Below are 72,089 nucleotides of genomic sequence, written 5' to 3' on the forward strand. Positions count from 1 at the left end.
GCATTTTACCTTCAGCTAGGATGATGCCACAATACAGACAATAAATGACTGAGTTCAATAATTCACTTGGCTTCTAGTGTCACTCCAGGGGGACTCAGTATCTGTCAGCTTGGGAAGACATGGTTGACAGTACATGCCGCTTTGCCACAGATGGCCTTCACCTGTCTCCTCAAGGCTTTTAGATACTAGAAAAGTCACTCGCCTTCCTCCATAGTGCCTTTTTTAGGCAATGTCCAAACAACAAAACATACGAGGTAAAGAAAACTACTAAAAACAAACTCAAGGTCATGCTGCTTAATGTTAGGGGCTAAACAGTAAACTGCACTCCCTGGAAGCACTCCTGACCTTGGAAGATGCTTATGTCTGTGCAGTCACTGAGACATGGTTTAAGGCCACAGAGAGCACCCTGTCCATACAAGGCTACAATGCCTTTCACACACTCAGACCTCAAAATGAGCATGAATGAACCAAAGGTGGAGGTGTAGCCATCTTCATTAAATCCAAATACACCTTGAGACTGGTAAAACAGCATGATCCTCTTGAGTTACTCCAGTTCCACTTAACTATAGTAAAAATACCCTTACACATCATTGCTAGCTACAGGTCACTCACCATGAACCAGGAGAAGCACACCACCTACCTGGACTTGCCAGAGTTGCTCAGTATATAGCCAAACACCTTGGTTAAGGGAGATGTCAACTATTCTTCCACCAATTAGGAAACTTACATGAGCACTAACATGATCACTATGAGGTTCTTGGACTTTGTTAATTCAAATGCCCTGGAACAGTTGGTCTGCATCCCCACAAGGGGCTGAAATGTCCTGGACCTAGTGCTCACCAACATGGGGGGGGGGGACACTGCACTACTCCTTGTGTGTTGCCCTCCCTTGTAAAGTCAGACCATAAATCTGTCTTGTTTGAAGTAAAGATCAAACCTCACACAAACTAAAATAATTTCTCCAGAGCAAACTATTGCCTACTAAATTATATAAAAAGTTTCAAAGCCCCTGTTAACATAGCCAGCAATGACACCTGTGCACAAATGCCCTATATGGCCACTTAAACAAATGCATTGACTTGGCTGACCTAACAGGGACAAATCCTGCTCCTCCAAAAAAAACAAGCCACCCTGGTGGACTGTAGGCATGAGTAATTTATACAACAAAAGAAAGAAAATGATATCTAAGAACAGGATGGGAACTTAATCAACAGAGGAATAATAATCTCCACAGCTCGAACAAGCAAATAAGATATCTTGTAAAGTCCTCTAAGGCTAGTTATGAGAGTAAATTAGCATCCCTAGTTACAGACAATCATAAAGCATTCTTTAGTTATGTCCAAAACCTAAAATGGAATGCCCAACTCTGTGCCAAAATTATAGTGGATGGTACCACTCACACTGAACTTGAGGAAATTGCCAATCTGCTAGCGGACAAACTTGACAATAATTTCATCCCTCTGTCCTCACCAGATATACCCCTAAGCATTTCTGACACTAGTCCTCTACAGAATATCTCCAAAGAACAGGTCATACAAGTGCTCTCTAAGGCCAAAAACATGGACTCTATCATCCCAGGCTGCTTACTAAACAATCTAAAAAAGGCCTTGTGGAACCATTCAGCACTGTCTTTAACCACAGCCTGAGCACTGGATTTCTCCTGGCAGAGTGGAGAACAGCAACAATAATCCCTTTGCACAAAGGCAGTCCATCAACTGACCCTGGGAACTATTGACCCATAAGCCTAACCTGCCTTATCTGCAAGGCCATGGAATGAATCATCATGGACCTTATCCACAACGGCATAGGTGACCTTCAAACTCTTGACCCAACCCAGTTTGGTTTCATCAAAGGTAGATCTTGCTTATTGAACCTGGTGGATTTCTTTGAGAATGTCACTAAAGCCCTGGATGAGGGAAAAGCAGTACATACCACCTATCTTGATCTAGCCAAAACCTCTTACACAATCCTCCACTCAGGTATCTTCGAGAAACTCTCCCAGGGGGATATTCCAGGGTGAATCTTTGTCACCGCTGCCATTCTGCCTTGTCTTTCATCCATTAAGCTGTTTACTTAACAGCTTAGGTCATGGCTATAATTTGGCTCCTAGAAAACAACAAAGTGCACAGACTTCTCATCTTCTCTTTGTTAATGATTTGAAACTATATAGCTCATCAGATGAGGAACTGAAAGAACAACTGCAAGTTGTCGGAACTTTTTCAGATGACATAAGAATATCATTTGGTCTTAATAAATGTGCAAAAACAATCTTTAAAGCAAGAACACTGCAGCACCAAGAAAACATCTGTTTGGGTCAAGAATGTGATATAACAGAACTTGAGCAAGAGGGAGTGTATAAATATTTGGGAATTGATGAAGGCTCAACAATAAAACATGAACAAATGTGAATAAAACTTAGTAAGGAGTACTTCAGAAGACGTAAATTAATCCAGAAAACAGGGTTGACATCTAGGAACAAAATCCAAGCTATAAACCAATTTGATCTTCCAGTCCTAACTTATAGTTTTGGAGTGATTGACTGACCCCAGAATGTGCTGGATAGATTAGATAGGAAAACAAGAAGGATGCTTCGTGCTCAAAAAATGATTTATAAAGAACAGTGCATTCCAAGATTATAGTATATTCCTCATTCTGAAGGAGGGATGGGCTTCCTTGAACTTGGTTACATGTATAGATCTGCAACTGTGGGACTTACCACATATTTGCTGATCTCACAAGACCCAAATGTAGTGAAAGTTTTGAAACATGAGGACAATAAATCTAAGATGACTTCCTTGCATAGACTAGCAGAAGAATATCAGCATCAAGCAGGAATGGAAATCAAACCAGAAGTAGATAAAAATCAGACAGCAACTGAATGTGACAAAAAAAAGAAAGAATATAAGGTGAAGGGTCAGATGAGAAGGCAAGAAATGTGGAAAAAGCATAAATATAGTTGCAAGTATAGAAAACTTCTTGAAGAACCTCATGTTGATCAGGAACAAACACAGGAATGGTTAAGGAGAGGTGAATTTAAACCAAGAGATGAAAGGCTAATATTGGCGGCACAAAGATAGTGGGATATGTACACATTGGTTTAGAAAGTCAATTGACCATGTGGGAGACACAGACAAATGTAGGTTTTATAAAACAGAATTGGAAACAGTTGCACACCTCATTACTCATTGCAACATACTAATGGCAGAATGACTGTATACTGAAAGGCATAATAATGTGGCGAGACGGTTACGCTGGGGATTGTGCAAACATTATGGTATTGAAATGCTGAAAAACTCTTGAAATATGAGCCACAAAGTATCATAGAAAATGATGAAGTCTATATCACATGGGATCACTCATTACCAACAGTTCAAAAGATAGATGCTGAAAACCAGATATAATGATCCAGTAAAAGAAGACAAAAGTAGCACTGATCATTGAAATCACCACTCCCAGTGACTACAGTGTCCTGCATACAGAGAGACACAAACTCATAAAATATCAGGATTTGCAAGCAGAAACAAGAGTAATGTGGAAGAAAGATACCCAGATAGTTCCAATAGTAGTAAAAGCAACAGGTCTTAAAAAAAAAGAAAAACACAAACTGAAAAACTGACAAACAAAAAACTGCAAAGCTGAACACGCAGTGACAAACCACGATGAACACTTTATTATAAAAAAACAATGTAATCTCCGCTTTCATCAATACAGACTTCCTCGGAAATACAAATCATACTAAAAATTACAATATTTAAATACTTCAAGGACCAATCAAATACGAGTAAAAGAAATTAGTAATTAGGACTCAATCATGGAATACAAGCATATAAAAGGACAATACTTCAAGACATTAATCATTATTTGAACTACTTTTTAACATATACGCTACGATCTTTTAAAAAACATTTTATATTTATGGCATCGTTTAAGCCAGGTGGCTGATCCGCTTTTAATTTTATCTGCCATCTGGCTTCTTTTTGTTCTAAATAATTTTTGAAATTGCCTCCTCTTAAATTCAAATGAAACTGTTCTAGGATCGAGAACAAAAATGTTTTGTAATTATGACTGACAACGCTATGCCTATATAAAGCATTGTTCTGATCTTTGTTTTTTATGTCATATATATGTTCTCTGATCCTAGTTAGTAAATGTCTAGTGGTCATACCAACATAAAAAGAGGGGCACAAAATACAAATAGCAATGTATATCACCCCAACACTTTTACAGGAAAAATAATCCAACACTGGTATGGTATAATTAAGATAGGACAAATTTATAAAAGGTCCCTCTGATATATATATCTACACATACTGCATGTCTGACATTTATACATGCCCTTAGTGGTACTTATACTGAAATGTCAACAATTGAACTATCTCTACCCTTTTCAAATAAGCTCTTCAAATTAGCATCTTTTTTATATACAAAACTAGGGTGTTCACCCACACTATTACACAATTCTCGACTGCCTTTCACTATCTTCCAGTTGTTTAATATGATGTTCCTAATAACTGGTACATCACTGGTTATTGGCAAATTAAAACATAAATATTTATCATCACATGGTATGTGCTTAGTGACCAATACCAGAGCTTTAGTAAGGATAGGTGGATACGTTTCTATTCTACCATTCCATACATATTGAATTTGTTCATCCAACAAATTTTCATCATATCCACGTTCCAAGAACATGTTTTTAATGTATGAAAACTCTATTTTTAGTCTTTGGAATGTTCTTTTTTTTTTTTTTTTTTTTGATGATGAAAATTTGTTGGTCTCTACCATATTTAAGTCGAGCATTTGGATGTTCGATTATGTGAAGTAGACCCACATATATATATATATATATATATATATATATATATATATATAGATAGATATAGATATTGATACATATATTATCTTCACATTCATGTTCTGCAGTTGTTCTATTTGCAAAAGACCCACATCATTTATTTACATTAAGCAGAATACTCACTATGAATTAACCACAGTAGATGTGGAAATAAATACCTTATGTGCAGTATAGTGGTACATGGAGGTGCATACATCTGGGTCTTTGTTTAAAGATCATTTTTTAAATAGTTGAACTTTATATGATTGAACTCATATGATTGTTTGGAAATTAGAATTTATCTCTATTTGATTAAACAATGAATTGTCCTGAGATCATGTTATAGTGGGTATCAGGAAATATGCCCTTTTCCCCACTGTAGTGTGATCTCGGAGTTGGTATATATAATTAGCAGAGGGGTGGGGAGTTCAGGGGGCTTGCCCCCCTACTAAAACTCTGTTTTAAATTTTTACATATGTTCAACATTTTAAATAGTTGATTCATTGAGTTTGATCATATGAAATTCAACTATTTAAAAAGTTGGTCATATGACATAGATCAGAGGCATTTGTATTTACATAGCAGGTAACCCAGTAAAAAGTCAAGTGAACCACAAGAGTGCACAAATACTGTGATAGTCTCTGTATAATGTGGATGTATAACACATGGACAGTCTTACTTTGGGAATGCTACATCTTTAATTAATTATATTAATTATACTGCATGATCAAATAGTTAAAGAATGCAGTTTAGGCAATATAGCTGACGTTAGGTCTTGGTTATTAGGGGAAAGTATATAAACAAACAAAGAGGCAAAACAAGAAATCTTCTGTTCTACTGAACCTTACTGCTGCAATAATAACTAATAAAAGTGTTGCAGAACTGGGAAAATGTGCAGAGCAGTATAAGGGCCTACCAAACGTTTTTGCATAATGAATGTGTGAAAAATCAAAGGAGGCGGTGTTTCTATCTATATTAAAGATAAATTCACATCCAATCTAAAACTCCAATGTGCAGTCCAGTATCAATAAAGGCTTTCCTCCGTAGTAGAAAAGTAATTCCTTCAATAATCCACTCAAGTTCCAAATTAAAAATACAAATTTTAATGAAAAAAAATAAAAAAGACAGTAAAAGCAGCCCAGATTGATATCTCCACTCTCCACAGACATAGATTCTTCATTTTTCCACCACATTTAATCACTCAACTCAATTAATTATTTAATTTAATTAATTAAATAATTAATTAAATTGTAATTAAACTAAAATAAAATTTAGAATTGATAAAATTGTTTGAACTGGATGCATGGATGTTAGATCTGGATGTGGACCACCCTTTATTTCATTTTACCTCATGTTATTCTATTTTATCAGATAATATATATATTTACAATATATTTTATTAGATATATATTTACTACACATCATTTTTTATTTTAAAGTGAAACTTGTATAATAACATTTTAAAAAAATTTAATAATTTTTATTTTTTGCACTGAAGTCTCCGTGGATCACATCCAATCTAGTTAGAGTGGACAACTTCATGGAGTTACTCCAGGTCCCGGTTATGTGGGTAAGACCCTCATTCAAGTCCTAACTAGTTATATATTCCACTCCTTGGGTCACAACACCCACAAAGCCTACTTCCAAATTTTACTGAACACGCTGGATATGGGGATTTCAATTATCCAGCCATCGACTGGGAAACCTACTCTAACTCAAACTTGCTAGTACAAAAGTTCCTTGACTTGGAGCAAATTGTCCATACCCTGACAAGAGGAAAAAACATTCTAGAGCTGGTCCTTACCAACATGTCAAATAGGTGCAATGCTGCAGCTGTTGGACACTCATTAGTTAAAACTGAACACCTTTGAACTGACACTAACACCAGAATTCACAAAGGGTGAAATCAGACTAAATAACTTCACTAAGCAAACTGTACCTTCCTATGTGAAGATATAAATGCATTCCAAGCCCCACCCCAAGCTGAAAGTGGTAACTACGCTGAAGCTTGCACTAATGCCCTGTACAATCATTTGCATAAGTGTATAAACTCTGCTCTATCAGATGGAATCAAAGCAAGAGCTCCAAGTGAAATCAAGCTGCCATGGTGGACTTCCAGCATCAAAAATCTCTACAATAAATGCAAAAGTTTCTGTCCAAGAAAAAAAAAGACAAAGCCACAACAATGGAAAAGCAACCTCCTCAGCCTTAACAGATGAATGAGACAACTTGCCAAATCCTCCAAAGAGCTCATTTGAGAGAAACCTATCAAGTACTGCCATGGATAACTATAAGGCATTTTATAGCTATGTATGTAACCTAAAGGGTAGTATCCAAGCATGTGCAGAACTGATGATCAACGGTATCACACACACAGACCCCATAAAAATAGCAAACCTGCTAGCGGATAGGTTTGGCAAAACTTTCATCCTTAATCCCTTCCTAACTTACAACAAACACTCCCCCAAACTCCCCTCCCACCTTACATATCTGAAGAACAGATCCTCAAAGCCCTGTCCAAGGGAAAGAATGTGGCCTCTATGGGAGCAGATGACATCCCAGGCAGTCTTCTAGACAGGCTAAAATGTGAACTAGCATCACCACTAAGTATCCTTTTCAATCAGAGCCTAACCATAGCGGTTGTTCCTGCAGAATGGAGAACAGCTACAGTTACTCCCCTCCACAAAGGTGGCCTAGCAACAGACCTGGGAAATTACAGACTTCTAAGCCTGACCCATCTCATCTGTAAGGCCATGGAATGTATTATTATGGATCTTATAAATAAAGAGATAGGTGACCTCCAAACACTGGATCCTACCCAATTAGCCTTCATGAAGGGTAGATCCTGCCTGTTAAATCTGGTGGATTTCTCTGAAAGTGTGACCAGGGCCATTGATGAGGGCAAATATGTCCACAGCATACCTTGACTTGGCAAAGGCTTTCGACACAATCCCAAATTCAGGCATTACCAATAAAGTTAGCAAACTGAATATAAACCCCTTTGTTGTAAGATTGGTTGCCAACTGACTCAAACACTGGACACACACTATCAAAGTGGTGACTCCACATCAACCAGCAGACCTGCTCCCAGCAGGGTGCCACAGGGGTCAGTGCTGGGCCCCCTACTGTTAGGTATATACTTCTCAGAAGTTCAGGTCAAAACTAAGGGGTTGTGGCTGACCAAGTTTGCAGACAACTGCAAACTAAGTGCAATCATTGAATCCCCAAATGATGTCGGTATACTCAAGGAGTGTATCACAAAAAGCAACGACTAGTGAATTAGTTATGGTCTCAAACTGAATGCAAAAAAATGCATCATCATTCCCTTCAGCACAAACAATGTCCCTTCACAGTATCAAATCAACAAATATACCCTAAGTACCCATGAAGTGGTAAGGGACCTGGAATCACAGGTTGACCGTGAACTTAACTTCGACCACCACATGTCTACCATTGTAAGGAAAGCTTTCCATGTAGCTCAGTTGATTAGTAAAGGCATCGTCTCAAGAGCAAAAGAAGTTATAACCCCCCCCTATACTCAGCACTTATCTGACCCATAATTGAATATAACGTCCCATTCTGTATGTACCTTAGTAACACCTGCAGCAATTAGAAAGACCAGAGAGGTTTCTAACAAAGGAGATCAAGGGCACCCAGGATGTGCCTTACACTGTCACTATACTCTGTATCATACAGACTTCTTAGGGGAGACTTATGCCTGGCCTGCAGAGCAACCCAAGACCCAAACCTAATGGACTTACTACATATCTGTAAATCAACAGAGTCTATGGCTACCCATACCAGGGACTTAAATATGGTCTGTGACTTAAATAGAACATGCTGGAGGGACAGATATATCTCCCAGCAAATGCCACATCTATGGAACAGGCTACCAATTTATGTGAAACAGAGCACCTGTATGTTACTGTTGAAGAGGATCCTGGATGAGTGAATGGGGTACCAAAAATTCTTACCGGATACAGTGCCCAGAACCTTCCTAGACATGGACAGTCATCATTAAATGCAACCTTGGGTACTGACTAGTACTTCTAAGGTATTACACTGGGTTGAAATGTCTAGGCTTAAAATGACCCCCAGGTCTATAGCCTAGTGATCTCCTGTGATCCTATGATCTAACGATTTTTGTGCAGTAGCTGTCCCCACCCCTTGTTACTTATATATACCAACTCCAATATTGCACTTTCTTGGGAGGTGATCCTCAAGATAATACAATATCAGTCTTCATACTTCTAACCCAGAATTGCAAGTCACTAATCAATCAGTCTATTACCAGGCTAGAGAACATCTGGAGAAGAGTGAGGATGCTGTTTAGAAGTTTGGTGGAATGTGCAATGATATCAGACATACAGGATTATGGGACGGTAGGCTTTAGTACATTAGGAATCACTATAATAAATAGTACGAAAAATGTGATAGGAGATGAAGAAAATTGAGACCTGAGGGACTGCATTAATGAATAAGTGATAGGGGGATGAAACCTTTTATTGATAGGGAAAAAGGACGTGTCAGAAGAAGCAATAATCAATCTGGTGTAGTAGTATATAAGTAAAAAGAAAACATCTCAATGAGTGATATAATGGAATAAAATAAAAAAAACCTGCCAAAATGCCACAATGATGTGAAAAAAAAGTTAATTTGTAAGGCCAAGGCATTTCTGGAGAAGGAATGATGTAATATAAAAATCTGCAAGCTTATTTAATTTGGAGCTGATTGTTTCAATACTAGACAAAGAAGAAGAAAGGCTTTAAATATAATAATTAGCTTAGAAATGCACAGTGTGAAAGGGTAGTGATGATGGCCTACAGGATTCTGGGATGCATATCTTGAGTGGAAGAATCAAAATGTGATGATGCCATCCCCTCCATGTGCAAGACATTGGTAAGACCACTTCTTGGGTATGTGTACCGGTCCTGGTACATAGCATGACTATTGGGATCCAGAGAGACTGTCATCCTCCGATTCTATAGATGATTGGTAAGATCAAATCTGGGATTCTGTATGCAGTTCTGGTGTATGAGGCATAAGCCTTACCTCTCAACTGTCCAGATTTTCACAGAATATCCAGATTTTTTACATATATTTTTGGTCAGTTCCTCATAAAATTTGTAGTTTTCTGGAAAACTGCTGATGACTGACATTACTAAATAATGATTGACATTTGAGTTGTAGACTTCTTCAGAAAATACATGGTAATGCAAAACATTTCATTCTATCTACTTTCTAAGTTTATACAAGCAATATTTAAAATCTGTCCTTGCTTGTGGGCCTTTGCCCCCTGATTATTTTAGACTTTGTCCAGATTTCTTACACCATGAGATTGAAAGATATGAACATGGTGAGTAGGTTCCAAAAACTCGGAGGTTATCCTTCCATTGTTTAGGGCATCGGTAAGGCTACATTTGGGGTACCATGCATAGGTCTGTGGTAGATATCATGAACATCAACTTCACAGACCCTAAGGTCATCCTTTCATTGTATAAGGCATTGATAAAGCTACATTTGGGGTAACTTGCACAGCTCTGTGGTAGATAGCATGAACCTTAAGGTCATATTTCCATCATAAAGGGCATTGGTAAAGTTACACATGAAGGTCTGTTTACAACTCAGTGGTCTGTAGCATGAACAGTGAGTTCCAGGGATGCTTAGTTTTTCTATCTGTTGTATAAGGATGTGTTAAGGTTACATATTGGCTGCTGTGTACAACTCTGGGTACATAACAAGACGAGCAGGTTCCAGAGGCATTGAGGTAATCTTTTCATTGTACAGGGCACTGGTAAAGTAACATCTGGGATTCTGTTTACAGTTCTGGGGGTATGTAGCATGAAGAGTAAGATCCAGAAACACTGAGTTAATTCTTCTGTTATATAAGGATATGATAAAGTTACATCTGAGATACTGTGTACAGCTCTAGGGTATGCAATATTACAAGTGGGTTCCAGAAGCACAGATGTCATCATTCCATTGTACAGGGCACTGGTAAAGTAACATCTGTGATTCCGTGGACAGCTTTGGGGTATATAGCATGAAGTGTGAGATCTAGAAACACTGAGTTCATTCTTCTGTTGTGCAGGTAACTGATACATTTACATCTGTAATACTGTGTATAGCTCTGGGAGTACAAAACATGAGTGGGTTCAAGAGATATTGACTTATTTTTCTATTGTACAATGAATGGATAGGGGGGGCAACATCTGGGTTGCTGTGTGCATTTCCAGGAATAAATACCATCATGAGTGTATTGCAGGGATACAGCAATCATCTTTTTATTACACAGGACACTGGTAAGGCCATGGATACAATTGTGTATGTAGTACTAAATGCCACAAGGAGGAAAAAAAAAGGCTGGTTTAAAGTTTGCAATTTAGAAGTGCTGAGAAGAGAAGAGAAGAGAAGAGGAGAGAAGAGGAGAGGAGAAAAGAGAAGAGGAGAGGAGAAAAGAGAAGAGAAAAGATGAGAGGAGAGGAGAAAAGAGAAGAGATCTAAGCATATCTGCATCTACTGATGGAAATAGTCATTAAATGCTACATTTGCTCAGAATGTTATTAGAAAAGTGAGGAGAAGGAGAATTGGCTATCAGCTGGCATAAGGATTATGTCTAGGATACAGACTTAGAATGAATTTGTTGAAGTATACTGGAATTGGGTTTTATCTTTAAAAAGGTTCAGTGCTTGCATATGATGCACCAATGAAGCTGAGGGACAAAGATAGTGAAGGACTAGCACCATGCAGGCTAGCTCTAGTACATGTACTATAATTAAGGTCATTACACTTGGGATTAATACTCTAAATGCTGATCTCTAATGCTGGATTCAAGGATTAGTTCCATGGAAATTGAAACTGTGCTACCTTGGAAATTTCTTTTCCCCCACAAGACAGTGCAAACTTGATTTGGTATATATCATATACAGGGGATGGGGAGTTTGTTGGCCTCCATGTTGGGGGGTACAGGGAATGTTTTTGTTGATTTCCTAATCTGGACTATGCATCAGTCAAAATGTTCAAACAAACTACGATAGACATTTTGGGAACTGATGGGAATATCAGACTTTCATTAGGACAATATCTAATCACATATATTATCATCCTATCTGCACTGGTTAGCATCTGTTATGTTATTCGAGTACTATTTGGGGATGCCATTTGTTTCAGTTTTTCCATCTCTTTCAGTACTTTGATATGCACATTTTCCTGATGTCAGCTGCAAGGATAAGCCACACCTCCAAAGTGGTGCTCCTTGTAGTTATCTGTTTGCAGTCCTGGTTTGAGTCCATCCATATACTCCATCATTGTAACTGGTTATCTGCACTAGAGCTACTAATGATGGGGTTCCTGATTCTCCATACAGCTAAAAGACTGACACACAAGTCTATACATCCTTTTCTTTATCATCATTAGTCTCTGTCTCATGATTTTTTCCCATCTGAATGTAGACTACCATCTCTTATAGCGTTCCTCTTCTTAGGAAAGTGTAACTTGGATACGTTTTCAGCTAGTCAAGCACACTTTCCTGATCTGTAGCTTATCTGTCACTATTATCCCTTGGGAATCCCTGCCAGAATGATTTCTATTTCTTCATAAGTAGTTATTTAACACTCTAGAGCTCTTCATTTTTTTACATTTGTCTAAGTACATAAAAGTAAAGGGGTTGGAGGGCAATGCTCCTTAGATTGGGATACAGGACAGGGCTTGACCTCCTGTAAAAATGCTTTCTTTTTTATCTAGTTGAAGTTTATTTAATTTAATTGAAACTTTGATTGATTTTTTAATTACTAGACATAGTGGGACAACTGATGTCTATCAGAAATCTTCTTGTACCATGTAAAATATGCTCATAGTATATGGCAAAAGTGTGAATGTGTGATTTCTAGCGAATTGTGTACACCATAGTGGTATAACACTTAAATTCAACAGCTTTATTTGAAATTATCTCTTTTAATTTGCGGAATGATCCTTAGTGGATCTGATTGAATGTTTAGCTATGAAAAAAACTGTGAAGGAAAATATATACTAGTTTATTCTCTCATTATTTGCTTAATCCAATTTGTGAACAAGTTTTAATCTGGGTGCCACTCCATAACAAGATGCAATTGTATGCACTCTTGCATGCACATGCATGCTCGTGTGCACACACACACACACACACACACACACACACACACACACACACACACACACACACACACACACACACACATATACACACACATGCAAACAATATATATAATGGTGGGCAATTTAGAGGAATGTCAATATACTTGGGATGTGGGAGGAAACTGGTGCACCTGTTGAAAACCCATGTGGAGACAGGTAATATGTGCAGACCCCTCACAGAAGACACTTCTGTACAGAATCAAACTGAAAAGGCAACAGTGTGAAGCAGCAATGCTTACCCATAGACCACTGTGCTACATAGAAAGTTTACTAGTCACAAATGAACATATGTTACCTTTCTCTCATGTTTTACATTCTTATTGAACTTCATGTTTTAATTCTGATTATCTGACCAGAGCAGGTATTTTGATTTAGCTTTCTGGAGACAGCCATTGAAAGTGGATAGTTTCTGAACTGTGTTTATAGTTTACATTTTAGTTTATTCATATTACTGAGATGCCCGTGCACTGGCCCAGCAATCAAGGATCCTCAATCCTCACCACTAGCAACAGTGAGGATGATGCACATTGGAAAGGATAACAAGTACACACACAGTAAACTACAATTTCCCTTAAGAGCACACAGAGATCACAGTCAGTCCCGGGCTGGTTTCTCCCTTTCTCTCCAGATCCCCAATCAGACTCCCCACTGGCACAGCTATATGGTACAGGTCTCAGCCTAGTGGTCAAGCTAAAACCTCTAGCACCCTCTCTGTCCAACCAGTGCTTTGTGTTCCTACCCAAGTAGCTGACACACACACTTTGAGATATGAGTTATATACAAACACACAGGCACTCCTGAGGTAGGCTGGCACAGGATTTCTAGCTATGCCCCCTTCTCTGCCCAGGATATAAGGTAGAAATCACTGCCACCAGCCATTAATATCAGGTATTAATAATGCCCTTACCAAAGGGTGTCCAATTTTACTGTGAAATATTGTTATTATTATCCAATTAGTAAGTATTACAAACAGCAAAGCTTATTGGAGTGGCTTGGACAGTATCACTATATACATGCAATGTACTCTAGAGCTTAAATTATCTCTACACAAAATAGATAGTTGAAAGGTTTAAAAATATTTAATAATAAATAATAAAAACATGACAAATCTCCTCAATTCAACACAGTGCTAGTCAAGAGTTCAGACACAGAAAAATGCTTAAAATAATACTGTAGAATAGTCAGACATCAATATAGAAAACAGATAGTCTAATCTTACTTATTTTCTATCTATTTCTATGAGAAACAAGGTTCTAAATAACTTACATTCATACAGAGCAAAGGCAGAGTGCTGGTGATGTCATTCATGAAGACAAATGCAAAATGCTCTAATGCTCTCTCTCTCTGAGAAAGTCTTAAATTGATAATACATTACTGCTGACTCATTTTAGATTACATCATTCTTAACAGTTCTGATTTTGCTTTGCAGGCTAACAGAAACTCAAAATTTACATTTCTTTTTGTAATGTGCACCTGCTGGAAGCCACAGCATTAAAAGACAATATATATGTAAAATCTAGCAACTAACGCTGGTCTCAAAACAATAGATAAATATTTGCTGGTCCAGACATCACAGCTCAGAGTTTGAGATTAGTCACACAATGCTTGACCTATCAGCTTTCTTCCAGCAGAGTGCACTGTGGTTACATTTTTAAAGATCAATACAACATATAGTTTAATCATAACATATAGTTCTGTTTTACATTTGTAAAACCAGCATGTGGATTATATTAATATTTACAAATCACATAGAATTATTTACAAGATTCTATCTGGCTGGGCTGGCAGCCTTTCAGTTGTTCACAATTACATGCAATTTTGCATTCTGGTATGAATATATTATTTATTGTTCAAGCTATGCTTAAACATAGGAGATACGGGTTCTGTCAGGGGTGAGTCAGCTGTAGCTTCAATATTGCTGTAATGGATTTGAGCTTATTCCTTCTTGGTCCAACTGAGATGCCTTATGTCACACATTTTTATTTATGCAAGTGTTTTCCTTACATGGGTATTTCATGTGTTGCCTTCATATTGCAACTCAGTCTAATGAAGTATACTGCAGTTTTCCATTTTGTGAGCTAATTTCAACTTTTCTTCTTTAAACTTTAGAGGTATTAAACATTATCATAACAAAAACTCATTTTGCACTTACACTATAATTCTGATGGTAATATTGCAATTTTCACATGATTGCCTGAGACCACTGTATCTTATTTTTTTGTTGGCCGGATCTTACAAGTAAAAATAATACAGTATTGTCTGTAGTACTATGTGCTTTAGGAAAGTTCTGTATAACAATCCGATTGATTAATAATCTGGTCGACATTTGTTTGATAAGATTTTCTTCCAATATATTCAAGTATTTAAAAACAGACAACCTGTAGCCCAAGTTCAAGAAAGAAATTCATAGACTGGAAATTATTGTGAAGATGCCTGCACCACATTATCATGGATGAATCCTAATTTGGCCCAGGATTTTTAAATTATATCAAATTATTGTACTTCTGAAACATGTGCTTCTTTCTTTTCAAAATACTCTTGAAATTGTTTGGTTATTTTATTCTCAAATAACTAGAATAAGTTTACCTTATATATTTTAGTTACTTGGTGATCCAGTTACTTGCATTTTTTGTTAAACAATGAACATGTTTAAAGAAAGAAATCTGATAATAAAAACAATGTTCTAGATTCGAGTCCATGCACATTTTCCTGTCTAAGCATGTTTTGTAGCCTTTCTGATGTTAAATGATATCAAACCATATCACATATTTCTTGAAATTACTGGTGTGGTTTATGTACACCAACCTTTATGGTTTTATGAAGTCACATATATGTGTGTGGTCATTACAGTCATGGGATACTTTTTTTTATTTTGCTGTTTCAGTGAGACATCTCCTTTAATGGAATATTGCAAACTCTACCAGATTACAATAAATGTTGCTGAGAATGTTATGAATTCATAGGAACTTTAAAATGCCATTGCATTATTTAACAAAAAAAATGGATTGGCCATTCATATAGAAAACCCTGGAGGTGATTCCTCTACATAGCTCCACAAAGAAGCTCACAAAGTGAATGCTAGTGCTCAGACATGGCACATTTTAATTCACAAGTGCTTTTATCAAAGCTTAGCCTTATAGTAAGAATTCTTACAGTTTACATCAGAGCTTTTTTTTTCAACATTAGTGAATCAATAACATTTCAAAAGGAAAATGTGCTTTTATTCCATTTTTTTTCCAAAGATAGCTCAGCCTGTCTTTTTTTAAAAAGATAATGACAGTTCACCCAAACTAGTCTTCCAAAATCCAGGAGACCCATTTTCAGTGGGATGGACTGGATGTCCTTATTTTATGGAAAATACCTTCTCCTGACAGCAAGACAAACTTGTCTATATTACTGAAAAATAACAGATTTTGTATGGTTTGTCAAATCACTGTTAAAAGGTAGAGGTTTGTATACTTAAGTTTACATTTAAGCCTTCTGGCTTGATGCATGGTATGGCTAATAGAGAAAAAGGCACACAATCTGTTTTATTTTATAAGGAGTTATTCCATCCATTTTTTTTGTTTATGTGTCTTTGTTAAAGTTGGATTCTGCATGACTTTTCATCCAGTCTAATGTGTGTGTGTGTGTGTGTGTGTGTGTGTGTGTGTGTGTGTGTGTGTGTGTGTGTGTGTGTGTGTGTGTGTGTTAGCTGACTGTAGAGAGTTTCTTCCAGCAAGCTATCCATTCCATGATGTGGAAATTTTGAAACTGCTCAAAAACATTAACACGCCTATAAATTATCACATAATCCTAGTTAAACAAGATATTGTATTTCAAATGTTCTTTTGCTCAGAAAAGTATTCCTAAACATCTTTGTATTTGCTTCTTGACCAGAACAAGACACAGCTGCATGCAGCCATACTAAACCCCTGTAAGGAGTCTACTTGAAGCTAACAGACAGTTCTATACCTGATAGTGAAACTTGAGAGGAAATAAAGTTTTTCTAAGATTTGTGTGACACATATCCTCCTTGGTTCTATAAACTGTCCATATACACTAGCCTTCTCATTCTTTAGTTAACCATGTGTCTCCTATGACATAATTGTTTTTTTTTATTTTTTCTAAGAAAGTCTGAATGTTAACTTCAATGCATTCAGTTCATGTTGGTTTATTGTACAATCTTCTTGACTTTTGAGTGTGAAATAACCAGGCAACTGATTTGCCAGTAACTTTACAAAGACATTGTTTACTAACTGTCAGTCAAAAAAACAACTTTATTGAACTATCACTTATGACATATGCAATCCATGCATTTATAGAAATGAAAACAAACCAAACTGATATATTTTTAGTTGCATACATTATACATCACATATAATTTTCTATACAGTCATTGTCAATGACAGTACTGACCAGATGGCTTAAACTGACCAGTGGCCTTAATGGTTAAGGCCTTCGCCTCCCATGCACAAGGTATAAGGTTCAATCCTGACCTTCAACCAATACCAGTTTGGAGTTTGCATAAAGCCCAGCAGCCCTGGGTCAATAAGCTACTGGCCGGCTGGTATCTAGTTGCCCAGCCTTGATTGAGCGGAAAGCTGGACATAAAACCAACCAAACTAGAGAATGAAAACTGCTACACTTAATGTAGGTTCACTGGCAGGATACAGCTTCAAAAAGTGGATGACATGATGATATGGAGGAGCCTGGACATCCTATGCATCCAAGAGACAAGACAAGATGGAAGGGCAGTGCAGGAAAGCCATTTGGGATCCAGACTCTACTACTCAGTGGGGGACAGACTAGAAATGGTGTAGGAATTGTGGTGAGAGAGACTTCAGAAGGCAGTGAGAGATATCATCAGAATTAATGACAGACTCATAGCAATCAGACTCCACTATAATGATAGGGCAGTATTCATAATCTCAGCCTATGCCCCACAGCAAGGCTGTGATAGTGAGGAAAAAAGTGCATTCAGACATCAGTTGCAGGACCTACTAGGTAAAGCAGGACAATGTGCATTGGTGTTGATAATGTTTGACTTGAATCCATATATAGAACAGGATATGAGGACTGCCTAGGTCCACATGGGTGGGTAAACAGGAATAAAGAAGGAGAAGCCATTCTAGACTTCTGTCTGGTAAATGGCGTGATAGCAGCCAAAACATTTTTATTTATTTATTTATTTATTTATTTAACATTTGTTAACTGGGAAAGTCTGACTTGGATCAAAGCCAATTTTCAGTGGACCCAGGGAGAAATGCTCAAGATGCATGTCTTTGTAATGTGGGAGAAAACCGGAGCACCCGGAGAAAACCCACATGGACGCAGGGAGGATACGCAGACTGCACAGAAGGCACTCCAGCTGAGAATCGAACTGGAGAACCTCTTACTGTGAGGTGACAATGCTACTGCTGCAGCACTGCACCATCCACATGGCAGAAAGAGAGACAGTCACAAGATCACATACAAGAGTAGCCAACATGCAACTCAGGTAGACTTTCTCCTAGTAAGGAAAAGGAATTGGTGTAGAATCCCTGATTGCAAAGTCATCCCCAGTGAAATAGTCGGCCCACAGCATAAACCATTAGTTGCCACAATCAGCTGCAAGCAGTGGTCAGAGAAAGCTCTAAGGTCAACAGAGACCAGGCTGAAGACCTGGAAGTTAACTGGAGAGAAAGTACAGCAGTTCAAGGAATTACTCAGGGGTCCAGCACTCAAGGAAGAGGAGGAAATAGGTGGAGTTGAAGAAGAATGGCAGTGCCTAAAAACAGAATGTGTTAGGACTACAGAAAAGATATGTGGCCCAGCCAGGTATGGAAATAAGGTACAAAAGAAAAGCTGATGGTGGAATGCAGAAGTCCAGGAAGTCATCAAAAGAAAGATGTTTTCAATAAAGCTGTTTAAAAAAAAAAAAAAAAAAAAAAGGAAAGAAAGAAAGGAGTTCAGGAAGAAGTGGGAGATAGATAAGACTGACCAGGCTAGGAAGGATTACTAGCTGGTTAACAAAGAAGCTAAGGAAGAAGTTGCAATAGCAATGAATAGGGCATTGGAGGCACTGTACCAACATCTGGAAAGTGACTCAGTAAATGGCACAAAGAAACTATATCAGGTTGCAAGGCAAAGACAAAAGATAAAGACTATAGTCAGACACCCTTCATAAGGGATGCCAGCAACAACCTGCTCACCAGTCCACAGGACATCAAAGGCAAATGGAAGGAGTATTTCCAGCAGCTTCTGAATGAAGAAATTCCCACAGAAGGTGTACTGCCCTAGAAACAGCCTACAATAAAAGAAAAAGAGATGCCCGCCTCAGAAGAAGTAAGAACAGCACTAAGGAAGATGAAGTCAGGGAAAGCAGCAGGCTCAGATGAAGTCACAGCAGATATGATAAAGATGCTAGGTGAGAAAGGAGAGAAATGGCTCCTGAGGGTTCTGATAGCAGTGTGGAGAAAAAGGTGCATCCCAGATGACTGGAGAATAAGCATAGTCAAGCCAGTGTGCAAGAACAAAGGGGACATCCAACTCCTACTGCATTGCATGAACGTTCTGGAGACGGTGATAGCTAAATGGATATGCAGAGTAGTAGAATGTAAGATGGGAGATGAGCAGTTCAGATTCAGATCAGGATGCAGCACAACTGACCTGCTGTTTGCATTGAGACAGATAGTTGAGAAGAAGCTAGAGATGAGGAGAGAGTCCAACTGGGCATTCCTAGACTTGGAGAAAGCATATGACAAGGTCTCAAGAAAGCTGATCTGAGCAGTACTATGGTGGTTTGAAGTCCCTGAAACATTGGTAGAATTAGTGCAGGCTATGTACAAGGACCCAGTGACTCAAGTACAAACAGTGTTCAGCCTGACAGAGGGGTTACCAGTGGGAGTGAGTGCACACCAGGGTTCAGCTCTGAGCCCACTGCTGTTCATACTGGTTATGGACTACATTAGCAAACAGGTTGGAGGGGACAGATCAACAAAGCTGCTGTATACAGATGATGTGGCAGTACAGGCAAACTCTGAGCTAGAACTTCAGCAAAGGATAAAAAAATGAAATGCAAATCTGAAGGCACATGAGATGAAACTAAGCACAGATAAGACGGTGGTAATGGCAACAAATTGGGTAATCTTAAGAACCTGAGAATAGAGATAGAAGGGACGATAGTGGAACAGGTAAACAGCTTCAAGTATCTGGGAGGGATGGTTCAGGACAAGGGTAGTCTGAATGAAAAGATCAAAGCTAGAATCAGAGGGGCTGCAGCCAACTGGCATAGAGTATCACGTGTAGTATATGACAGAAGAATGCCAAAGAAGCTGAAAAGTAAGGTGTACAAGACAGTGGTGCAACCAGTACTACTGTATGGTACAGAAACCTGGGCAGTAAAGGCAGAACAATTGAAGAAGCTAGGGGTGATGGAAATGAAGTGCCTGAGAAAGGTGGGAAAATGCACACTGTGGGACAGATGAAGAAATGAGGATATAAGTGCAGAAGCCAAAGTAGCTCCAATTGCAGAAAAGATCAAAGAGAACAGATTACGCTGGTTTGAGCACTTGTAGAAAAGGAGAAGACAATCTGTTGAGGAAGATTGGGGACAGACGGGAAGAAGGTAAGAGGAAGCAAGGATGTCCAACAAAGAGGTGATGGATTGTGTGAAAGAAGATCTGCGACAGTCAGGCATGTGTGTTGAAGAAGGTAGGAGTGTGGCACTGAATCAAGAAGGTTGGTTACAGTTAACATGATACCCGACCCCATGTAGAAAAAAAAATGGGAAAAAGGAGGCTGATGATGATGATGATGATGATGACAGTCATAGTCAATCAACATTACATAGCTCATTCACTTCTTGCCTTCCCGTAAACCTCATTCCTCCTCCAAAACATTCGGCAGGCATTGTTCCCACAATTCCCATTTTTTTCTATGTAAGTTGCTCCTACCCTTTTCTAAAGATATCACTTCCAGTTCTTTTATCTATGTTACTGTATTCACAACTTCTATTTCTGTTGGTTTAGACTTTAATTTCCATTTTCTAAAATATAGTTCTCAACCTCTTAGCATAATAATCAGGGACAACACCAAAAATAATAGGGGGGCAAAGGTCCAAAAATAGCGTCAAATTTTTAACAATTTCAATTATAAATTAGAAAAGTGCTAGAATAATAAGTTTTGCATTAACATACATTTTCTGAAGGATATGACATTTGAAATTCAAATGCCTGTCATTAGTTGGTGACTGCAGTCCTCAATGATTTGCCAGAAAACCACAACTTGTATGAGAAACAGATGGAAAACATGACACAAAATCTGGACATTCTGCAGAATTCTGGACAGTTGAGAGGTATGGATAGTACAAGTAACTGAACCATGTACTTTTTTGCTTGCTTGTATAACAAGTACATTGTCTCATCACAAGTGTGTCTTTTTAATTGTGAGACAGGCTGTTAAGTGATTTGTTCAGAGTTCTGCAGTAGACAAATAGAGACAGAGGGAATCAAACCAAAGACTACATGAAGAAGTTCATTACTAGTTCATAGCCTCAATCCTTTACACTAAACTGGCAAGTAGACATACCTATCATATCAAAGCCTGATTCTCATTAATGAAAATCACACTAATAATATTTTTTTCACATTAAATGTAAAAAAAAAAAAAAACACTTATCGGGAGAATTTGGTTTGGATTTTGTAATTGTTGAAGACTGAAACTTAAATGCCTACATAATTAATGAAAGGAATGAAAAAGGTAAGAGACAGTGACTACAGTGATAGGCATGAAGAAGCCATAACCTTAGGCAGAGTGGAGGCAGACAAGGCAGACAGATGCTTAGCAGGACATAGTGGTGATCCATTTGAGTTAGTATTTTTTTAAATATTCTTTTGATGGAGTAGAATAAGAAAACAATAAGACAAATGGCAGTTCACACTATATGGTAAGCTTACCACACACCCAGGAATATTATGAGACACAGGCCTGAAAGCTGAGTGCCTTACAACCCTGGATATGCAAATATACCTTCACCATGCAAACCCTCAGGTGCCTTATATGTCTTGTGTTAAAATGGGCATTCATATTTTTGCATACATTAAAGTAACAATCATTATTAGAAATATGCATTTGATGTTATAGTTTGATGTAAACAGTCTCCTCACCAAAGGTTACATTTATTTTTCATATAGTAAAATACATAGGCTCATAATGTCATAGGAGTTACATGGCAACAGAGTCAAAAGGCCATGTTAACTTTGCCAAGATGCGCCATTACGTTGTGCCCCTCCTCTCAAGAAGGACAAAGCAGGTTAGTCCAGGTATCATCTTATGGGTCTCATTCAATCATTCAAGCTAAATTGAAAAGATACTAGGATATTGCATTGTTTAACTTGCAGGAGAAGTATGTTGCAGAGATGAGGTAGGTGTTGGGTAATAAAGATTTAGGTCTATTGTCCAGGTGTTAGGAGATCTACTTGATTTGCTAAGATGTATGATGTCAAAGAGGTTAGAGTCTCTAATGGCTCGGAATACCAGGTGCATATCTCCCTGTAAGATCCTATAAGACACAGAGTAAAGTGAGAGCATTTTGAGCCTTTCTTGGTATGTCATGCACTTCTGACCTACAATCTTGTCTGTTAAAAATCTCTGGGTTATTTCCAGTTGTCTAATATGTCTCGGTAGCTGCATTTTAAAATGAGCATTGTACTCAACAACAGGTCTAATTAGGGTGGTGTACAAGGGTATGAAAACCATTTTGATATGGATGATATGCCCTGAGATATTAGTTTTGCTAAATAGAATGACTTTATGACTACTATAGCCTCATGATGGTTGAATAACAGGGAATTATTGACCCATGTTCTTAGGTCCCTGAATTTATTGTCATTTTGGAGGGGAGTATTAGGTATGCTGCATTTTTATGGGAAAGCTGTTTTCCAAACTAAATAAAGCTATACTTCATTGTTTTCACTTTTAGTCCTTTTTTCTACACTACTCAATTATAAGGGTAGGTTCCTGCTATAATGAGATGGTATAAGTAGGGGATTTGGCAATAATACCCACTTTTCTGTCATCTGTGAATTAAGTAAACCAAAGGTCCTAATTTCTGATATAAATGCCAAAATGGAGAGGTCCCAGTACTAAACCCTGGGGAGCAGTAGTAGTTACTTTTATCCTTACAGTAGGGGTGTCTGCCACTCTGTCAGTGTGGTTTCTGTCTTTTAGCTAGTTTGCTAGATGTCTCACCATGTAAGAGTAAATGTTTAAGTTACTTTGCTTATTAATGATGCCAGCATGGGGAATAGTTCAAATATTTTGGCTCAATCCAGATAATCTATGTAGTACAAATTACCCCTGTCTATAGCCAGAGTGACTTTCTCAAAAAAAATAAATAAATAAGTAAGCAAGATCTCCCTTTGACCAAGCCAAACAAGTGGGGGGTCTAGCCTTATAAAGTTTTTGATATCACAGTTAATGGGATCAGTTATGATGCATCCCATGGCTTTGAATATCAGAGGCCATTCAGTCTGTAGTCCATGGAGTCTCAGGTAAGGCTACCATTATATAAGGACATCTCCACTAGAATTCACCATAGTTCAGGGACATATCCTGCATATAGGCTTATATTAAAAACAATGTAAGTGCATGTTTAGCTCTTTTTATAAGACATCTAAGTAAGCTATCATGCCCTATTAAAGTAGTATTTCTGGTCTCAGTAAGCACCTTCAGTGCACACTGTTTTATGATGTTACTAGGCATAAGAAATGGTGAAACTGACAGGGCAGGGAAAATTGTCCCTGCTGTGAAGTTTGCACTAAAACTATCTGTTAATATTTACTATGTCATCTGGGTCTGAGTGAGTGGTGCCATTATAGAATAGCTATGAACACTCATGGCTGCTGTTTTTTAAAGTTTTAATACAGATAAAGGGAGACATTATTGTTTTTTGCTTCAGTGGCCAATTTAAGTTTTTGATTTGCCCTGAAAGTAGATTGCAGCTTCTTGCTGATAGTTTTAACGTGATCCTTAAAATTAGATGTTTTAGCTCTAATATTTATTTATTTATTTCCAGTTTGATGACCGGGGGAAGTCCATTGGGTCAAGCAGAGCCCATTTTCAGTGGAGTCCCAGGGAGAAAAGCTCCAAAAGCAGTTAACAGAATATAACACAAGCACAGTATGGGATTTACAGTAAACAAAAGCATAAATATACGATTTAAAATGCAAATGCAGCATCAGGGAGTATACATTAAAAAAACAGAAATGTTAAAATATAGATAAATTCAAAAGTAATACAGAGAATATAATTAAAAGTACAAGTCATAAAGTGTTTATACAACTTTAGTGTTTGTTCTAACAATAATGTAAATGATCAGAGGTGATAGTAGATGAGCTTGAAGGGAGATTTGAAACAGATGGCAGTGTAATTTAGGTGGGAAGGGAGCAGGAACAGTCCCAGTCTGAGGTAAGGTAAGAATGGAGGAGAGATTTGAAATTAGGGTGGTTATGAGTACAGCAGAGAGGGGGGGGGGTTCCATAGTTTAGCTTTGGAGTGTGATAGAAGTAATTGGCTAGGAGGGCATGGGGGGTTATAGACTTTAAGGAGGATTTGATTTTTAGATCTAAGAGTATGACTGGGGAGGTAAGGGGTTAAGATAGATGAAAGAGAGGGGAAGATGGAGTGCTGGAATATGAGTTTGTGAGCAGTGGTGAGCTGTATGAATTTCAGGAAATTAGGAAGCTCAAGCCAGTTTAGGGAGTGGAGGGAATGGCAGTGATGGGTAGAGTATTTGGACCCTGTAGCTAATTTACAGACTTTGTTATAGCAGGCTTCCAGTTGTTTTTTAGGCTAAGTTGGAGATGAGTAAGTAGAAGGGCTTCATACATAAGAGAAGGAAACAGGTAGCAGGAGAGTAGAGTACATCTGGTAGAAGCAGTTAAACAAGAATTTTGTCTATACAGCAGACCTAGTTTTTGGTGTTTTTTTAAATATTATTTTGGATGTGGATATCAAATTTTAAATGTAAATGTATGTAAGAAGTTTATTTCTTTTGTTAGTGAGTTTACTTACTTATTTTTTTTATAGTAGTGGATCACTACAGTAAGTTATTCTTAAATGCCCCTTTATATTTTGTTGTTGCAGGGAAGGGAAGGTATAGATATTCATTTGCATGAACATGGAACTCATATATAGCTCTCTTACAGATGAAACTGATGATCTTACAAATTAAATTTGATAATTCCTCATAAAGTTTACTAAAGTTTGTTCTTTTGAGGTCTTTCCATTTGGAATTACTGGCTGTAGGGGTTTTAGTAATGATGCTGGTGATGGTTATGCTTGTGGTCAGACGTAATCATACCATAGATGTAGTAGTTTAAGGGCAGTACTTATAGAGACTATGTTAATTAGAGCAAGTACAAGAATATATTTTGACCCATGGGTTTCGCACTATCTATTACAGGGAGTTTTTTGTTTATTAAGGATAAAAATATCTTCATGTGCCTAACTTTTCATGTATTTGCATTTCACTTAATTGAAGTATAATTATCAATTATATTGGAGTTTTTATTAATAAACAGTTCCTCGTGTACTTTCATACATTCATAGGCTCATATGTATGTACTAGGTTAACAACCACTAAGGCCTTTATAAGCCCAACTGTGAAACTCAAATGCGTTCCATTAGTTATATTTTTTAGATGTTTATATAGGGGTGACTATTGACAATGTTACATTTTATTGACTGCCTCTCTCCATCAGAGACATAGGCATCAGACCAGGGGTGTATTTTTGATTTCCCATCAAATGGTGCATGTTACACTTGAATAAGGTTAGGGAGGGATTGTGTTTCATATGGATGTGGAGCCTACTGCAGAGAATGGAAATTCTTTGAGATACATAGCTTTCTCTCTAACATGTGCAATTTATGTTGCAAGAAAAATGTAGGTCTTTAGATCTAGTAGTTCTGATGTTGTTTGTATTGCAGATATGCAAAAGGTTCATCAGAGCAGGGTCCAGGAATGCCTTGTATGCCAGGCATAGATCTTCTCTCAGTAGTCTGTAGGAGAACAAGTATAGGGATCAGGCTTTGAGGTGATCCACATTTGACATAGTGTTATGCACTGTATTCTTGTTTTTAAGGAACCTTTGTGGACATTCCAGCTGTTGCATGTGTCTGGTCAAATGCATAGCAAAGGCAGCATTATACTCAATGATAGTTTTGATGAGAGCTGACTATATTTGTACAATGACTTCCATGGACCTAGATACCATGCCCTTAATTATACGTTCAGCAATATAGAAAGATTTCTCAACTACCTTGGACGCATGTTGGTCAAAGGCCAGGTTATTGTCTACAGGTGCTCCTGACTAGTAGGTCTATTCTTAGGGGTGTTTCTCAATAACATAGTTTCCTGGGGTGGCCAACTTCCCAAAAGGTACTATAATGCATTTCTTGGCATTGTAAATGGAGCCACCTATACTAAGCCACAAGATATAGCAAACCTTCTGGCTGATAAATTCACAAAATTAATCAGCTGTATAACAGAAGGAAGAAAATCCTGGCAAAAATTAGGAGGTGCGGCACCCAGCAGGATAAAAGCACTCTCATCAAACTAAACAAACAACTCAGAGGACAAATAAAGTCTACCAAAGCCAAATTTGAGGTAAGTTTGTCTTCCCAGGCCAAGGACAACCACAAAGCATTCTTTAGCTATGTCCGCAACCTCAAAGGGAATACACAATTGTGTGCAGAGCTCATTGTAAATGGAGCCACCTATACTGAGTCAGAAGATATAGCAAACCTCCTGGCTGATAAATTTAGCTCCAACTTTACTCCTCTCTCCCCCTCAACCTTCCTTCAGGAAATATCAGCAAATATAACTCCCCATACTATCACTAGGGAATGTGTCCCTAATGCTCTCTATAAGACCAAGAACATTGCATGAACAGGCCCAGACAATATCCCAGAATGTCTTCTAAATAGCAAGAAACATTATCTATCAGAGCTACTGGAATTACTGTTTAACTGTACTCTCCAAACAGGCCTCATGAATGGAGAATGGCAACAGTCATCCCTCTGCACAAAGGTGGGTCATTTGCAGACCCTGGAAACTACAGACCCATAAGTCTCACCAGTCTTATATGTAAAGCCATAGAAAGAATTATCATGGAGGTTATCAACAGAGACATAGTAAACCTCCAGATACTGGACCCAACCCAGTTAGGTTTTGACAAGGGCAGATCATGCCTACTCAACCTGGTGGACTTCTTTGAGAAGGTCGCCATAGGTTCATAAGTGCATAGATAGGTACTAAGCTATCGGCCCAAGGGCCTACGTAAGCCTAGCCAACAAGGTTCCCTGGCTTACGCCACACAAGAAAGTTATTTTCCTGTGCCACTGTCGAGCAGAGATACAGAAGTGATCCCCGGGGTGTATTTCCTATTTCCCGTCCACTCATCAAACTTTTATTGAAGAGTGCTAATGAAGAACTTTGTTTGACATAGATGGGTAGCCTGTTCCAGAGTATGGGAAGTCTCTGGGACAGGAATCTATCCCTCCAGCATGTCCTGTTTATTGTGGTGACAAGGTGTAGGTCCCTAGAACATGTAGCTCGGAGGGATTGGGATTTCTTTAGGTGTAGCATGTCCAACCGCTCTGGGTTTGACATAGCTTTATATGTTAGGCAGAGATCACCTCAGAGTAGGCGATATGCTACGGAGTAAAGCTGGAGATTTTTTGAGGCGGTCAGTGTAGGGCATTTGTTTGAGGCCAGTAATCCTCTTTGTGAGGTACTTTAGTGGCCTTTCCAGCTGCTGCAGATGTCTTGTGAGGTACATTCCAAAAGGGGCATTGTACTCTATAATGGGTCTAATGAGTGTCGAGTAGAGGGGGACAATGACCTCTTTTTTCTTGGATGAGAACCCTTTTATGATGAGGTGTGCAATGTAGGACTTCCTGACTACTGTGGCGATGTGACTATCAAAGGAGAGACTACTGTCCACCTGGATCCCAAGGTCTCTTATCACACATTCAGTGTTAAGTAGATTGCTGCCTATGTGGTAGTTCATGGGTACAGAGTTTTTACCAAAGGGGATGACAATGCATTTTTGGCAATGTGCTTGAGGCCATGGCTCTGACACCAGGTATCTGTCTCAGTGAGGCCCTTCTGTAGGATGTCCACATCCTTTGCAGACTTGACTATGGCTCCTAGTTTGCAGTCATCTGCGAACTTCATTAGCTAGAGGCCTTCTGTGTTAGCCTGTACTTCAGAGAAGTAGATACCAAACAGGAGATGACCCAGGACGGAACCCTGTGGTACTCTACTTGTCACTGCTTTGAGGTCAGATATGGAGTCTGCAACTTTTACAGTGTGGACTCTGTCAGTGAGCCAGTTGGCAACCCATCTTGTGACATAGAGATTTATACCTAGTTTAGTGAGTTTAGCTATAATTCCAGAATGGAGGATGGTGTTGAAAGCCTTGGCGAGGTCAAGATAGGCTGTGCGAACCACCTTACCCTCATCTGCAGCTTTGGTGACAGCCTCAAAGAAGTTGATCAGGTTCAAGAGGCATGATCTGCCTTTCACAAACATGAACTGGGTGGGATCCAGAGTTTGGAGGTTACCAATGTCTTTGTTTATGAGTTCCATGATGATACGTTCCATGGCCTTGCAGATCAGGCTCATCAGGCTAATAGGTCGATAGTTCCCGGGATCAGTGGTGGTTCCCCCTTTGTGGAGTGGGATAACTGTTGCTGTGCGCCATTCAGTGGGCACAAAGCCTGATGCGAGGCTATTATTGAACATGATGCTTAAGTGGGGAGCCTGTTTGTTCTGAAGTTCATGTAAAACGCAGCCTGGGATGTTGTCCAGCCCAATGGATGCTGTGTTTTTGGCTTTAGAGAGTGCAGCATTTACCTGCGTAGTTGTGATTACAGGGACTCTGCATTCTTCCTGTATAGATATGGGCCCTTTAGGTGGTGGGGAGGTAAAGTTAGCACTGAACCTATCTACCAAAATGTTGGCAATATCAGTTGGTTCTGTAATTTTCATGCCATTGTGCTGTAACTCAGAGCAGATCTGGATGTTGCCATCGAGATTCTTGACATAGCGATAGAATGCTTTGTGGTTGTCCTTAGAATTAGTGGCAATTTTGTTTTCGTAGCTAGCTTTGGAGGATCTTGTAAGGGATCTCAGCTTCTTACTGAGGCTGTCCAGGGAGCTCCTCCACTCATGGGATTTTACTCTCTTTTGCAACAGTTTCTTCCTTCTGTTGTACAGTTTGTTTATGGCAGGGGACCACCAGATTGGCTTCCCTTTTTTGGAGGATAGTGTCTTGGTTCTGTTTGGGATAGCACGATCCATGCACTCGTGTAAGTGCTTATAGAGTGCATTTGTGTAGGAATCAACAGTTGTAACTGTATTGTCCATCTGCATGGGTGTCATGAAGTTCACCATTTCTGTCTTAAGAAGCATGAAGTTGGCTTTGGAGAAATGTTTTGCTGTGGTTTCCTTAATGGGGGGGTGGGGGCGGAATGTGGATATCAAGTGTGATTAGCTTATGGTCAGATTGGACCAACGAGGCGTTGACTTCAGGTGTGGAACACCAGTCACTCATGTTGGTAATGACTAGGTCTAGGATATTGTTGCCCCTGGTGGGGGTGTGGATAAGTTGATCCAGGGTATTAAAGTTTATGAATTCCTGAAAGCATTGAGCTAAGAAGTTGGTACAAGAGTAGTTTTCCTAGTTAATGGTGGGGTAGTTGAAGTTGCCCATTATTAGGGTGTTTGGTTGAACCCTAATATTTTCCAGTACATCAAGAAAAGAGGAGTGGGAATCCTGGGACATGGTGGGGGATCTGTAGCAAGCTACAATTTGGATTGCAATTTTGCCCAGAGTTAGTTGCACTTGGATAACCTCGGATGCATTATGCTGAGCAACTAGCCTGGAGGTGTGGATATCCTTAATGAATATAGACACACCTCCACCTTTGGTGTTTTGGTCCAGGATGCATGGCCGAAAAGTGTGGTATGAGTTATAGCCTGGTAGTGCAGGGGTGCTCTCTGGAGCCTTGAACCAGGTCTCAGTCACTGCACAGATATTGATGTTCTCCATTTTAAGAAGTGCCTTGAGTGAGTGCATTTTGAGATTTAGACTTCTAGCATTGAGTAGCATTACCTTCAGTTTTTGCTTGCCTGTTCCTGTTACAGTGGTGAATTTGTTATTTGAACCTTGTCTAAAAAAGGCATTATAGGGGCAGCAAGAGCCTCAGCCAGTATCCAGAATCCCAGGGGCGACAGGTGCAGGCCATCTGTGGCAAAGAATCGTGGTCTGTCGACCATGTCATCCCAAGCAGACAGATACTGGATCCCCTTAGAATGACACCAGAAACTTAGCCAATTGTTGAAGTCAATCATTTTGTCCTTGTACTCCAGTATCATTCTGGGCGATGGCAGAATGCTACTCAGGGCTAGGGTCATACCTGCCACGGCTACAAGATCGGAGAGCTCTTCCATGTCTCTTTTCATGTAGTCCAGGGAGGTACGTCTGAGGTCATTCACACCAACATGGGCAATGAGTCATATTTGTACTTGTTGTGGAGTGACCTGAGTACATGGGTTATGTGGCGGATCCTGGCACCCGACAGGCAGCTGACAGTAACCTCCTTGTTTAGCCTGGTGAGTGGGACATCAGTGTGCCTGACTATAGAGTCACCTATGACTAGTGTGTTGGGTATGTTGTTTTGCCTTATTGGCTGTGGTTGAGTGGCACACTGAGTCTGTGGGTTATGTGTAATTTGGGTTGTGTTGGGGGATGGAGGTTGCTTGCTTTCTGCTTTGGAGGTCTCTGTTGCTTAGACAGATTATTATTGAGAGCCTCCGTGAATGTTTTTGTGTTACTATGTGTGTATTTTGTGATGTAGATTTAGTGAGACTATGTGATGAATGTGGTGTGGTGCAAATGTTTACCTTCTCCTCATCACTGTCAAGTTCAGTCTTGGTTGGAGAGAGCTTTACCTCCAGTTTGGCTAGATAAGTGCATATCTCACAGGTTACAGTGTTGGGTGGTAGGAGAGGGTTGTCTGTGTACATGAGGCAATTTCGACATTACCTCAAGATGCCCAGATTCATCAGATAGAAAGGAGAGAACACTGGGAGCTGACCCTTGGACATGCCTGAATAGAAAACTATTTTCCTCTAGATAAGTGAGGAAAGTGAGTAAAAGAACTGTTTTTCTCTAAGCAAGTGAGAAAAGTAAGTACAAAAACTGTTTCCCTCTAGGTAATGAGGAAGACTCAGTGCTTTTACATGATTATATTAATTAGTAGCTTATTTAGTGCTTACAAGTTCTGAACAAGTGCTGAGCATGAATAATCAAATTTAAATGCTAAAACTAAGAATTTGTATTTGCACTAGATGAGTTACAGGACAGAAACAAGTGCAAATGCAGGCTTTGAAAGCAATGGATGAGGGAAGAAACAAGTGCAAATGCAGGCTTTCAAAGCAATGGATGAGAGCAAAATCATTCACACTGCTTACCATGACCTGGCCAAGGCATTTGACGCAATACCCCACTCGGGCATTGATGACAAACTCAAGAAATTAGGTACAAACCCGTATGTCACCCGGTGGGTAGCCAAATGGCTCACAGATAGGACCCAGGAAGTTAGAACTGGGGAGCCCACCTCTACAAAGAGGCCACTCACAAGTGGAGTCCCTCAGGAATCAGTCCTTGGACCACCCCTTTTTGGCATTTTAGTTCTCAGAAGTCAAGGAAAATGTCAGTGGACTCTGATTGACTAAATTTGAAGATGACTGCAAATTAGGAGTTGTCATTTAATCTCACACTGGCACAAATGTTCTCCAGTAGGGGCTGACACAGGCAAACAACTGGTTTCAGAGCCATGGACTAAACTAAATGCCATGAAATGCATAATAGTATCCTTTGAGAAGTCATTCATCCCTGATAAATATCATATTGGCAACACACCCCTTAGACTTGACCCAGTAGTCAGGGCCTTAGGGACACACATAGATAGCAATCTAGCCTTTGACCATCATGTGTCAACACTGATGAGGAAATCATTCTATGTTGTGCAACTTATAAACAAAGGTATGGCATCTATATCCAAGAAAGTGATTGTTCCATTGTATTTGGCATTCATCAAACTTGTTATTGAGAACTATCTCAATTACCAAAATCCAACAATGCCAAGAAGAGAGTACAGCAACAAAATGTGCAGAAAAAGCAGCAGATAAAAAGTCCAGCTTCGACAAAAATGCGATACAACGATGGTAGTAGGAACGTTCTTTATTCACACAACATAGGCTCAGTAAGCGCTTTCACCATGAATAATTGTTTAGATCTGTGAAATAGTATTTAAATGACTGTGGTGTTAGATGGTTTGTTACAGTCTGAGGAAGCCAAGCATGGTGCTATGTTGTGTGAATAAAGAACGCTCCTACTACCATCGTTGTATCGCATTTTTTCGAGCTATATGGACTTTAATCTGCTGCTTTTCTCACATTTTTGTTGCTGGTACTCTCTTGGCGACATTGTTTTTGTTTTTTTTTGAGATTCTTCTCCCATCCCTCCCCGCTCCTATGACTTTGATTTTTATACATTTTTGCTATTATCTATTCTTTCTCATTTTACAAACTTGTTATTGAGTACAATTCCCCCTTTGATATGTACCTAACCAGGCATATCCAACAATTGAAATGTCCACAGAGGCTCTTCACTAAAAGAGTACAGGGCATAACTAAAATATCCTCTGCAGACTGCCTCAATGCCCTATCCCTGTATTCTGTCTTCTACATGCTTTTGAGGGAAGATCTATGCCTGGCCTACAGGGCATTGTCTGACCCCACTCTGATAGACCTCCTGCATATCCACAAAACAAACAGTACCAGAATTACCCATTCTAAAGACTTAAACCTTCCTGTGATATAAATAGGATCTGCTGAAGAGATAGGTTTGTATCCCAGAGACTACCCCGTCTTTTGAAAAGGATCCCCATCCATGTGAAGCAGAGTTTCTCCATAACCCAATTTGTGTGCAACTTTGACAATTGGATGGGAATACGGAAATTCATTCCTGGTTTGGCACCTATGTCTCTAATGGACATGGGTAACCTGTAAATGGTTAATCTCCCAGGTCCAGGCTTTCACTTATCAAGGGTATCAGAACTTGTCAAATATTTGGGATGCATGGCTAAGCTTAAAAAGGCCATTGTGGTTATTAGCCTAGTAAACAACACCTATGAACCAATGAAAATATGAACCTATTGAGTTTCAAGTCGTGGCTTGGCACTAGTCATTTGTCTGTGTTAGACCCTCTTGTAAGATGTTTGTGTATGGGGGAATTCTCTCAGTTTGTAATCATCTGTAACCTTAATAGATGTAGCAACAGTTATGAGAGAAATGTGCTTTTACATGATTATATTTCACATTTACATCATGGTGAAATACTGTGGGGAAATGAGAGTCAGGGTATGGGAAGGTGTGGGGAGGTGCAATTAAGAGGTGGTCATACTTGACCGAGATTAAGGCCAGGGGCTAAAATACCCTTAGGTTATGTGGTCTGCTGAGTGGGAAGTGCAATTTGATTTAGTGTGGAACAATTGTTTTAAGTTCAGGTCTGAGTCTGTAAAGGGCGATTATAGTTCCCTTATTTGGGAGGTGGATTACCATAGTTTTTTTTATCAAGGATGGAGAAAGAATGGCTGGAGCTCTGTAAACTGGTTGTTGAGGGTTGGAGTGGAGGGCTAAGAGAGTCATCTTAGGTTGTAGTGTGTGTGTGTTTGGCATAAAGTTTGACAGCTAGCAGTGGGAATGAGTTACACTGGAAAAATCTAAAGATGAGAGAGCCTAGTAGTTGGACTTCTCTGTGCTGTATTGGGGCCATTTGTCTTTTTTTGAGGATGAGGCAGTGGTGCATATGAGAGAGTGAGTTAGTGATGGCATGACAGATTTTGTCTTTGTGTGGAGATGTTTTTCTTAGAGGCTATGGTTATTATGGGTAGCCCATATTCAACATTGGCTAAAAGTGCTCATTTGCCTATAACTGCCATGGCCAGGTTGGATAGGAAAGATGAGATATTCCTGTCCAGAATAGATGTGATCTAATTTTTGCCCTTGATTTGTCAATATGGGTATGGAATGTTAGTGACTTGTCTAGGCATAAAAAGAGATATTTGAAGGTGGTTATAATTTCTAATGATGTGCCACAAAGGGTAGTACTATTGATTTACTTTGAGGATTTTTTAAGGTTTCAGGTGGTTTCCAATTGTATGCTTTTTGTTTTTGTGGGATTTAGTATAAGTTGGTGGTTAATGAGCCAGAAATTGAAGGTGTTAAAGAGTTTTTGCAATTGCATTTCAATTATTTAGCAATTGCAGCTAGAACAAACTATTGCCATGTTCTCAGTATAGATGTAGGAATGCATAATAGGAAGGACAGAAATTAGTTCATTCATGAGAAGAGAAGAGAAGAGAAGAAAAGAGAAGAGGAGTTAGTTTGGACTGACCCTGTTAAAAGACTTGTGGGCTAAGAGAAGGAAGAGCCTAATTTAAATTTGAAAAATATGTTTGAAAAGAAGTCTTAGAACCAGGTGATGGATGTGTTTCTAATTCTAAAATTTTGAAGCTAGGTGGATAATTAGGTCAAAGGTATTAGGTTCATAAATTAATAGTATGCTAACTAGCCCAACGAGTCATTTGAAACATTGCCAATTACCCCATAGGAAAATCAAACCCTGCACCTTGTGCCTGTAAAGTAAAGGCCTTAACCATTATGCCAATTTGCTGTCAAGTAAATTTTTTCTATGTTAAATAGAATGTTGTCATCAAGGCAACACCAAAGTGCCATCATTGTACCATGACCTGTTGATAATACATGCTCTTTTAGGGTATGGGGATTGTATTTCTGCACATACCTTGAGAGCTGCATAAAAGTGATGTGTTGTCACCTTTGCTTAACTGTATTCACATATAAATTGTTCCTTGTTCTAACTGTTATTTTCTCAATTGAAATTTCCTTTTATAATGTTGTGTTATTTTTTTATTGTGTATATATATATATATATATATATATATATATATATATATATATATATATATATATAGATAGATAGATAGATAGATAGATACAGATATATAGTTGTCATCAGATTATTTGGAAAATATACAGACATATTAATCATGTGTTACTTACTTTTGGGACATGTTTTGTCAATTGTGAAAGTGGATGGAACCTCAAATTTAATATAATTTGGGAGTTTTCCCCCATACATCAAGGGTGTGCAATCATGAATTTAGGTTGTAGGGGTGCAAAAGCAATGTTTTTCATACATTTGGTGATCACAAATTTAATAGCTATGTTTACATGTGCAATCATCATTGTAAGATTTTTTTTTGGTTTATATGAAAGTAATTGCCAATTAACGTCTTATCCATTTTTTTCTAAATCAAATTTCATCTGTGATTATAAAGAATAGAATTATACAAATCTCTATTTCTCTCGCTCTCTCCCTGTCTATCTCTCTCTCTCTCTCTCTCTCTCTATATATATATATATATATATATATATATATATATATATATATATATATATATATATATATATATATATATATATATATATATGGGTCTACTTTCAAATCCCAACACCCATATGATTGACTGTAAAAAGCCAAAGATGAAAATCACTTACTCAGCATGCCCTTTTCTCCACTGTTGTGTCATCCCAGAGTTGGTATATATAGTTAAGGGGTGTGGGGGGTGGAGCCCCACACATTGGGGGGTGTGGAGGTGTAGCCCCCCAACCTAGGTGGGTTTTACTTACCTTGGCATGAGTTCCATTTACATTTGAGTAAGTGTTTACCTACCATAGTAAAAAGCTGACCTTCAGGTTGCTGCAGTTTCGGGATTTTTGTCTCAGGCTTTTAACAGTCGGTCATATGGGTGATGGAATTTGAAAGCAGACCCGTAAACCTATATATATATTTATATATATATATATATATATATATATATATATATATATATATATATATATATATATATATATATATATATATATATATATATATATATATATAGGTTCATAAGTTCATAAGTTCATACTAGGCTATCTGCCCTAGGGCATTTACAAGCCTAGCCAGAGTGTGTTTGGCTTTCGTCACCCATTTTAAAATGAATTTTGCTATTTTGCTATGCCCTTTTTCGAGGTTAGTATACTGTGCATCTGTCTAACAGTGACACAGGAGTGATACCCAGAGTAAATCTACGATCTCCTATCCACTCATCAAGATTCCTCTTGAAGAGAGTCAATGAGGGACTCTGCCTAACCTGGACTGGGATTTTATTCCAGAGTGAAGGGAACCTCTGGGTTATGAATCTGTCCCTCCAGCATGTCCTATTTATTTCAGTGCTGAGGTTCAAGTCTCTCGAGCGCGTAGCTCGATGGGATTTGGATTTTCTGAGGTGCAGCATGTCCATTAATTCCAGGTTGGACATGGCTTTATACATCAGGCACAGATCGCCTCTGAGCAGGCGGTATGCCACTGAGTAGAGCTGGAGTTTCTTTAACCGGGCAGCATATGGCATCTGTTTGAGCCCTTTGATCCTCTTGGTGAGGTACTTTTGGGGTCTTTCCAGTTGCTGCAGGTATCTGGTAAGGTACATCCCAAAAGGGGCATTGTACTAAATTATGGGCCTGATGAGGGATGAGTAAAGAGGCACGATGACCTCCCCTGATCTAGATGTGAATCCCTTCATGATTAGGTGGGCTATATAAAATGATTTTCTAACCACTTTGGCCAAGTGGTTGACAAATGAGAGATTGCTATCAACTTGGGTCCCCAGGTCCCTAATTACTTCTTCGATACTTAATGTATTACCATCTATGTGGTAATTTGTGGGTACTTTGTTTTTGCTGAAGGGGATGACTATACACTTTTTGGCATTTAGCTTGAGGCCATGGCTCTGGTACCAGTTATCTGTTTCTAAGAGGTCCTTTTGTAGGATGCTTGTGTCGGCTGGAGAGTTGATTATGGCGCCCAGTTTGCAGTCATCTGCGAACTTGGTCAGCCACAGTCCTTCCATGTTGGCCTGTACCTCCGAGAAATATATACCGAACAGGAGAGGTCCCAGGACTGAGCCTTGTGGGATGCCACTTGTAACTGGTTTGGAGTCTGACATGGCTCCAGCAATTCTAACCATGTGGGTTCTGTCCTTGAGCCAGTTTGAAACCCATCTAGTGACATAGGAGTTTATATTTAAGCTTGTGAGCTTATCTATAATGCCCGAGTGGGGTATTGTATCGAAGGCTTTTGCAAGGTCCAGCTAGGCTGTGTGGACCACCTTCCCCTCGTCAATGGCCTTGGTGACTGTTTCAAAGAAATCAACCAGGTTTAAGAGGCAGGATCTGCCCTTAACAAAGCCGAACTGGGTAGGATCCAGTATCTGTAGGTCCCCAATATCTTTATTTATGAGATCCATGATGATCCTTTCCGTAGCTTTGCAGACCAAGCTAGTCACGCTTATGGGGAGATAGTTTCCAGGATCTGTTGAGGCACCACCTTTGTGGAGAGGGACCACTGTTGCTGTACGCCACTCTTTGGGTACATATCCTGTAGTAAGGCTGAGATTGAACAGTAGTTTTATGTTTGGGTTTAGTTCTTCTTGGAGTTCATGTAGGACGCAGCCCAGGACACCGCCTGGTCCCATTGATGCTGTGTTTTTTGCTTTGGAGAGGGCGGCTCTTACCTGAGCATCTGAGATGTCAGGGGGGGGCAGCACTCTGCTGGGATAGATATTTGCCCTTTTGGTGGGGAAGGGGAGAACTTTGCGCTGAACCTGTCAGCTAGGATGTTGGTAATGTCTGTGGGTTTGGTGTATTTTTTGTCATTTTGGACTAATTCTGAGCATATCTGGGAATTCCCACCCAGGTTTCTAACATAACTAAAGAAAGTCTTGTGATTATCCTTAGTGTCCTGTGTAATTTTTCTCTCGAAGCTGGCCTTAGACAATTTTATGAGTGCCCGTAGTTTTTTGCTAATACTGATCAGAGATGCCTTCCCTTTTTGGGATTTTGCTCTATCATGTAGTAGCTTCCTCCTTCTATTGTATATTTTGTTTATGGCTGGGGTTCACCAGACAGGACGCCTGCCTTTGGAGGATTGGGTCTTGGTTTTGTTTGGGATTGCATGATCCATGCATTCCTGAAGGTGTTCATAGAATACGTTTATAAAGGATTCTGCGGTCTGGGCCATATTTTCCACAGGCCTGGGGGCTTTGAAGGATTCCACCTCAGTTTTGAGGAGTGTGAAATTTACTTTAGAGAAGTTTTTCACTGTGGTTTTCTAGGCAGGGGCTGGGGTCGGGATGTGAATATCTAGTGAGATTAGTTTATGGTCTGATCTTACCAGTGAGGGATACACTTCTGGTCTGGAGCATAGAGTCCCCATGTTGGTGATGATCAGGTCCAGTATGTTTTCCCCTCTTGTGGGAGTGGTAACAAGCTGTTCCATAGCATTTGAGTTTATAAATTCTAAAAACCTTTGGGCTAGGGTGTTGGAGCTAGAGTAATGCTTCCAGTCTATGTTTGGGTAGTTGAAGTCGCCCAATATAATGGTGTTTGGAGAGACCTTCATATTTTCCAGTGTTCTCAGGAAGGCTGAGTGGGGTTCCTGGGTTTGGGAGGGTGGTCTGTAGCAGGCTATAAAGTTTTACCCACTGTTAGTTGCACATGGATACTCTCTGATGCTTCGTGCTGTGCTACCAACCTGGAGGTGTGGGTATCTTTGATGAATATTAATACTCCCCCTCCTTTTCCGGTTTGGTCCAAGTTTGGGGCTGAAAAACATGGTAAGAGGTATAACCTGGTAGTGCTGGGGTGCTCTTGAGAGCCTTGAACCAGGTTTCTGTTACTGCACAGATATCAATGTTCTCCATGCTAAGGAGAGTTTCGAGTGCGTGCATCTTGAGGTTTAGACTTCTGGCATTGAGTAGCATTACTCTTAGTTTCTTATCCCTTGTGATACCTATGGAGGTGGGTTTGTCTTTTGAGCCTTGCCTAAGAAAGGCACTATGGGGGTGGCAAGAGCCTTTGCCAATATCCAAAAGCCAAGGGGTGACAGGTGCAGGTATGTTGTTTAGCCTTAAGGGCTGTGACTGTTCAGCACACTGGCTTTGTGAGCTATGTGTTGCACATGTTTTGTTCTGGGGTAACGGTTGCTTGGGTGTCTGCTTTGGAGGTCTCTGTTGCTTAGGCAGATTTTTATTTAGAGCCTCTGAGTATGTTTTTGTGTGTTTATGTGTTTGGTTTGCTGTCGTGGTAGGTCTATGTGAGACTGGAATTGTAGTGAGTGTGGTTTCCTTCTCCTCCTGACTGGTTATGCCAGTACTGAGTTGAGAGAGCTTAGCCTCCAGTTTGGCTATATGGTTGCATCTCTCACATGTTTTGGAATTTGTTGGGAGGAGGAGAGGGTTGTCTGTGTACATGAGGCAGTTGTAACATTGCCTCAAGATTCCCAGATTCACCAGCTGGACCGGAGAGGAGATTGACAACTGACCTTTGGACATGCTAGAATAGCATTGGGAATTCCTTTATAATTGAAAAAAGGGCCAATGGGGAACAAGGTACTCAAGGGGAGTTTGTGAGGGTGTAGTGCTTTTAATTTTTTAGTGCTGACTTATATAATTGCTTTAGTGAGCAAGTGCCAGGCTTTAGAGTAGGAATAGGGTGTTTATTATGAGAAGTAGATCAGTTCTAAGGGAAAAAGTGAAGAGCAGACTTTGTGGAGCCAAGAATGGTTTAAACCCAATTAAGCAGTGTTGCCCGATGCTGTGCTATGTGCAAAATCGCGCAAAGCCGTGCTAAAGCAGGTTTTATACAGGGGTGGACTTGAAAGAGCTAGAAATTGGCCCAAAACAGCCAATAGACTACCAGATTCTTGTGCTGGGAACACTCCTCCAGGGATAGATAGGCTGCTCTAAGCTCCCCACTGCCACTTGTGAACAAAGAAGCCTCCCTTTATCCCTTTATCCAAGAAAGGAAATGGGCAACACAGGAATTTTCCAAAAGTCCAGAATACAGCAAAGCCTGTATTTGGACTACTCTAGGTCAGGAAAGACGGGAAACAAGGATATTTTTTTTTCTTTTTTGCAGCAAACAGCAGGAAAATGCAATAAATATGTAACACAGGCTAGCACACTTCAGTGTGTAGCCTCAACAGGTAAATGCAACAAACAGGACAAACTTTAAAAGTGCAGGTGCAAAAACAACTTTAAACAGTTTAAAAAAGTTCAACAATGTATATATATATATAATATATATATGGGTCTACTACCGTAGATCGAAATTACACTATTTCGAAATACGATAGTAGTGTCCCATTGACGCGAAAGTGCACTTCAACAAAAGTGCACTTTCACGAAAGCCACTCAAAAGAATGAAGGGTTAGAGCTTGGGTTATGGATAGCGGATAGCTAGTAGGGCTATCCACTATCCCTAACCCAAGCCCTAACCCTAACATCTGTGACTACTGCACCACAGTGCAGGAAATTGTATTTCCTCCACTGAGCAGTAGTTATGGACCTATTTCCTGTACTGTGGTACAGTAGTCACGGACCTTAGGGTTAGGGCTTCGGTTAAGGATAGTGGATAGCCCTACTATCTATCCACTATCCTTAACCCAAGCCCTAACCCTAAGGCCTGTCACTACCACACCATAGTGCAGAAAATGTCCTGTTCGACTTAGTGACTTTTGCGAAAGTGCACTTTCGTTAAAGAGCACTTTCTCGTTAGTGGGACACTACTATCGTATTTCGAAATAGTGTAATTTTGATCTACGGTAGTAGACCCATATATATATATATATATATATATATATATATATATATATATATATATATATATATATATATATATATATATATATATATATATATATATATATATGTGTGTATATATACACATACATACACACACACACACGTACACACACACACACACACACACACACACACACACACACACACACACACACACACACACACACACACACACACACACACACACACACACACACACACATGGGTTAGCTGTATGTAGTTGATCTAAACTAAAATTGAAATCTGTATTTTTAACACACTTTTGTTGACAAAACAAATGATCAACAGTTCTGCAGGACTGGATAATCCCTGGTGCTGGGGAATATGTCCTTTAGCTGGTAATTATGTGATCTTGGACTTGGAATAAATAATTTACAGAGGTTGTATGAGGTGAAGCCTCCCACATGGAAAGTGTACGAGCACATACCTTTCTTTCAAAAACTCTGTTTAATTCTTTGCATGTTTCAAGGACTAGCCTTGGAACATGAGCAGAAACATGTCAACATTGGTTTTCTGACGTTAAGTTTGCTGATGTGAGCAGTGATAACACTGCAGAGGTTCTTACATTGCCCCGGGTACATTGTGTTAGGCAGCGTGATTGTCAGATGCAGACCACTCTTCATTTCATTGCCAGTGTTAGGCAGCGTGATTGTCAGATGCAGACCACTCTTCATTTCATTACCAGTGTTATTGGCAGATGCAGACCACTCTTCATTTCATTACCAGTGTTAGGCAGCGTGATTGGCAGATGCAGACCACTCTTCATTTCATTACCAGTGTTAGGCAGCGTGATTGGCAGATGCAGACCACTCTTCATTTCATTACCAGCATTTAGACATGACTACCAGTTTTTCATCTGCAGTCTCACTTTAGCCCTATGTATGTGGTATAAGCTGTAGCAGCTGTTTGCTACAGTTCAAAGTGAAAGAAGGGCAGAGATTTGTTTTCTTGCTCCACAAGTCTAAAGAGAGGAAGATCGATCAGGGAATGGAGAAGGGTGTATGAATAGGTAGCTACACTGCTGATGAGAGACATTAGAGTTTAAGACTTGTTATCCTTCAGAAAATGGATTGTAATTCAAAACGTGTTATTCTAGTAACCTACTAAGTTTATTTTTTACATGTCCCTGCATTTCATTTCAAAATCTGTCTCTGATGATGCGACTTTGTCCCTCCATTATTTTTGGCTTTGTACAAAGTTCTTTCACTAAGAAGTTAAGAGATATGGTAGAAGTTACAACAAAATGGCTGTACATTATGCTACTAAATACCTCAAGACAAGGGCTCTGTCTTGTACTAAGTGGGGAAAGACGACAAATGCTTTATTAGAAATTTTCAGCAGGAAAAGTTTCCTGTGAGACATATTGATAGATAAAGGTCCCATGGTACAACTGTACAAAACATAGCCATGGTGACTATCAGATTTTAGTTGTGAACAGTTGAGCAGATGCAAGGACTACAGCTCCAACCCCACATATGGTACATTAAACAATGTAGTGTTCCACTATAAAAAAAATGGTTAAAGATGAAAAATAAAACACATATTGTAGTTATAGATGTACAATTGCATGTTTTATAGAGTAGATTCCCAAGGTTGTGTAATGTATGCACAGTATGAAATAGCAGTAAATAATCCTATTGAGAAAAGTACAGTAACAATATGAGAGGGACAAGAAGTTCAACATTAAATAATTAAGTAATTTAATGATACAGGTCATCGGTAGGAAAGGTGAGGAATTGTGTAACGAGTAAGACAAATTGGATTATAAATTCTCATTGGCAGCGATTTTAAAAAAAGCACTTTTATGGCAAATGGGATTGCTGAGATCCTATTTAACTGAAGCTGACTGTGTCATTCCTGTCTGGACTGTGGGGGTCCTGCAATTTCATTTCCTTGCTAGTATACTGTTTTTTTAAGTTTTAATTTTACATTTCTAATAGTTGGTTTTACAACTTTTAACAGAAGTGCTGCTTTTATGTTCTAATTTGTCTGTATCTGTATTTCTTTAGCTGAGCCACTGAACTGAAATGCAGGGACATTTTTTTAGTTGTTTGCCCTTGTTTTAAGATTTTGTAATTATGGAGTTAGCATACTTACTGTAAGTAAATGGGTGTATGTTTTCCTTAACAGGCTTATCCAGATTTGTAGTCTTCCATGTTTTGGTTTAATGGTATTGATTTCTTTTGCTGATTTTTTCCACTAACTGACTAAGTTGAAACTGAGAAAGACCACCAACCATCAGAATATAAGGATCAAATAAAGAGTAGAATATTGGATCAACTGTCCAGGAGATAAAGCACTGGTCAAGATTAAAGGAATATTGCAAATAGCAATGTTTTATCAACTAACAAGAAGAAAAGTTACACATTCTATTTCAAGGTTTAACCAACAGTATTCTAGCATTTTATCTGTAACAGAAAATCCATTTGACACTGGTTTGTGAACTGGAATCTTACAGTAAATGTATCAAAGGTGAAATCTGTACATGTTTTTTATGAGCACCATGTACTTTTGAGTAAGGTTGGTATGCAACAGAATGGGGTACTATAATCCTCAATAATACATAAAATTTCGTACATAATAGAGTAAGTCATAGTTCTCCATAGAAAGGCTATAAATGCAAATGAGCCATCCATGATTATTTCTGAATCAATAGAATTTGGGCCAGAATATCTGTAACATTAGTACACATGCATGCCATCCCCAAAGCTGGCATTCCTTTAAATATCAGCATTCAGTACCATGTTTCACATCTAGATATTGTTGTTGTTGTTTGTCCGTCATAGTCGATAATGACCAAGGACATCATGTGGAGGAGGTTGACTAAACATGGTGTGTCCAGCTATGGCTGATCAGTCCGATGCAGTTTAAGAAAGCTCTGCCACATGTCGGGCACAAGTGGTCAGTCGGGTTGGTTGGCAAAGAGCTGGCCGTGGATATATGCAGCTCACGCTTCTTCTGTGCCTCTGCAGTCCTCCTCTGCTCATAGGAGGTAGCACCATTGCTGATGCAGATTAGCCAGGCAGGGCGATCATGCACTAGGGTTTCCGAGGAGTCTGGGTCAATGCCAAAGTTCTTCAGCAAGACTTTCAGCATGTCCTTGAAGCACTTTTTTTGCCTACCTTGGGTGTGTTTGCCTTCTGCAAGTTCACCATAAAATAATCTATTGGGGAGGCATGTGTCTGGCATATGTACATGGTGGCCTACCCACCTGACTTGGTCTCTCCTCAGCAGGGTGTAGATACCTGGCAGTCCAGTTTGAGAGAGGACAACTGTGTCTGGAACTTTGTCCTTCCAGGTAATTTTCAGCAGCCTTGTTAACAAGTTCATATGGAAGCAATTCGGCTTTTTGGCATGATGCTTATACACAGTCCATGTCTCACAGGCATACAGTAGTGTGGGATGTATGACTTGTACACCTTCAGCTTTGTGGACAGCTGATGCCTCTCCTTTTTCACATTGACTCTTACAGCCATCCAAATGTGGAGCTTGTCTTGGCGATGCGTGTGTCTACCTCATTGCCAATGTTCACAAATCTGGAGAGTGTGGTGCCGAGGTATGTAAACTTGTCAACAGACTTCATGATCTCACCTTCAGCATTGATAGCTGGTTCTGTATACATCTTCTGTGGTGCGGGCTGATGCAAAACTTCAGTCTTCTTGGTATTAATTGTGAAGCTGAAGGATCTGCAGTGTATTTAATGCAGTGAAGTTACTGGGGTGTATGGGTTGCCAGGGAGAGGTAGTATCTCTGATGTGTGAACATGTTGTGCTCTTCAGAGTAGTTCATCCACCTTGTGGACATGGACTTGTGAACCTCTGCTATCTCTGAAAAAAATAAAAAAACAAAAAAAATCTTGCTTTTTTCCCACTTTTCTGAGATTTAAAAAAGTTCAGTTACAGGCTTGCTGTTCTTGAACTGTTTGTAAGTTTCTGTGAGGCCATTTTTTGCTTGGGCTAAAGGGAAGTCTCTCTGTTGATCAGTGGCAGTGAAAAACATTGAGCAGCCTGCCTGCCCCTGTGGGAGTGGTTACTGACTTGAAACTGTAGTTTTATTGGCCATTTTGGGTCAATTCCAAAACTCCTCCATCTTCCTCTCTTAAAACCTGGTTGCCTCATGGTTTTGGCATCTTTTCAGGCTTGTTGGCTGTTGGTGAAGCACCCACCAAGAGGAGAAAATGCTGAGAGAAGAAAGGAGCCACTTTTAAGATTTTAAGTATTTTTCCTCTGTTTATTTGCTAAGTTTTTCTGCATAGCCGCCTATTTTGAGCATTTTCTGGCTTGTTAAACTTGATTTCTGCATTAGTAACTGTATTTAGAGCACAACCTAGAGCTGTTTACTGAATTTCCTGTTTGCACTTATTTTTAAAATCATTTTTTTCTTAAAACTTGCATTTTATCTGTCTTTGGCCTAGCACTCTTGTGTGGGGTCATTTACTGCACTGTTATAACTTTTTGATACTTGTGAACCTCTGCTATCTCTGAAAAAACAAAAAATCTTGCTTTTTCCCACTTTTTTGAGATTTAGAAAGTTCAGCTACAGGCTTGCTGTTCTTGAAGTGTTTGTAAGTTTCTGTGAGGCCATTTTTTGCTTGGGCTAAAGGGAAGTCTCTCTGTTGATCAGTGGCAGTGAAAACATTGAGCAGCCTGCCTGCCCCTGTGGGAGTGGTTACTGACTTGAAACTGTAGTTTTATTGGCCATTTTGGGTCAATTCCAAAACTCCTTCATCTTCCTCTCTTAAAACCCTCTTTTGCGTTTTTGCATTTTGAGCATAAGCGCAACAGCGGCGCCGCCTAATTGGGTTTAAACTATTCCTGGCTCCACAAAGTCTGCTCTTCACTTTTTCCCTTAGAACTGCTCTATCTCTCAATTTAAACACCATATTCTCATTCTAAGGCCCTTCACTGGTCCAATTAAGTAATCCTACAAGTTAGCACTATTAAACCATAAGCACTACTTACTCTTATACTCTCTAAGATTACCCTGTCCTCTATTGGTCCGTCTTAAATTCAGTTTCCCTATATTACTCTAGCATGTCCAAAGATCAGTCAATGGTTTCCTCTCCAGTTCAGCTGGTGAATCTGGGAATTTTGAGGCAATGTTACAACTGTATCATGTACACGGACAACCCTCTCCTCCTCCAAACAGGTTCAAATATATGTGAGAGATGCAACTATTTAGCCAAACTGGAGGCTGAGCTCTCTCATCTCAAAACTGGTGTAACCAGTCAGGAGGAGAAGATAACCTCACACAACACAATTCCAGTATCACATAGTCCCACCACATCAGCGAACCAAACACAAAAAAACACAAAAACATACTCGGAGGCTCTAAATAAAAATCTACCTAAGCAACAGAGACCTCCAAAGCAGACATCCAAGCAAACGCTACCTGAAAACAAAACATGCACAACACATAATCCACAAAGTCAGTATGCCAAGCAGCCACAGCCCTTAAGGCTGAATAACACACCTGATACTCTTGTAATAGGTGACTCTATTGTCAGACACACTGACGTCCCGCTCACCAGGCTGAATAAAGAGAAGGTCACGGTGAGCTGCCTGTCAGGTGCTAGGATCCGCCACATAGCGCAAGCACTCAGGTCACTCCAAAGCAAATACAAATATGACTCAGTCATTGTACATGCTGGTGTGAATGACCTGAGACGTACCTCCCTGGACTACATGTAAAGAGACATAGAGGAGCTCTTTGATCATGTAGCCCAGGCTGGTATGACCCTGACCTTGAGCAGCATCTTACCCTCACCTAGAATGATGCCACAGTACAAAGAGAAAATGATCGATTTTAACAATTGGCTAAAATTTTGGTGTCATTCAAAGGGGATCCAGTGTCTGTCAGCCTGGGATGACATGCTAGACAAGCCACGTTGCTTCGCTAGGGACGGCTTGCACCTGTCACCACTGGGCTTTCGGATATTGGCAAAGGCTCTTGCCACCCCCATAGTGCCTTTTTAGGCAAGGCTCAAAAGTCAAACCCACCCCATAGACAGCACAAGGAACAAGAAACTAAGGGTAATGCTGCTAAACGCCAGAAGTCTTAACCTCAAGATGCACGCACTCAAAGCTCTCCTCAGTATGAAGAACATTGATATCTGTGCAGTGACAGAAACCTGGTTCAAGGCTCCAGAGAGCACCCCAGCACTACCAGGCTATACCTCATATCATGCTTTTCGGCCCCAAAACCCGGACCGAACCACAAAAGGAGGGGGAGTTTCCATATTTATCAAGGATATCCACACCTCCAGGTTAGTGGCATTGCACGAAGTATCGGAGACCATCCATGTGCAACTAACAGTGGCCAGGACTGCTTTTCAGTTTATAGCATCCTACAGACCACCTTCTCAAAGTCAGGAATCCCACTCGGCTTTCCTGAAAACATTGGAGAATATGAAGATCTCTCCAAACACCATTATATTGGGCGACTTCAACTACCCAAACATTGACTGGGAGCACTACTCAAGCCCCAGCACCTTAGCCCAAAGGTTCCTGGAAATTATAAACTCAAATGCTATGGAACAACTAGTCACCACTCCCACAAGAGGGGACAACATACTAGACCTGATCATTACCAACATGGGGACTCTATGCTCCACACCAGAAGTATATCCCTCATTGGTAAGATCAGACCATAAATTAATTTCACTGGATGTCCACATCCCGACCCCACCCCCAGCCCAGAAAACCACAGTGAAAAACTTCTCAAAAGCGAACTTCTCACTTCTCAAAACCAAAGTGGAATCCTTCAAGGCCCCAGGGCCAGTGGAAACTACGGCCAAACTGCAGAATCCTATATAAACGTATTCTACGGACATCTCCAGGAATGCATGGATCATGCTATCCCAAACAAAACCAAGACCCAATCATCCAAAGGCAGGCGTCCAGTCTGGTGGACCCCTGCCATAAATAAACTGTACAACAGAAGGAGGAAGCTACTACATGATAGAGCAAAATCCCTAATAGGGAAGGCATCTCTGATCAGTACTAGCAAAAATTATGATCCCTCATAAAATCCTCCAAGGCCTGCTTCGAGAGAAAAATTGCACAGGACACCAAAGACAATCATAAGGCTTTTTCAGTTATGTTAGAAACCTGGGATGCAACTCCCAGACTTGTTCTGAGTTGATTCTAAACGACAAAAAATACACTGAACCCACAGACATCGCCAATATCCTGGCAGACATGTTCAGTGCAAACTTCTCCCCCCCAAAAGAGCAAGTATCTATCCCGGCAGAGGGCTGCCTCCCAAACATCTCTGATGCTCAGGTGAAGGATGCCCTCTCCAAAGCAAAAAACACTGCTTCCATGGGACCAGATGGCATCCCAGGTTGCGTCCTACATGAACTTCAAGAGGAACTAATCCCTCAAATAAAACAGCTATACAATCTCAGCCTCACTACAGGATATGTGCCCACAGAATGGCGTACAGCAACAGTGGTCCCACTCCACAAAGGTGGAGCCTCTACGGACCCTGGAAACTATCACCCCATAAGCCTGACTAGCTTAGTCTGCAAGGCTATGGAGAGGATCATCATGGAGTTCATAAACAAAGACATTGGGGACCTACAGACACTAGATCCTACCCAGTTTGGCTTTGTCAAGGGCAGATCCTGCCTTTTGAACCTGGTTGACTTCTTTGAAACAGTCTCCAAAGCCATAGATGAAGGGAAGGTAGTCCACACAGCCTACCTGGACCTTGCAAAGGCATTTGACACAATACCCCACTTGGGCATCATAGATAAGCTATCCAGCTTAAATATAAACCCCTATGTCACAAGATGGGTCACAAACTGGCTCAAAGACAGAACCCACAGAGTGAGAGTTGCTGGAGCCATGTCCGACTCAAAACTGGCCACAAGTGGCGTCCCACAGGGTTCTGTCCTGGGACCACTCTTGTTCGGTATATACTTTTCCGAGGTACAGGCAAACGTGGGAGGACTATGGCTCACCAAGTTCGCAGACGATTGCAAACTGGGCACCATAATCAACTCTCCAGCTGACACAAACATCCTTCAAAAAGGTCTCACAGAGACAGATAACTGGTGCCAGCGCCATGGTTTAAAGCTAAATGCCAAAAAATGTATAGTCATACCCTTTGGCAAAAACAATGTGCCCACACATTACCACATAGGCGGAAACCCATTAAGTACAGAGAAAGTTATTAGGGACCTGGGGACCCAAGTTGATAGCAATCTCTCCTTTGAAAATCACATTGCCAAAGTGGTTAGAAAGACCTTCTACATAGCCCACCTCATCATGAAGGGTTTCACATCTAGATCAAGAGAGGTAATCGTGCCCCTTTATTCTTCCCTCATCAGGCCCATCATAGAATACAATGCCCCTTTTGGGATGTACCTTACCTGACACCTGCAGCAATTAGAAAGACCCCAAAAGTATCTCACCAAGAGGATCAAGGGTCTCAAACAGATGCCATATGCTGCTCGGTTAAAAAACTCCAGCTCTACTCAATTTCATACCGCCTACTTCGAGGCGATCTATGCCTGACATACAAAGCTATGTCAAATCTAGAATTAATGGACATGCTCCACCTTGGTAAATCTAAATCCCTTAGAGCCACACGCTAGAGGGACTTGAACCTCAGCACAGAAATAAATAGAACTTGCTGGAGGGACAGGTTCATAACCCAGAGGCTCCCTTCACTCTGGAATAGAATTCCAGTTCATGTGAGGCAGAGCACCTCACTGAATCTCTTCAAGAAGAATCTCGATAGGTGGATGGGGGATCGTAGGTTTGTCCCAGGGATTACTCCCGTGTCACTATTAGACAGAGGCACAGTAAACTAAACCTTAAAAAGGGCACAGTATACTCAAATCAAGGGGTGGCGTAAGCCATACAGAATCGGGCTAGGCTTATAATTGCCCCAGGGCAGATAGCCTAGTATGAACCTATGAACCTAGGAACCTATGAACCTTGGTCCTTACCTGACACTCAGCTCTCACCTGTGGCTCCTTGTAGCTGTCTGCATGCAGCAATGGCCACACTCTGGGCAACAGCTTTAACTGGACAGCAAAACCAGGTGAGGGTAGCCGATGGGTTTGCAACCCTCAGCAAGTCATGCGAAGACTAGATCCAGCAGACTGCATGGAGGAAATCACCTGACTGATTCAATGGGCAGGAAACTGGACTCACCAAAGTGCTGTGGAGTGCAAATAGGACACAGTGAGACACATTAGGACACTGCTGGCCATCCATTGCATCCCAACCCATCTCCAATCGTCTTGACTACATCCTGCCACATCTAGATATACAGTACAGAACACCAGCATATAACACATTGTATACAGGATGAATATAAGAATTGGCACACTATGGCTAGAAATTCCATGGCCCTTTATTTGGAACCCCTTAAGGATTACTTACCCCCAGGGGTCCACAGCTGACCCAATGGATGCTGGACATCGGAACTTTTTTCTTCCTGTTACTTCAGGCATACAAAATTATTTTTCTCATTCCAGGCCCTATGGCCAGATCTGTATGATGGCAAGTGCATCTAAATTGTGATGGAGCAGGGCAATCTCTTCAGAACATGTTATAAAAGCTTCTGCAGAGGAAATGACTGCTAATACTTTTTGCTGGCTGTCCATTGTAGTATCCGAGATGAAGGCTTTCCATACATTGGTCATACACCAGCAAATTAAGACAGAGCAGGTGAGAAAAGAAATGACCTCATTAAAGAAGAAAGTGACACTATGACATGACCCATCTGCCATCACCAGAAAGAGCCCAGAAAAAGTAGAGGATAGCAATTTCACACAATTAGTCAAGCTAAATGACTTTAAGAAAGGGAGCCACATAATAAATGCACATGTCAAGGGGAATCCTGCTTCCCTTGTAGACAGTGAGCTGTGTTCATTTTTTAAATTATATTCAGGTAGGTAATGAAACTTCATAGAATTTGTTTTTTAATCTCATCAATCAAAAGGGTGCATGGACTTGGCCCTCATCAAAGTAATCAGGAGATTGGGAGAAATGTAGTGATTGATCATCGGTCTAGAAGTGACTAACTAATACAGTATAGCTGGAAGAATAAATGAGTTCTAGGGGGGAAATACTCTCTTCACAGTTCATTTTTTTCTCAACAGCTGTTTAAACTACACCAGAAGATTATGCAATTTAAGAAGACTCATGTGGACAATGGCTACAGAGAAACTTTGTCATCTCCTGCTTTACAAATATTAGAAAAGGGCAGCATGGAAGTATCACTATGTGGCACATAGGATGCAGATGGATTAGTGCATGAGCTAAGGTTGCAGCTTAAGTATTTGGGGGATGATGGATGTGAAGGAGAATGATCTAAAAAGAATATAAATCCGGAGATGGTGCTAAACAAGAAGCAGTGACCAACATCCTCCAGCAAGCAGGATGGCTCACAGAAGAAACAGCTTTCCATCAGGAGAAAGAAATCCCCCACTAACAAAGACCCTTTCCCTAAACTTAAATCTAACTCTACAGAGAGATCCCCAAGGGGGTATTGTCAACAAGCTGCAAACTGACATAAGGGATGCAGACAGTGTGACATTGCATGGGCTTCTACTGAAAATGGACATGTATCCAGTTAGACTAGCCCGGTCAACAAATGTAAAATGAATAAAAATAAATAAATAAATTGTGATCACAAAAACCCAGAAAGTTCCCCCTTAAGTCTCCAGAGCCAATACTGTAGATGAAGAGGCATTTCAGCAGTAGAGTGGTAGGAAGGCACCATGAGAGAACTGCAAATTTCTGGCATATGTAACTTTACCAGGCAAAAACAGCTCCTCTTGTGGCAGACCCTGGTCAGAAATATTCTTAGGATCCTCAAACTCTGCAGAGGAGCAATGCTGGAACACACAAGGCCTGAGAAGGCTGGGTAAAAGCACAGCACATGGGAAAAGGGTCCTTATCTTTTCCTTTTTTTCACTCATTTAGAATAAGACTAGGAGCGCAGCTATACTACATTCCATATTTGCATGGCTTAATCTACTTCTAGACTGGGACTGTAATAAGCAGAACTAGGCCTTGTGTGGATGAACTCTGTATTTTTTGTGTTTAACTAACTCTGAACATATACTGTTCAGTGCTCTACATATATAGAATAGAGTTCAGGGCTCTTTCGAACAGCTTACTTTATTACATGGTGATTCATGGAAAATAGTAAAAATAATTGTTGTGTGGTCTAGAATGCTGGTGTTTTTCTCTCCTCTATACCACATTTTCATCATAATCCCAGATAGCAACAATGGCCTAATCATTCATACTATTTGTGGACTTGAATTACTTCTACGCAAGAATGTAATGGATCTCCCAGGTAGGTAAATGTACTGTAGGTCACAAGGGACCACTGCACTACGATTGATGAGGGGCATGGACAACTATTTGTAATGATTTGCTAGAGTTTGGAACACACTGCCAGAGAGATAAGATGTTGATGAAATTCTGCAATGATAGTTTCCAACATATGATGGAAACCTATTGGGGAGTTAGTATGGACATCTTCACTGACCTCCAATTAACCAACATTCTACATTTTGTAAGCCAAGTAATAAAAATCGCCACCAGCAAAAAAATTATCCTGATCAAGATGAAAGAATTGAATAGCATAAAAATAATAACAGATTCCATTCAGGATCAAACCAAGCAGTCAGTCAGTTCACACCAAAGTGTGAGCGAAATGAATGTCTATTCAGACCTTGTACCAAAATCCAAATACGAAAAACACAGTGCAAGAACACACAATAGAAATCTATTCAGACTTCCAGGACCTCTTCGTAGCTATTCATAAATATTCCACAAACAGAACTGGTTATATAAAAAGAATTATATAAAACTTTTATTGAGACAAAACGGTGAACACTTTCGCTATGTAGCTTTTTCAAACCATTATAAGTGTGTGCTTCAAGCAACTGAATATATATCTCAATACTAAATTGATTAATGAAATAATTAAATTGTAATTTAAATAATTAATTAGAAGATATATGTATAAATGCATAAAGATATATAACAAAAACAATAAAAAACAATTAAAACATACATTCATAGATATAAAACCTACATTTTGTGGTTAGTATTAACTTTAATACATTATATTACATATTTTAAGTTGTAAAGTTGTGACGTAGTAATAGTAGTGGGGTCACAATAGGTTAACTTGAGTGTGATGTTGGAAGGAGGGGACTTTATGAGTTTAATGAGTCCACTAATATTCTAACAGCAACCCGGGCCTCCATTACAATTGCATGTGCTGTCTCGGTACCCAAAAAAACTTTGTTTTTCTAGCCTGGAGGATGTCTCTGGACACAATACTGGGGGAAGGGAGACTCAGAATTAAGCTGATGGTTTGTATAGCAAATAATAGGTGGCTAGTACATCACACAGTCTGAGTGCTAAACTTCTTATTTGCAATGTAGGAGGTAGACCCAAACTTATATGGGGTTGGGGTTGGCATAATGGTTAAGGGGTTTTCCTCACAGACACAAGGTACAGGGTTTTATTCTTACCTTTTCTAGGGAAATAGTCTAGCTTATAATGGCCTGCAAGGGCAGATAACCTTGTACTTTCCTATGAGTCTATTTGCAAAACTAAGATACAACAGAAAATAGGAAGATAGGGAGTACAGATGATATGCCTACAAGAAACTAAAGAAGTACAGGAAGTTCCCTTATTCAAATATATGAATTTTAGAATGGGCTTTGTTGACAATATACCAGGTGCGAGAAAGAGAGGGGTGCTTCTGATGCTCCACAACTTCCTAGACTTGACAATACATCAAGTAAGAGAAAGTTACAAAGGAAAGTGGCTTATTTGGAAGAAGCAGATAAACAAAGAGGAGTAGGTAATATGAGCCATATACACACCCAATGAAGATGATGATTTTTATAAATGTGTGAGATGTCTGTCAGCTCATTCCAGTTTAGTATCCAGGTGGTGGATTTTAGCCTAGTTTTTAATGAGCTTGTGGACAGGCTACATAGAAAACACAGCATCAAAGGAAATGCCGTACAATTTTGATGAGTTAGATATAAGTTAGTAAACAGACATATGAAGTAAAGTCAACCCTGAGGTTATAGTCTTATCCTAAACCTAACACTTGAATAGAGTTAATCTGCATATAGAAGCACTTTAGATATAAGGTCCACCCTCTATAATCCATGAGACAGGACTTTTGAATCATGTCGTACCCACTGTAGCAATTAGCATGGAAAAGGTAGTTCAGAAAATTAGGAATTGGAGATGGTTACCCTTAAATGGAATGTTCAAAATGTTAAATGGGGATTATCAAGAGAAATAATAGCTCTGTTGTCTTTTCTGTAAGACTATGATAGGTGGGCTATCAGCCTAAATATGGGGGTGGGGGGTGGATTTAATGTAAAAGGAGGGAGACAGAAGGAAAGAAATGTACAGTACATTGGAACTCCAGAATGCTGTCATAAAGACAGAGAGCTTCAGGCATCTAATAGTCCATGAGATGACCCTACAATCTGAAAATAACATGTTGGAACTGGCAAAAGTAGTGGTGAAACTAATATAGAGAGGACAGGTGTGGTGACCATAGGGGTAGAGGAACCCAAAATATATATCTTGGATTTTACGCAGTTGGCTTATCGGGTGCTGATTCCAGTAGTAATCACATAGCTCAGAGAGGTGATTATAGATAATAAGAAGATTAGGAAAGCTTCTGTTACTTTTATTTGGCTTCTTACAGCCTGATCCAAGAGTCCAGAGCAGGAAGCTGGAAATATGAAACACACTGAGAGTACACTCAGCTTTTCTGAAAGCAGGGATTCAAAGAATATATTACACTCACAGAGCAGGCAAGGACAATCTCTAAATTGAGGCAAAACAAAGCTTCTGTATTTATAGTTTTCCAGCTGAATTTTTTGGGTGGGGGGTATCTTCTACACTTGTGTGAGTTTTCAACTCAGTTCTTTTTTTAAAAGCTGTACAGCCCAAGGGCAACCTGTCTATTATAATGATTCTGCCTAAACATTAAGATGGTATAGCAGACTAAAAGATATTGGCTAAATCATTGGACCCTCTTTTAACAAAGTTGGTACTGAAGGTTCAAAATGGATTTGTGAAAAGCAGGGATATTTCAGACAAACAGTGAGAGGTGGCAGCTTTCGTACATTGATTTGGCCATTGACAGCTTAAAAAAGGAATATTTTTCTTCAACATAAGAAAGGTATCTGATAGAACAGAGTAGGGCTTCCTCATCATTGCTCTGGAGTACAGACAATTTGAGCTTCTTTTCTGAACTGGCTAAGGAACTTTCACCATATGCCATTATTTAGAGTACTAGTCAGTACAGGTCTGTTAGAACCAAGGACTATGAAAAGGAGGACCAATTAGGGGTGGCACCTTACACTACAGTTATTTGTGGTAGTCAGGGAGAAGGCCGCACACCTTTTAGATTACAGAACCCTTCCAGTACCAGCATGATCTGGATGTGAGAATCAATATTTTTCAGCTTTTCACAGATGACTGTGTCTTGATGTGTAATAACCTTCCTATTGTGCTTGGCAAAGTTTTAGATAACGTTAGTCTATTCTGAGGTGCCTTTGGTCTGTAATGCAGTGTTGCTAAGTCAGTAGTAATAATATCACATGGAGGGAGGCTGTATAAATTGGACATCAGGGGTATTTCAGTAGTGTAGACATCCAAGTACCTAGGCTTAAACAAAGGTAATGAAATTACAAGCACAGTGAAAAAGAATCCTATGGACTTTGTGACTATAAGGAAGAACTTGCTCACTAAACAGACAAACCTTAAAATACTTGTGCAGAAAGATCCAGGTTATGTGGGTGATGATCATGCCTCATATTCTTTATGTTGTTAAGAATGTCCTCATCTCATTGAGACATCCTAACTTAGCATACGTAGAAAACCTCATAAATTGTCTTGGGGAAAGATGAGAGATCCTTGCTTCCATAGCATATATTCCAAAATGCCATGGTGGGTGTGGCCTTCCACACATAACAAGGTACACTGTAGCTTTTAAACTGTATCCATACGATGGTACTGTAAATGTAGTTGAAGAGTGCCAGACAATAAACCCAGGTGAAAGACCTCTCAACTGTCCCTATTTTGGAGGAATGTTCACATTTTCAGGCTTGATTAACTCCTATACAGAATTTTCTGAATCCTGCTCTTGATATCACATGATTTTTGAAGCTGCCTAGTACACAAAAAACACTGCATGACTGACACACAAGCCAAGAGTTTAAAGAAAGAGGACATGCATCTTACATCTCCATTTTTCTGAAGTAAAATAAATAGCCTTATATGATAGAATTGTGCTATAGAGTTCATCAGAGTCTACAGATTTTTAAGTGTCTCTTTTATAATTCAAGTTACATTTTTCCATCATTTTTGTTGCTCAATGTTTTTTAAATGTGCTTCTGAGTAGTATCTCACAGTCTTGCTTGAAGCAGAAAGAGTTATGCACTATTTGTTATTTAAATGTTATGCTAATTAGACATCCACATTTTTGGCTGGATACTACTAGTTTTGAAGGGGATTTGTTCCTATTTTCAATATCTGCAGGTTAAGAGGTATGCCATATGATACCCCTGGTCTGCATCTCAGGAATGGATATGAGAATGACATACATTCATAGGAACATAGGTAAGTACTAGGCTATCAGCCCTACAGCCTATACAAGCCTAGCCAAACAAGGTTCCCTGGCTTTCGCCACCCAAGAAAATGATTTTCCTGTGCCCCTACTGTGAGCACTCCATTACAAAAGCTCTTCCAAGGTAAAAGTGAAGGTAACCTTTAATAAAGCATTACATCAAGCATGTGTAAGGTGATGGAGTTTTTTTTCTTTGATGTTTTATATATATATATATATATATATATATATATATATATATATATATATATATAAATATATATGTATACAGACACACATGTGTGTGTGTGTGTGTGTGTGTGTGTGTGTGTATACAAGTATCTAATCTCAGTCTCTCTCTCTCACACACACACACACACACACACACACACACACACACACACACACACACACACACACACACACCTGCATACATGCATATACAGTGACCTGGATCAAATATGCATTCTCATGACAACTCTACCGATGGGTCAGGGGGGGTTCATGGAGGAATGCTGGCACAGCCAGCATCCCCACCTGGTGATGGTCATGAATTACTGTGGAATGCCACAGGTGTGTCACTGTATATCCATCTCTCTGGAGACCTGAGAAAGTAAAACAGGTCACAAAGTTCATGACTTCTCTGTATTAAGCTAGAAACTGATATCCTAGTACATCTGGTCATTATTAGAAGTCCTTTGGCCTACTGTGGGAGGGGGCCCTAAAATCATACATAAGGAAAACATCAACTTAGTTAGTCTCATGGAGCCTATGTCCGGCTTCTGGCACTATCCCTTAATTTGAAATTCAGTGGGCAAACTTGACAAGGACCAATGGTTAATGTTAGGGAAACAAGGCTGGGCCTGCATCACTCAAAGTCACTCTCTCCTAGGCATAAGAGTTATTTAAACTTGTATGAAAAGTTTCAGCTTACAGACCAGGACTGGATGGATAGTGTACATGCAGATAACCCAAGTGTTGGCTAAATTATTTACCCAGATACAGGACCTTAGAAGCCATTTCCTTGGAAAAACTGAAATCAGGTAAATCTGGATGAATCTATAATGATATTTGATCAAGCAGAGCAGAGCCACTGAATCACTTTACAGCAGGACAATGGAAAAGACAAGAAAAAGGTTCAGCAGACTAAAGCACAGTGGTTCCAAGTTTTGAGCTCACCAAAGAGTTTGGGTACTGGCTTCTGTATAGACACCAGTAACTGAGGTTATTGTTTAGATAATACCTTACCCCCAATTAGGCAATTTCTTTTGATGATGAGAAAGCATGAGACATGTCAGAGGTGTGGAGGTAAAGGATCTGACAATATACCCAGGTTTTGGATATCCCCGTAGGCTCAGTCCTGTTAAATATATTTGAGTCAAACTTTACATGGAGTATTTAGAACTGCTGAACAGCTTGACTGGAAGTTTTAGAATTTTCCACTGGTCCTCCTGGAAGCTCCAGGCTATTGTCTAGAGTAGAGGTGTAGTGGGTTCCAGCTAGCATAATTAAACTTTGGTGAGTCAGTCAATGGAAGTTAAGGGGGAAAGTCTATAACGGTAGCCTTGGACAGCCTTTTGTGAGAGCAGCTAGGTAAAATTATGTATTTCCTCAAAGATGCAGGGTTGGGAGGGTGGCCTAATGGTTAAGGTGTTTGCCTTACAAACACAAGGTACAGGGTTTGAATCTCACAGGGGATAATTCCTATGAAAAACTTAGGATTCTGAGGAAACAGAAGACACTATTAGTTAGCCAGGGGGATTCCAATTACTAAGTACGTTTCTTGAGGATGAACAGTCTCTATGTGAAGACTTGATAAGGCTTAAAGTGTTTGCATTTGTTTACTATTGTGTGTAATGTTTTCCATTGTTTTATTGTATGCATAATATTGTATTTAATATAATATATATGGCTTGGTTATTACAAATTTGTTGATTTTTTTTAATGTTATTTTAAATGTGTTTGTGTACTTTTAGTACAGTCTGAAATCTGTTTTTTTTTTTTTAAATTTAATAAAATTCAACTTAAAAAAATATGTAACGTTTACATTTAGCCATTTTGGACCTTTAGGGCAATCATATCAAGTATGTTGACATGGTAACAATTTGAAATGTCAGAACCCTGTTTAGCAAGTCCTGAAATGCTTAGAATGAATGGCTGAAAAACTGACAATATTAAGTCTGAGAAGACCATTTCTGGGAATATTGCCTTTTCTCAGAGTACGGTGATCTCGGAGTTTATATATTTTATTTATTTATTTATTTATTTATTTATTTATTTATTTGACGCTTGTTGACCTGGATAGTCCAACTGGGACAGAGCCCTTTTTCAGCTGAGGCTCGGGAAGAAACGATCCACTATACAGTAAAATAATACAAAAATTCAAAAATTCTGCTATTTACACAATACACGATAGAAGAATGCAAAAATAGTAGAACACAAATTTTGCTAAATACACAAATAGAGTTATGATTGTTAATTGCATATAAATAGGGAGGCAGGTGAGAGTTTTAACACAGATACAGTTAGATGGCAGCTTACTGTTGTAATGAAGTCGGAGCAGATGGAGGGTAGTTGAGGGTGATGTAAGTAGGAGTAGTGGGATTTGGGGGGTGTTTGCAGAGTTAGTGTAGAGGGGTAATAATGAGTTGATAGGATTTGTGGATTAGCAATTGTAAAGGTCCTAGTATGAAATAGGTGGCCTGTAAAGAGTTGGGAAAGGTTATATACATACTGACAAGAGGTATGTAAGAGAGAGAAGGCCTTGAGGTATAAAGGTAAGGGGTGGCAGGAAGGTGTGTGGGGAAGAGAGGGGTTTATACGTGGTAGGGAGGGAGGATGAGATGGATAGTAGGCTGATGAAGGGAAGGTGAGAGAGGTGTGAAGAGACCAAGATGTGTACTAGGTTCGGGGGGGGGGGTTGCAGAGGAAGTAATGAGGTGGGTAAGGTAATGTTTAAGAGAGATCTTAAAAGTATGGGTCTGGGGTAGGCTTCTTAGAGTCAAGGGAAGCTTGCTCCAGAGGATGACTGGAGAGTAGCTGTATAAGTTCTGTCCTGCACATTTGTTGGGTTTGTTAATTTGTAGCAGATGTTGATCTGAGTTCCTTAATGATTGAATAGGAGTGTAGTGGGAGACTAGTGAAGAGAGACTAGGACAGGAGGATGGTTTGTTGAGAATGGAGTGGATAGTGACAAGCTGGGTAAATTTGAGGTGGTTTGGAAACTCAAGCCAGTGCAGTGACTTGAGAGCCAGACAGTGGTGAGATTTGGGTGGCAAGTTTGCAGCAAATCTAGCCACTTTGTTGCAGATAGATTCAAGTTTGGAGAGAAGTGTAGACTGAAGGCAAGTATAGATTTGTGTGCTATAGAAGATGTTGGGGAGAAGGTAGTCATTGGCTAGGGTTATTCTAGTGTCATGTGTGAGTAATTGTTTATTTCAATAAAGAAAAATAAGGTTCTGATGGGTTTTCTTTATACTGTGGTAAATGTGAAGGTCAAATTTCAGTTGGTCATCTATGATTACTCCGAGGAGCTTGGTATGGGTTTCTGGAGCTATTATAGTGTTGTTGAATGAAGAGATGGTGAAGGAGGATTTAAGTGAAAAGTGGGATTTTGGGAGAAAGAGTAGCAGTTTTATTTTTTTGGGATTAAGTATGAGATGGTGTTGAGTTAGCCAAGTTTCGGTGTGGTTAAAAGATGTTTGTGTGAGGGTTTGTAGTTCAGTTGGATTATCAGCTGTAGATATAATGGTAGAGTCATCCACGTACTGTATAAGGGAAGATTGGGGACAGGAGTTGTGGAGTTCATTGGTAAAGATATTAAAAAGGAGGGGTCCAAGGATGGAGCCCTGTGTGACACCTGTTATAATAGGGAAAAAAGGAGAGAGAGCAGAGGGTCAATTGACAGATCGGTGCTGGCCTGAGAGATAGCTGCTAAACCAAGAAATAGTTGTTGGGGAAAGTTTAAGATGAGAGACTGTCTCAAAGGCTTTGGACAGATCTAAGAATAGACAAGAAATGAGTTTGTTGTTGTCTCTGGCTAGGGAGATGGTATTGGTGAAGGAGATGAGAGCAGTGGAGGTGCTGTGGTGTGGACGAAAACAATGTTGGGTAGGGGTGATCAGGTTGTGTTGTAGGAGGTGCACCATGATTTGTTTGTGTACACAGTGTTCTAGGACTGGAGAGGGAAGAAAGTATAGCAATTGGTCAGAAGTTTGAGAGTGCGAAGGAATTGCCACCTTTGTGTATAGGAATTGTATATCAATTCTTCCAAAGAGTTGTATATATATATATATATATATATATATATATATATATAGAGAGAGAGAGAGAGAGATTGGTATTATGCTATTGGCTCTAGGGCCTATACAAGCCTAGCCAAACAATTCCCCGGATATTTCTTCCCACAATATTTACTTCCCTGGACCCCTGTCTAGCAGGGTGACTGACCTGATCCCTGGGGTGAATTTCCTATCTCCCATCCAATCATCAAGGTTCCTATTGAAGAGGGCCAAGGAGGCACTCTGCTTGACATGTATGGCAGTCTATTCCAGAGTATGGGGAGTCTCTGGGTCAGGAACCTATCCCTCCAGCATGTTTTGTTCATTGTGATGACAAGGTTTAGATTGCTGGAGCATGTAGCTCTGAGAGATTGGTATTTCTTTAAGTGTAGCATGTCCAACAGCTCAGGATTTGACATGGCCTTGTATGTTAAGCAGAGATCACCACTGAGTAGACAATATGCCACAGAATATAGCTGGAGTTTTTTTAGATGGTCAGCATAGGGCATCTGCTTTAGGCCTGTGATTCTTTTAGTAAGGTATTTCTGCGGCCTTTCCAGCTGTTGCAGATGTCTTGTGAGGTACATACCAAATGGGGCATTGTACTCTATAATGGGTCTAATGAGGGATGAGTACAGTGGGACAATGCCTCTGTTTTTCTGGATGAAAATCCCGTAGTGATGAGGTGTGCCACATAGAAGGATTTCCTGACTGTTATGGTGGTGTGGTTATCGAAGGTAAGACCACTGTCCACCTGTGTCCCTTAGTCTCTCATCAAACTTTTGGTGTTTAGTGTACTGCCACCTATGTGGCAATTCATGGGTACATGTTTTTTTCCCAAAGGGGATGACTATACATTTCTTGGTATTAAGCTTGAGCCAATGGCTCTGGCACCAAACATCTGTTTCTACAAGGCCCTTTTGTAGAATATCCACATCATTTGGGGATTCAATAATGGCTCCCAGTTTGCAGTCATCTGAGAACTTTGTTAGCAAGAGTCCCTTAGTGTTGGCCTGTACTTCAGAGAAGTAGATGCCAAACAAGAGTGGTCCCAGGACAGAACCCTGAGGTACTCCACTTGTCACTCGTCTGGAGCTGGATTTGGAGTCGGCTACTTTTACAGTCTGGGTTCTGTCAGTAAGCCAGCTGGCAACCCATCGAGTGACGTAGGGATTTATGCCCAGCTTAGTAAGTTTATCTATGATTCCAGAGTGGGGGATGGTGTCAAAGGCCTTGGCAAGGTCCAGATAGGCTGTGTGGACCACCTTACCATCGTCCACAGCTCTGGAGACTGATTCAAAGAAGTCAATCATTTTCAGGAGACAAGATCATCCCTTCACGAACCCAAACTGGGTGAGGTCCAGTGTTTGAAGGTTGCCAATGTCTTTGTTTATAAGTTCCATGATAATGTGTTCCATGCCCTTGCAGATCAGGCTCATCAGACTGATGGGACGGTAGTTCCCAGGATCCAAGGTGGATTCCCCCTTGTGGAGTGGGATAACTGTAGCTGTGCACCACTCAGTGGGCATGAAGCTTGAGGTGAGGCTATGATTAAACATGACACTTAGGTGAGGTGCCAGTTCATTTTATAGTTCATGTAGTACACAGCCTGGGATGTCATCTGGTCCCATGGATGCTGTATTCTTAGCTTTGGAGAGTGCGGTTTCTACCTGTGTGTCCATGATTACCAGAATCTGGCAATCTTTTAGTATTAAGATAGGCCATTTAGGGGGTGAGAAGGGGGTGAAGCTGGCACTAAATCGATCTGCCAGAATATTGGCAATATCCTTGGGATCAGTATATTTAATGCCATTCTGTTGTAGCTCAGAGCAGATCTGAGCATTGCCATTTAGATTCTTAACATAACTATAAAATGCCTTGTGATTGTCTTTGGAATCTTTGGCAATTTTATTTTCGTAACTAGCTTTGGAGTATTTTATGAGGGATTTCAGCTTCTTACTGAGGCTAGTAAGGGAGTTTTTTGCATACTGGGATTTTCCTCTTTTCTGCAACAGTTTCTTCCTTCTGTTGTATAGTTTATTTATTGCAGGGGACCACCAGATTGGCTTGCTTTTTTTGGAGGAGAGCGTCTTGGTTCTATATGGGATGGCACAATTCATGCATGAGTGGATTTACTCATACAGTGCCTTAGTGTAGGATTCAGCAGTCAAACTTTCAGCTCCCATCTGCATGGGTGCCATGAAGTTTGTCACTTCTGACTTAAGTAGCATGAAGTTGGATTTGGAGAAGTTTTTTACTAGGGGGGGTGGGGGTGGGATGTGGATGTCAAGGGTGGTTTGCTTATGGTCAGACCTGACCAATGAGGTGGTGACCACTGGTGTAGAGCATCTATCTCCCATGTTGGTAATGACCAGGTCTAGGATATTGGAGCCCCTGGTGGGACAATGGATTAGTTGATCCAGGGCGTTGGAATTTATGAATTCCAAGAACCATTAGGAAAAGGTGTTCGTACCTGAGTAATTTTCCCAGTTAATGGCAGGGTAGTTGAAATCACCCAGTATTAGGGTGTTTGGTTGTATCTTAATATTTTCCAGTATGTTTAGAAAGGTGTAGTGAGAATCTTGGGACATGGTGGGGGTTCTTTAGCAAGCTACAATTTGGATTGCAGTCTTACTTAGTGTTAGTTGCACCTGGAGAATTTCAGATGCATTGTGTTGGACACCTAACCTGGAGGTGTGAATATCCTTGGGGAATATGGACACTCCTTCACTTTTAGTGTTTCGGTCTTGGTTTGGTGGCCGAAAAGTGTGGTAAGAGTTGTAGCCTGCTATTGCAGAAGTGCTCTCTGGAGTCTTGAACCAGGTCTCAGTTACTGCACAGATATCGATGTTCTCCATTACATTTAGACTTCTAGCATTGAGCAGCATTACCTTCAGATTTTGCATGTTTGTATCTGTTATGGTGGTGGTTTTGTCCTTTGAACCTTGCTAAAAAAGGCACTATAGGGGTGGCAAGAGCTTTAGCCAGTAACCTGAATCCCAGGGGTGACAGGTGCAGACCATCTCTGGCAAAGCATCATGGTTTGTCGATCATGTCGTCCCAGGCAGACAGATACTGGATCCCATTTGAATGACACCAGAAGTTAGCCAATTGTTGAAATCAGTCATTTTTATCCTTATACTGTGGTATCATTCTGGGCAAAGGCAGATGCTACTCAGGGCTAGGGTCATACCTGCCACATGATCTGAGAGCTCTTCCATGTCTCTTTTCATGCAGTCTAGGGAGGTATGTCTCAAGTCATTCACTCCAACATGGACAATGACAGAGTTGTATTTGTACTTGCTGTGGAGTGACTTGAGTGGATGCATTATGTGGCGGATCCTGGCACCCAACAAGCAGCTGACTGTAATTTTCTCCTTGCTCAGCCTGGTGAGTGGGACATCAGTGTTCCTAACTATAGAGTCACCTATGACTAAAGTGTTGGGTACGTTGTCTTGCCTTAGGGGCTGTTGTTGGGTGGCACACTTTATATATATATATATATATATATTTATATATGTATATATATATATATATATATATCTATATATATATATATATATATATATATATATATATATATATTATCTATATAGGCATATATAGATATATATATATATATATATATATAGAGAGAGAGAGAGAGATATTTATATATGTATATACATGTGTGTGTGTGTGTGTGTGTGTTGGGGGATACAGGAGGGGGGTAGGCCCCTTCTTCAAAAAAGAAGTTTAAAGGAGAAAGAGTGACTGATTTTCACTCTTCTGTATTTTTGGTCTTCTTTGTCAGTATGTTGGCGCTCTCAGTAGGAAGCCCGTAAATACCTACCAATATCTTGATGTACTACCTGACCCCACTATTATATTTAGTTCACATACTTAATTCATAACCTTCAATAATTAAAACTATTTTACAGAATTAGACATGCTGTGTTCCCCAAAATAATATATTCCATCCCTAAAACATGCTTATCCCTTAATTCAAATACTGTATCCATCTAGCTGCCCATGGAAATTCAATGGGCAGTAATCTACTGAAAAATATTTAACAAAATCTGCTGATTCATTAATCTGTCAAAGAAAAGAACACACTACCACAACATACTTTATACCAGTGTATTTATATTAATTCTTTGGCTGTTGTACTACAATCTACTATTACGTATAAGCTTCTCTTCTATCTTTCTGGCCAACTATAGTTCACTTCCTCACAACTACCAACAACCACTACCACCTGCAGAATGCTGACATCAGGACCTTTACCATACAATGCTTGCACTTCAACATAAATTGCACCGAAGGGGCCTTCTACGAGGTTGTGATAGCTATTCAGCTCTTACCACCACTGAGTGTATTAAAACAGACTCAACACGTTTTAAAATATCACAAAAAGCATACTTTATTTCACTAAAGCAGTGCCATGGAAATCACCACAGAACCATATCTGCCAAACACTGCCATAATTTTTTTATCATAAAATCTAGCTTCAAAAGGATCTAATACTATCAAAGTTCTCTTATGCACTTCAAAATGATTTCTCTACTTTTATTATCTAATTCTTAATTTTCTTGATTTCATCATTGCTTAGATGTAGGTGATCACATTTGAAAAGAGTGAGTACAGCAACCCAATGGCCAAATGACCTAGTTAACAAATGTATTAAAATGTTTCAGATTAAGAATACTTTAAAATGACATTAAAGGCCAAGAGATAGAGCTGTAAGTTATCACTTCTGTGATGTTTGTTTTTAATGATAGTACCAGGATTCAGAGATACAGTCAAGTTCTGTTACTTAAGGCCATGGGTGAAGGGCCTAGGTAGAACATGAGTGACTGCAACAGCACATTTGGGAATTTGGGCAAAGAGAAACAATGCAATATCTAGTGTGCATTTCAGATTTGCTGATTATTTGCTTCATCTGATAGTTCAATTTTCAGCTTCAGCAGTTAGAAGCTCTATGTTAGGACTCACTGAGCCCCTTTTGAGTCATGTGAAAACTTGATTCATTTTACCATGTATGAATATACGTTGCATTTGACACCATTCTTTGGTTTTGCTTTTATTTATTATATTTGCCTTTGCCACTCCCATGAGACAAAGCCGTGAAACATCTGCTTAGTGTTAAGATGTTCAGAGAAATAAACTATCCAGCAGCTCTATAAATGTCTTCTCAAAGTTGGTAACATAAATCGAAGAAATAAAGGTCAGTATGCTATTTAACTTTCATCACTTGTAAATGTTAATTTTCTTTGGGGACTTCTAGGCTTGCCTTTGCTACTCATGTGAAATCTCAGTGAAGTCTCTATCATTATGGCATTACTCTACCCCTCATAAACTAAAGGCTTTCTAGTGGTCATTTTATGTGAAATTAATTTTATAAGACATGGTTTCTTAAACATAATTCTCTACATGGGGCATAATGCTTAATTTGATGCATTCATTTAAAAATAACATGTTACATAAGCTAAGGAAATACAAATTCTATCTCGCTCTTTCTCTTTGTGCAGCATGCTGCATAATCTAAGGAAATGTGAATTCCATCTGTCGCTCCCTCTCTCTTTGTACCTCTCTTTCTGTTTTAATGTTGGTTGAATAATTATGACAGTCATATCAAAGTGTGATAATTGGTGTCTCTAGCAAAACAATTGCTGGGTTAGTACGCCTGCCTTTATGGCTTCACAGTCTGCTGAAAATTCATCAGACCATAAATCAATCTGTCAATCAGTCAAAGACAAGGATACAATCAAAACTGTCTATTAAAAGCAGGTGTAAGCAGTCATACCGTGATTACTGACCCAGCTTCAGGAGCTAAAGATGTGAGTTCCAAAAAAGTGACACTTATTGATAGCTGAGTAACTGTTCCTGAAGCAGAAATGAAACATAATCTTAAATCAAACAGCAGATTATAGCGTAAACAAGAGGTGATTAAAACAAGACACCATGAGATTCAGTAACAGCATAATAAAAGTTTCTTAACTATAATATGAGCAGCCCGAAAGAAGATTTCACACAGCATCAGAATGAAAACTCCAGATAATGCCAAAATGACTGCTGACAGGTGTGAACAATGGTATGAGTTGCATCGTTACACAAAGAAAAAAGAAAAAGAAAAGAAAAGAAAAAGTCTGTTTTCTGTTTGGATACATTAGGGACACTGGTTATCATAGTGAGCTTTTCTAAATCCACTGGAAACTTTGGAAGCTGGCCAAATGTAGTACAGAACATCAAGTATGGGACTGTGTAAGAATGATGCAATTGGCAAAGATAAACAGAAACAAAGCACCAGCCTGTTTTGTTTTGTTTTTTCACAGTTTACATCATAGTAATCTGCAAATTATTGCTTATGTTTGTGGAGCTGTGGTCATGTTAAATTTATCCTAGCTAGATTTATTAGATTGTCTCTTGCGAGTTACTCTGCTAACTCATAGCAGGGGAATTTTCTCTGTTCTGTGTTTTGTTAATAAATATGTAAACAATCACTGAACAGTACAAATGTAACTTTTGCAGCTAGTACTTTTACATTAGAGATAACAATCTAAAAACTACCCCTTTTTCAATCTTAATTCACTTCTTTGAGGCATTTTTTGAACTAGCTGGAAATGTTCCTGAAGAGGTTGACCTCCACAATTTGAATATCTAATCTAAGACAGGCATTCTACCATTTCATTCAGCTGTGTTTAGTTGCTCACAATTCCTTATTGATTTTGCAGTTATAGTCGGATATTTTCGTATATCTTACATTTTTACCATTCTTGGTGATTTCTTATAATATGAAGAGAACAGTGAATGATACATAGATTTGTTAGCTGAGTGGATGGGAAGGTTATAGCTATAGTAAATCTCGTCAACAATACCTGGAGCTTAAGACTCTATGCAGTACATGTGTGCAAAGATATTGGTGTACAGATAGTAAATATTATAAAATGATTCAAACCACAGGGGTATTCTGAGAGGTTACCTCTGTAGGACTAATATTACTTTGCCGTTTTGCTCTAATAGCCTTTGGAGCTAGAAAGTACTTCAAAGACATGCAGGAGTCACCCAGGTAAAACTCATTTGTGACTTATTTGTGTGTCTCTGAATCAAACAGCATTAACTTTTCGCCTTAATAAGGCATGCAATTCTGCTGCAAAGTCACATGCAATCAGACCACATAAAAATATACACAGATCAATTATGGGATTGCTGGAAGCTTGAAAACAAAGCAATTGGACTGCATTTGTTTATCCAGGGAGGTACACATAAACTGCATTTAAAACACCACACTTATCTTACCATTTAAATCAGTTATATTATGTTTGCTCTTTACCTGAAGTTAAAGCTATTAATTTAAGGCAGTTTTTAGTCTACAGTGCTTGGCAAGCTGTTTCTGTGCTGGTCATAGGTGTTCTGAGAGGGCCCTTATTTTATTTCATTCTTACTACCTATCTTCTTAATCTGAATATATAGCTATACATTAGATTGGGTTTTACAATATCCATTCTTATTTCTCTGAAATTTTAAGTGGATTATCAGCATTGCTCATGCAATTATGTTTTTTACTCACTTTTCAAACAGTATCCATTGTTATTTTCGTGAACGCTTAGGTGGATCACTATCATTGTCATCTAAATCTGTTTTAGTCACTTTTCAAACATAAAACAAACAAACAAAAAAAGCTTTGGCTAGTCATGTGAGTTGTAACCAGAGCTTGTAGTAATTAACCCAGACCCCAGACTCCCCCCCCCCCCAGGTATTTTACAAGTAGTCAGCCATCTTAGTCTTGGTACTTCTGGAAGCTTGGAAACTAGAAAACAAAGTATTTGGACTACATTTTGCATCCAGGGTTGAACATTTAATTTAAATCACATTAAAAATACTGCACTTATCTTACCATTTATATCAGTTGTGTGTGCTGTGTTAGCTATTTATCTGAAGTTGAAGCTATTATTTTAAGGCATTTTATAGTCTGAAGTGCTTTGTGAATAGTTTCTTTGTTGGGACTAGGTGTTCTGAGTCCTCATTTTCTTACATTTATAGTAGCTCCCTTCTGAATGTGTTTCTCACTCACTCTTTTCCTGCTGTGCTTTTAAATGTAGAGGCTTTTGAGATGCCTGTCCTTACTATCTGTCTGTGGAAGCTCCTCCTAGTCTCATCTTCTTTATAACTGGCCCCAGAAGCTCATCCCAGGCTTATCTCCTCTGCTCCTTTGAGTGATTACTGACAGAAGAGACTGGAAAGGCCTTCCCCTTAGACTGTTAATGTATTTTGAACTTGCTTAAAGTATGTGCATTCCTCATTGCTACTTGTCTGCCCTTAAATCACTTTGCAGTTTATTTCACTTTTGGCTAGCTAAAGGGTATGTTTTACATTAAGAAGACTGGGGCTGCAATTCTAATGACAGCAGAAATGCAGCCTGGACTTTCAGATATGGGATATTCACAGGTAGGCTTAAGTGGGAATTACTTGTTGTAGTTTGCTATTTGATTTGTTTATGATGCCTTTTCACTTTTGGCTAACTAAAGTGTTTTTTAATGTTAACAAGATTGGGCCTGACATTCTAGTGGGAGTAGAAAGGTAGCCTAGTCTGTCCAAACTGGAAAAAACTCAAGGAGGCTTAAAGTGAGAATTATTTGTTGTACCTAGTTAGTTTATTTGTTTATGATGACTTTTCACTTTTTGTTAACTAAAGTGTGTGTTTTACATTAAGAAGACTGGGAATGCTGTTCTAGTGGCAGTAAAAAGGCAGCCTGGTCTGTCTGAGTTGGGAAATACACAGAGAGACTTAAACTAAAATTGTTTCATCAGCCAGAAGGCTTTTAGGAACTTCCTTGTTTGGAGTTAATCTGCACTTGAGAGCCACTTGTTCTGTGGCTTTACATTAAGAATTTACTGGATCATCCACCTTGTGGCAGAAGTTGTTTGCCTGGTCTCCCTGAGTGAGAATGCACTCCAGGGAGCTCAAGGTGTAGTTATGTATTGTCCAGAGGACACACAAGTTCATTTTCAAGTTTTTTTTCTGTCTACTATAAATTAGGTGTGTTTGCGCACTCCAACCAGGACCTAGTAATCACCAACATGGGAAAGCATGCATCCCTTCCCTCACCTTGTGTCATGTCCTCATTGTTGTGGTCAGACCATAAAGCTATCTCCCTTGAAATAAAAATCAATCTGGGAAACCCAACTAAACCTATAACAGTTAGGAACTATTCTAAAGCAAACTGCATCATATTAAGCAGCAGTTTGTCAAAATTTGTGACTCTGCCAAACTGGAACATAGCTACCTGTGCAGAATTATTTCCATAAAACCTGTGCAAACATGTATATGGCTGCAATAAGGCTGCTGTACTTAGCAAATGTAATCCCAGATCTAACAGTAAAAACAAACCCCATTGGTAGAATCCTTTCTTTAATAGAGTATATAACAAAAGAAAAAAGTCACTGCCAAAATCAGAAAAAGCAACTCTCACTGAGAAAGGACCTCTCTGATTCAACTAAGTAAGAATTTAAGAGATCTAGTAAAGTCTAAAAAGACCAGTTATGAAGTCAGGATAGCCTCCCAAGCTAAGGACAATCACAAGGCTTTCAACTATGTCAGGAACCTTAAATGTAACATTTGGCAGTGTGCAGAACTGATGGTTAATAGCACAACTTTCACTGACTAAGATGACATAGTGAATCTGCTGGCTGATAAATTTAACTGTAACTTCACCACTCACTCCCTCTACTCCATCACTACCCTCTGTGAAATTCCTTCTAGTATATCCCACCCAAATATGAACAGGGAGCTGATACTGGTGGCACTCAATAAGGCAAAAAACACATCTGCAATGGACCCCACACAATATACTTGGTGACCACCTAAATAGCCTAAAACATGACCTAGTCGGACCATTTCAGGCAATCTGCAACTACACCCTCAGAACAGGTTATGTACCATGTGAATGGAGGAAAGCAATGGTAATCCCTCTTCAGAATGGTGGACAATCAATTGACCCCAGCAACTACAGTCCCATCAGTCTGACAAGTGTAATATGCAAAGCTTTGGAATGAATTAGCATGGAAATGATTAACAAGGGCACTGGCAACCTATATAAACTGGACACAACCAACTTTGCCATTGATAAGGGAAGGCCTACTCACCCCTACTAAACCTGGTAGAAATCTTTGAGATGGTCACCATGGCTATGGATGAGAGGAAAATATAGCATGCCACTTACTTTGACCTTGCCAAGGGAATTGATGCAATACCCAGATATTAAGATCAATGAACATAGTCCTAGGGGTAAATTGCCTTTGTAGTAAAAAATCGATCAATAACAATAATAACTCCAAGGCACAGCACTGGTTGAACTGACAGACGGCACACTTTAATAATAAAATAAAGACAAGAAAAAACAGTAAGCACTTTTGCGTTACACAGAACGCTTCTTCAGACTGTACAAAGTTCAAATTCAAAATTCAAATAAATAGAGGTGATACATCATGACTCATTTGTTAATTACTATCCAATCAATCCTAAAAGCTCCACCATGCTTTCTACATAACTAGTATAACAACATCTGAATATATAATAGAGCATATAAATATATCATTGGTGTCCACTATGGTTAACTTTCTAAAAAGCAATCTAATAAATATGAAGAAACACTGTGTCACTATCTAAAAACATGAAATAAAAATAGGATAATAATATTGTAATAACAAGTAAACAACTCTATGACATATAGATCTTTCTAAAACCTAGATAAAAAACAATGAAACATGAGATGCCAAAAACACAACACTTGAAACTCTAAAGATGTCCAGAGTGACCTAATCAGTCATCATAGCCAAGAGTGACAAAACAACATGAACTGAAAAACATAAAAACAGTACACAAACAGTGAGTATGGAACATATGAAAGAAAGGAAGAAAAAAGGAGAAGAAGGGTCACAAGGCAAAGAGAAAAAAATCTATGTCTAACTCTGAGCAAGAGGGAAAAAATGATATTAAACTTACTAACAAAATGTCAGTAAAATGTGAAGAACTCAAACCTGAACTATGTAATATCTCCCTAAGGGTGACATATTCATTGATTCACTGGTCTATCCTTTAAGAAAGGTTTCAGGCTTACTTTCTCATTAAGCCCATGACCTCTATCAGCTTGGAATCTAAGTATCCACTTATTTTCTTCTTTTTCTGTGTGATTCTTAGTGTCCACTAATCTAACACTAGTGTTAGCAAGTTCTATCACCAAAAAACTAAATGTATGGCTTGTGTCCTTATTACTGGTGTTTCTCGCCAAAGCATTATGTTCATCTTCCCTCCTAATGGCGTACAAATG

This window comes from Protopterus annectens, chromosome 6.part0 (genome assembly GCF_019279795.1).
Source record: "Protopterus annectens isolate FY-2018-M chromosome 6.part0, PAN1.0, whole genome shotgun sequence".
In the NCBI taxonomy this organism is placed as follows: Eukaryota; Metazoa; Chordata; order Ceratodontiformes; family Protopteridae; genus Protopterus; species Protopterus annectens.